At 46.5% G+C, this 71112-nt stretch overlaps 2 protein-coding genes across 2 annotated transcripts; one reads left to right on the top strand and one right to left on the bottom strand.

Annotated features, from left to right (window-relative positions):
- Positions 1 to 37920: 37920 nt before the first annotated feature.
- Positions 37921 to 45567, bottom strand: Gucd1 (guanylyl cyclase domain containing 1). The gene is made up of 5 exons (XM_059282017.1): positions 43157 to 45567; positions 42248 to 42413; positions 41083 to 41174; positions 40637 to 40878; positions 37921 to 40058 (listed from the first exon to the last, which is right to left on the bottom strand). Exons 1-5 carry the CDS (start codon positions 43267 to 43269, stop codon positions 39967 to 39969), a joined length of 705 nt encoding a protein of 234 aa, XP_059138000.1. The 5' UTR covers positions 43270 to 45567; the 3' UTR covers positions 37921 to 39966.
- Positions 45568 to 50367: 4800 nt separating this feature from the next.
- Positions 50368 to 64969, top strand: Snrpd3 (small nuclear ribonucleoprotein D3 polypeptide). The gene is made up of 4 exons (XM_059281672.1): positions 50368 to 50531; positions 51691 to 51837; positions 62330 to 62522; positions 64758 to 64969. The coding sequence occupies exons 2-4, from the start codon at positions 51712 to 51714 to the stop codon at positions 64817 to 64819; spliced, it is 381 nt and encodes a 126-aa protein (XP_059137655.1). The 5' UTR covers positions 50368 to 50531; positions 51691 to 51711; the 3' UTR covers positions 64820 to 64969.
- The last annotated feature ends 6143 nt before the right edge of the window (positions 64970 to 71112 follow it).

The raw sequence follows: 71112 nt of genomic DNA, 5'->3' as shown, positions 1-71112 counted from the left end.
TATCATAATATTAAAAACTAATGTAATATACTAAAAAGCATTGAAGTTTACACTTTCGATGCATCAGTCATGTGGTTCATGAACATATCTTTTGTTGTGTTGTTTTGTATTTCTGTTTGTTTTTTATTTGTTTGGTTTGATTTTTTGACATGACATCTGGTTATACAGCCTAAAACCCCCCTCCCCAAACTCATAATGCTCCTGTCTTTGCTCAAGGTTTATGATAGAAGGTATTGCCACCCCACTCAGCCATGAAACATATTGTAATATCAATATATTCCCACCCCAACTGAGAACTTCTGGCCTCCTCTAAAGACAACTATTTTTTCTTGTCTTCTGAAAATAGTCTGGATAGAGCAAATACCTCTTAAAATCTATCATATATTTTTATTTTAATGCAAATAGAAAGAAGTGCTACGCTGTTCTTTGCTCTTTTTTCTTACTTAATAATATGCCTCTTAGATGGTATGTTAACAGCATGTTTACATTTACATCTTTCTTCTCACCCTATCTAGAATCCACCTAAGAACCTAGGGACTTCTTTGATGAGTCCCCGTATTGATGAACAAGCTGATTGCTTCTAGTCTTTTACCAGAAGTAGTAAACATCCACTCACTTACAATCTTATGCATAAGCATGAACTTTCATGGATGGGATGAATTCATAGTTACATGGTACAAGGTCCAAAGTTAGGTTATGTCAGGTGTTACAATGGTTGAATGGACTTCCATAGAATCTATACCAATTTAGACTCCTACCAGAAGTTTATTCAATCATTGTTTTAATTCAACCAATATTTGAGTCATACATAATTCTAGGCCTTGGTGGACACAATGTTTAAGCAACAAAAAAAAAAAAAAAAAAAAACAAAGACCTTTCCTACTGGAACCTTTGTCTTGTGGACGACAGAGCAGAGAGAAAAGTAATATATGTAGCTTATTAAGAGGCACCAAATTCTAGGACCAAAATAAAGCAGAGAATGCACACAATAAGTGCTTAGCACAAAGCCTGACCATCAGAGATGGATCTCCAAGACCTACATGATAAAAGATGAGAACAAGTCCAGCCAGCTGTCCTGGGACCTCCATCTGAGCACTGTGGAGCAAGCATCCCTCCCTCCTCCAATAAGTAAATAAATGATGAGGAAAAAAACAACCTGAAACACCGTCCTGCTAGGTTCTCCAGGTTGGTGTTGAACTCTGGGCTCATGTGGTCCTCTGCCTAAGCCTCTGAATAGCAGGAATTACAAATGTACCTCACCATGCCAGATAAGGTCAAGGTCTAAGTGGGTAGTTAGGGTATGAAAAATCTAAGTTTCTACCTTCTCATCAGTGAAGTCGGACAATAATAGCACACACACACACCAGAGACTGTTGAAAGAATCCAGAGGGATTATGTAATTTATTATAAACAACTTTATAGTGGACAACACTGTGGCCCAGGGAAGGACAGTTTGGCCACAAGGGAGCAAGAGCCTGGGGAAATCAGCAACTGCGGAGCAACCAGAACCCAGGCCCCTGAGCCTGCACGCCATGCACTCATGAAGACTCCAAGGAACTCAAAAGCACTAAGCTCTCACAAGCACAGGAAGGAGAGAAGAGGGGGAAACTTCTAGAAGCAGGCTGCCTGACTCAGGCCTATGGCCGAGCCTGCTGGGGCTTGCTCACAAGACGTCCACTTCCAGGATGGTGCTCTCAGCCAAAGGCAACAAGCTTGCTGGCTTCCCTGGCCCATCTGCTCCGATGAGACCCTCCCAAAACCTGGACTCCCATTGGGTTCAGTCCAAAGAATCTCTTGGAAGGAGGATAAGCAGCTCTTGAGTCGCAGCTGTAGAAATACACAGACCCAGAGGAGCACGCGCATCTGTTTGCCTGGGCGAGACTCTCAAGTGGGCCGAGGGTATGGCGGACATTGCTCCTCAACTTCCTGTGTGTCCTTGTCTCACCCGGTGGCACCTCCTCTTCTGTCCACAGTGAGGTCCCTATCTCTTGTCTCTTCTTCTGCTCCCCAGAGCCCTGTCCTTGCCTGGGTTCTAACCCTCCTTCAATAAGAGACCCCTTCCTTTTACTCTTTGTACTTAACTCCAATATTCTTATTATCAAGAAGTGGTGAATAAAAACAGAAATATCTTCGCCCTGAGTTGAACATTATGTAATACACACATGCACCAAAATATCACCTGGTGCCCCATATATATGTACTATTCTATTGTGTCAATTAAACTTTAAAATACAATATATACACACATACATAAACATAATAAATGTTCTTATAAAGAAAATTTTCTTATAAATAAAAAATGGGTGTGTTATAGCATCTGATCTAAAAAAGGTGATGGATGATTCAAAACAATTTTTTTGTTTTGTTTTGTTTTGTTTTGAGACAGGGTCTCACTGGCTATGTAGACTAAACCATCCTTGAACTCACAGAGATCTGCCTGCCTCTGCCTTCCAAGTCCTGGGATTAAAGACGTGTGCCACCATGCCCAGCTTGTGATTCAAACTGGAGAACTCGCCCTCAGAAGAGCAAAAGATGTTAGAGCTATGTCTAGTATTTGTATTTTTCCTGTTCCCATTTCTGTTTCAACTCTGGGCAGTTACATTAACAGATGAACCTTTTGCTGGTATCAGCCTCCCCCGAACTTTAAAACCCAAGTTATATATAATCTTTCGAGGAGGCACTCATATCCTTTTCTGTTTTTACTTGAGACAAGATCTCTTGTTATTTAGCCCAGGCTGTCCTGAAATCTGACTCCTCCTGACTCAACCAACCAAGATCTGTGACCACAACACCTCTAGAATCCATGTCCATTAACCTTATCCCTACTGACTGACTGGAGCCTAGGGCACCCACAGGTGAGATCAGGGACTTGAGACTAATCTGTGCAATGACTAACTACATCATTGCCCCTGTTGGAAAAACAGTATGAAGTCTAAATTTTTCTTCAATTGATTGTTAGGCTGACAACAGACTCGAGTCTTAGTGCATCACAGGCATGGCAACATAAAAAGTAAATAGGTAGATGAATAAACAAACAAATAAATAAAGCAAGCAAGCAAACAAGCAGTTGGAGACGCTCAGCATCTTAGTGTGTGTGTGTGTGTGTGTGTGTGTGTGTGTGTGTGTGTGTGTGTGTGTTGTGTTGGGGGGGTAATCTAACAGAACACATTTTGTCACACCTCCCGTCAGCACTGCTTTCGAGAGGACTAACACTGGAGGGATGCCACTGTTATGATGGAGTTCGGTGACTTTCCATTGGGCTGTGGGAAAATTTGACAGCTGACTCTGGCTGAATCACAGCCCAGAGGTCCCGAATACACAACTTTCTCTAAAGAGTCTTTTCCCAGAGTGCAAACCTGGCACACTCCAATTGGTATAGTATTTATTTATTTTTTTTAAATGTATCTAGTGTTGACTGTGTCAGGCAGTTTTTGTAGATTCTTTTTTTGTCTAGTGTCATATCAACTTGATACAAGTTAAAATCATCTAAGAACCTCATTTAAGAAAATGCCTCCATAAGATCAGGCTGTAGGTGAGCCTGGAGGACATTTTCTTAATTAGTAAGTGATGGGGGAGGGCCCAGCTCATGATGGGTAGTGTCATCCCTGGGCTGGTGTTCCTGGGTTCTATAAGAAAGCAGGCTGAGGGGCTGGAAATATGGCTCGGTGGTTAAGAGCACTGGCTGCTCTTCCAGAGGACCTGGGTTCAATTCCCAGCACCCACATGGCAACTCACAACTGTGTACTCCTGCTCCAGGGGATCTGATGCCCTCATATGGACAGATCTGCAGGCAAAACACCAATGTACACAGAATAAAAATAAATTATTTAGAAAGAAAGAAAGAAAGAAAGAAAGAAAGAAAGAAAGAAAGAAAGAAAGAAAGGAAGGAAGAAAGAGACAGACTGAGCAAGCTATGGGGAGCAAGCCAGTAAGCATCATCCCTCCATGGTCTCTGTATCAGCTCCTGCCTCCAGGTTCCTGCCATGCTTGAGTTCCTGTCCTGACTTCCTTCAGTGATGAACACTGATGTGGAAGCATAAGCCAGATAAACCCTTTCCTCCCCAATTTTCTTTTGATCATGCTGTTTCATCACAACAGTAGTGACCCTGACTAAGAGAGTTCTTTTCATTGATTCCTTAGAACCGCCCAGTAGATGAGAAAGTAAATCAACATACTGAATAATTTGCCCCTGGTCATACAGCTTGGGTGTGAGGTGCTGAGATTCAATGTGAGCATTCAAACTGCTATATTCTATGAAAATACAGAGTCAGAATTCCAGACTTACAGCCATGAGTATCACAGATCACCCACACTGCTCATTAATAACTTAAATATTAATGGTCTCGATTCTCCAGTAAAAAGACACAGACTAACAGAATAAAGTAGAGAACAGGACCTAGCTTTCTGCTCCATCCAAGAAGCACACTTCACCATCAAGAATAGGCATCATTTCAGGTAAAAGGGTGGAAAAGGATATTCCAAGCAAACTGACCCAAGAAGCAAGCTGGTGTAGCCATTTTAATATCAGATAAAGTAGACTTCAAACCAAAACTAATTATAAGTGATAGGGAAGGACACCACATATTCATCAAAGGAAAAATCCACCAAGAGGAGATTGCAATTCTTAGCATCTATGTACCAAACACAAAGGGACCCACATTCATAAAAGAAACACTGCTACAGCTAAAATTACATATTGACCCTCAGACAGGGATGCTGGGAGACTTCAGTTCCAAACTCATGAATAGCCAGGTCATCTGGACAAAAATGAGACAGAAATGTTGGTGCTAAATAATATCATAAATCAAGTGGACCTAGAAGACATCTACAGAACATTCCACAAACACTGAAGAATATACTTTCTTCTCAGCAGTTCATAGAACTCTCCAAAATTGACAACACACTAGGACGCAAAACATGTACCACCGGATACAAGAAATTTGAAATAACACCCTACATCCTATCTGATCACCATGGATTAAAGTTGGATATCAACAACAGCAGAAACAGCAGAAAGTATACAAACTGGAATATACCCAACCGTATGGGACATGATGAAGGCATTTCTAAGAGGCAAGTTAAAAAGTGCCTTAAAAAAAAAAAAAAAAAAACCTGAGCCAGGCAGTGGTAGCACACACCTTTAATCCCAGCACTTGGGAGGCAGAGGCAGGCAGATCTCAGTGAGTTCAAGGCCAGCCTGGTCTTTAGAGCGAGTTCCAGAACAGCCAAGACTATTACAGAGAGAAACCCTGTGCTGTGGGATGGTCTGTATGTCAAATCCTCTGATTGGTCAATAAATAAAACACTGATTGGCCAGTGGCCAGGCAGGAAGTATAGGCGGGACTAACAGAGAGGAGAATTGAGGAAACAGGAAGGGAAGGAGACATTGCCAGCCGCCGCCATGACAAGAAGCATGTGAAGATGCCAGTAAGCCGTGAGCCATGTGGCAAGGTATAGATTTATAGAAATGGATTAATTTAAGCTGTAAGAACAGTTAGCAAGAAGCCTGCCACGGCCATACAGTCTGTAAGCAATATAAGTCTCTGTGTTTACTTGGTTGGGTCTGAGCGGCTGTGGGACTGGCGGGTGACAGAGATTTGTCCTGACTGTGGGCCAGGCAGGAAAACTCTAGCTACAGTGCTTGGTGAAAAAGGTGCCTTCTTTGGCACACCACTTAAAAAATGAACCTAAATTACTCTAAATTTTTTCCTTCATTTTTTGTGTGTACGGGTGTTTTGCTTGCATGTGTGTCTCTGTGCATTACTTGTGTGCAGTATCTGCAGAGGCCAGAGAGGACATCAGATCCCCTGGGACTGGAGTCACAGGTGGTGGTGAGCCGACTTATGGATGCTGGGGAAATAGAACTCAGGTCCTCTGGAAGAGCAGCCAGTGCTCTTCACACTGCACTGTCCAGGCCCCCCAACAATTAGTTCAAATGAACAGACCCTTCAAGTAAAATTTAAAAAACCCACCTTCTGCTACTTCTGGAAAGTTCTTCTCCGGGTATTTAGAAACTTGCCTACCATTTTTTGAGACATACTGGCTAACGGTTTTTAAATGTTACGATGAAACAGGAAACTCTACTAGAACATGCAGATCACTTGTGTAGAAAGAAAACCATGATGGAGAGACCAAAAAAGAAAGGGGGGCCTATTAAGGACTTTCCATAGTACCCTGGTCCAGGGAGCACTCCCAATGACACCATGAAAGAAAATACTGATTCCTCTGTGTACAAAGCATGAGGAGAGGGCCACATGACTGAGCATGGACAATTACATTAACCATAAGCTAGTACCACAGAGCTGTAGCCCTGGAAAGCCATCCCTCACCAGAGTCAAACATTGGCCAATCGGGACTGCCTTCATTTGCATGGTGGGAATTACATGAGGGGAGGGGAGATTCACACTGAAAAGATGATTGCTCTTAAATTAAACCCACCACAGCCCACTATCTACACGCGGGTCACTTTTCTGTCATTGCCCTTATTGCTATGTACTCGGTAAACTTACTTTACTCTATTGAACTTGGGCGAATTCTTTTACCACCTGTGACTCTGACCCACCGCAACTTGCTAATTACCAGTTTGACTTAAGAATTTTCCCTGGGAAATACCATCCCGACTTTTAAACCCCTCACTGAATATAGATCTAAAATATTAAATCCCCTAAAGCACGCATTTGTAAGGGACGAGTGACTTACCTGGGGTTTCGATCACAGCAAGGCGAGCCTAGAAGCTCACTGAAAACAGGCAATCCCAGCATCCAAGAGCCTAAGACCCACCGGTAGCTAGTTAGGACTGCTGTGAATACGGGTACATAATACAGACTTGAAACAAAGGCTCTAATTAGGAACAGATCTGGAGTGCCCAATCTGGATCACGGAACATCAAACCGCTTTTAAAGCTCTCAAAGATCAATTAATGTCCACTCTTGCCCTGTAAAACCCATTTAGACGGTGTCTGCATTAACAAGAGGGAACTGCTGGAGTTCCTGGCAGTGACTAGGAGAGCTCTTCACCCAGAGTTTATGATTCAGTATAATTAGATCACACAAACAGTCGATGGCCCTCCCGGATGAATGTCCTGGCATCGGCAGCCAGTTATGAGTTGCTAAAAGGAGCTGAAGGTATTGTATTTGAGCAACGAAACACCATATTTGTACAATAGTACGTCTTGAATCCTGATGGCACAAAAGGGCAGATACTGGCTGACTGCTAGGGGGCTAGGTAGACATCAGACCATACAATTTGGCAACCCCAATGTAACTCTTTAAACGACATTGGATTTAAATCCCCACCGCTCTGACGCCTGCCTGCAAGCGCCAAGTCTCTGTTCCCACACCAGAATTACGTACAAGTACCTGATGCCGATTTTTTCCCCCAGCAAATCAGATCTGACAGACCATCCAGAAATGACTTTCTAGACCTCAGAAGACACAATACTGGCTATGTAATAGTGACTGTGCAGAGGTCATTGAATCCAACCTTCCCTATAGATACTAGATATATTTGCTCAAGAGACTGAACCAATAGTTCTCACCTAAACTCTGGAGCCTTCAAAAGAGAAATGAGCTAACATTTATATTGATTCAAAATATCATTTCTGATGGTCCATACCATGGAGCCATATGAAGGAAGACAGGGCTCCAATCCCTAAATAATAAAGACATGAAAACATTTAGGAGGTATATAAACTCTTGGAGGCTGTCCTCATGCATGAAAAGGTGGCTATTGTGAGCTGATCCAGGCATTGCAAATGAACCCACATTACCACCCAAGCCAGTAAGTCAGCAGCAGGTAAAACACGTTTGGGTCTTCTGAGATTTGGAATTGACTCTTTCCCATCCTGAATATTTGAAAATTGAACCCAAGAGTGGGATTTTTAAGGAGTAAGACCGTTCCATTCAATGGGAGGGAGGTAAATTCTCAGGGAAGTGTCTTGGTACTCCCACACTTTGCGCTTCCTAGAGCTAACTGTATTCATCAAGTCTCTCACTGTGGGCAAGGTGTATTAAACTAAATTTTTAAGCCAGACCATAGAAGGCCAAATAATAAAGAGGTGACTGAGAATTACAAGTAGAAGTTTTAAACACAGCGACTTTTAATAAGACCTGAAGTGGCACCTTTATCCAAATCCATGAGGCCACACAAACTCCAAAGGGAGGAGTCCTGTCAACCACTAGCTGGCCGAGCGTTTTTTTTTTTGTTTTGTTTTGTTTTGGTTCCACCACATTTGACATTATGGACAGGTAAGAAGCTCTTTCCGTGCTGGACTGGTAGATTTCCTTTCCCTGGCATTTCACTGGCAGCAGTGAGCAGAAGGGGTCAGCAGGCTGAAACTGCTGCAAACAGCATCCTCTAGTGTTATGGTCCTTGTGCCTCCGGCCCTTGGCAGGGGCCTGTGTTACAGCTCTTAGTCTGGGTTCTTTGAAACCTTTTGTTTTGTTTTGTTTTTTGTTTTTGTTTTTTCGAGACAGGGTTTCTCTGTGTAGTTTTGGTGTCTGTCCTAGATCTCGCTCTGTAGACCAGGCTGGCCTCGAACTCACAGAGATCCGCCTGGCTCTGCCTCCTGAGTGCTGGGATTAAAGGCGTGCTCCACCACTGCCCAGCTCTTTGAAACCTTTGGCTGTGGAGACGTAACAGCTCACTGGAACTCTTCCAGTGACAAATGCCTACAGTTTCATTTCTCTGGCTCCTTCCAACGTTTTATCTTTCCATAGGCTCGATTCTCTGCCTTCTCTTCCATTTCTCTACTCCCGTTGCCCTTCTTCTTCCTGGCCTGACTGCTCTGGAACTCTCAATCTGTTTCTTCAGCTGTCAAGCATCTGGCCAGATGACCGCTCCGGTAGTCGGGACTCTTCAGGGTGTTTGCCAGGATCAACTGGATACAATGTGTCTGCCATGACCAGGAGCCTGCCTCTCTGCTGCCACAAGTCATCTGTGTCTGTTACAGCTCTCTGGTGTCACCAGTTCAGCTCACACCACCGAAAAGAGACAAGAAATGGCCTCTGGAGAGAAGCCTGTCATTCGGTAACACGAGTATCTCCCAGCTGACTCACTGAGATAGCCCAAGCAGGCTAATTATAGCTCAGGAAAGGATGTCCAGGTCAGTACGACCGTTTTTTTTTTTTTTTTTTATGGACCAGTCACAGCCTCGTCTCTTAGTACCAGTCAGTCACTGAGGCTTGTGTTTTGAATCAATCTGGACCTTGATCTTAGTGCCAACCAGAGTCATCAAGACTTGCCTTTGGACCAATCACAGTCTTAGCACCACTCAGAGCATCCCTCTGTTAGATCAAGGGATGTGCTTTCCCTCTGGTCAAAATGGAGATGGTTGCAGGGTCTTCTGAAGTCCATTTAGTACAAAACTAAAGTATTGTGCTTTTCAGGACCTAGATTAATCAGCTGAGATTTTCTTGTCTTTGTGTGTGTGTGTGTGTGTGTGTGTGTGTGTGTGTGTGTGTGTGTGTACAGCTCCATCACTCTTCATCTTATATCCTTGAAAGAGAATCTTTCTCTTGAAACCTGGAGGTAGGCTGGCTAGGCTGTGTGGGAAATATAAAAGAGATAATATTGTCTTTTCTATCAAAAAATGGTAAAATAAGGTAAAGTAAGCACCATTTTAAAAGAAAATGGCTGTGATTGTTATTCTTGGTTGTCAACTTGATTACATCTGGAATTAGCTAAAACCCAAAAATGCAATGCCACACCTGTGAGGGACTTTTGCTTAATCTGAAGTGGGATGATCCATTTCCAATCCTGATTTTTTTTAATTTTTATTTTATAATTTATAATTTAATTTAATTTTACATATCAGCCACGGATTCCCCTGTCCTCCCTCCTCCTGCCCCCCCCAACCCACCCCCCATTCCCATCTCCTCCAGGGCAAGGACTCCCCTGGGGATTCAGCTCAGCCTGGTAGATTCAGTCGAGGCAGGTCCAGTCCCCTCCTCCCTTCACTCAGGCTGAGCAAAGTGTCCCTGCATATGCCCCAGGCTCCAAACAGGTCCCGGTCCCACTGCCTGGATGCCTCCCTAACAGTTCAAGCTAATTGACTGTCTCACTTATCCAGAGGGCCTGGTCCAATTGGAGGCTCCTCAGCTATTGGTTCATAGTTCATGTGTTTCCACTAGTTTGGCTATTTGTCCCTGTGCTTTTTCTAATCATGGTCTCAACAATTCTCGCTCATACAATCCCTCCTCTTTCTTGCCATCTAATCCTGATCTTTGAGGCAGGAAGACACACCTCTAATCTCAGCCATGCCTTCTGCCAGAAGCCTATGTAAGGACACAGAAGATGGAAGCTTTTGCCCTTTGCCTGCCTGCTCTCATCTCGGCTAGCAAGTCCATTCCTTTACCAGCATTAGAACCTACTTCTTCAGGATTCTAGGGAGTACTGAAGCCCAGTTGAGACATTCAGCCTCATGGACTGAACAACTACTGGATTCTTGGACCTTCTGTTCATAGGAAGCCATCATTGGAGTAACTGGACCACAGCCTGTAAGTCATTCTAATAAATCTCCTTTCTCTATATATATAAAGAGATTCATTCTATAAGCTCTGTTATTATAGAGAACCCTAACTAACACAATGTCATTTGGCAAGAATCTCTGCTGAGTCAGCATTTTCCTGAACTCAGTACATGTGCTTAAGTTTGCATTCTATACTCAAGGTTGCGTTCTGTTATTCAAGGAAGCATTCTATACCCAAGGTTGCATTCTGTTAGTCAAGGTTGCATTCTATACTCAAGGTTGCATTCATCATCATCATCACCATCATCACCATCACCATCACCATCATCACTATTATCATCAGATGGCCTTATGCATTTTGACTGCAGCCCAAAGGAGTAGATGTGCTGCTGTTAAACAGAATGTTGTATTTATATTCCTAATTTGTTTTCCCCCGGAAAATAACTGAAGCTGTGAAGACACGGGCAGACACTGCTGTCATGGATGCCTTGGAGATAAACCCTTCTAGTAATTGGCTTTAAAAGTTCTGCATAAATGGGACTACCTCTCGCTGGAGATATAGCTCAGTGGCAATGCATTTGCCTGGCATTCTTGAGGTCCTGGGCTCAGTGGGAATATCCAATGCTTGGGGTATCATTCCCCTTTTCTCTTTCTCATTAGTGCTGGTTTGCTTGCTGCATCTAGAACATTGAGGTTCTTGCTAGTCATCTGCCTGGAGATGTTTCTACTGTACTGCGCAGAAAGGGCAAAAGAAACAGTTTTCTTAGCCTGTGAGAGTCTTCCGTTTCTAAATTCCATTCCTCACACCGCCCCCATCAGCAAGTAGCAGTTAACGGTGGAGATAAAGGTCTGCCCCATCTCACAGAAATGGAGTGGAAATTTGACAATGGAGAACTGAAAGGGACCCAGTGCTTAACCTGGTTCCATTTTGTATCTCTCTGACCTGTCCTCTAAATTGCTCTCTCCTTCCTCTTATCTGAAATTCCAGGATTATATATCTGAGAGATAAACTGTTGTGAGCCAGGCCCCTCCAAGGCTTTCTCAGAGGCCCTGGTCGAAAAGATAAAGAGAATGCTAGCCCTGTGTCCTTGCCCGTGAGGCAGATGTGGCAGGGTCCAGCTTGGGGCTGGAGCCAGGGCATCAAAGGCATTAAGGTTTCAGCTCCTGGGAACCCGGCTTTCCCCCTGAAGAGACTGGAGTTATCAGTCCTGAGGCAGCTGTGTCTGAGGTATCCTGTGTTTTGTTGGCCAACATTGTTTAGCTTTCTGTTGACTATGGCCCATTCCCCTCTGCAAACAGTCTATACAATGCTGTATTTCTCAATAAACTTGCTCAGCACAAGGCACAGCTTGTGCGAAACCTCCTGACCCCAGCTTTCCTATCTCCGAAACCCCTGGTCCATTCTCTCATTGAAGAACCACTGGCTGGTTCAGGTCAATAAACCCCAGGCAAACCCAATGGAAATTAGCTCTGAAGTAGCAGAAATTTCTTTGGTAACCACACGAAACTTGCCTCCAGAGATGCATTCCTCCATACTGTGAGAGTCTATGAGCTAGGGGAATCCCTCCAGTCTTGCCTTCATCCCTTCCCTCCTATGTCACCAGAAAGCCACTGCCGTCACCTGCTTGTCCTCCCAGGGTGGCTACCATCAAATTAAACTTCTTTTTCTTGTTTTATCGTTGACTTCGCTACCCACTTATCTTTGGGAGCTGAGTGGCTAAGTCTAGGTGGCTGAGACTCCAGCGACATTAGTACCCTTACAAAAGAAGTCATACGGAGGCTGCTTATGCCATAAGAGGACAAAAAGCCTCATCCCTCAACCAGGAAATGGGCACTGATTATTAGATTTTAGATTTTACATCTACGGCCATACCACCCTGAATGTGCCCGATCTCGTCTGATTAAAGATCTTAGATTTTCCAGCTTGTGAAACTCTGGGGAATACATTTCTGTGGTTTAAAAGCCTAATCTATGCTATTCTGTTTCTTTTTTTACCCCTTTGTCCATTGACATAGTTTGGGCTTGTGTAGATACAGAAGTACATTTCATAAAATCTACCATTTTAACCATTTTCAGGTATACAGTTCAGTAGCATTGCGTACACTCATGCATTTTATTGTCGCTGTAATAGAATTGCTCAGGGGAACAACTTGAGAAGGAACGGGAGAGGCAGGGTGGCAGGGCTGGCTCCTGTCTGTGACGATGACAATGCAAAGCAGCTCACTCACCTCCAGGCTGATCAGGAAGCAGAGAGCTAGCAAGTACTAGCCGGCACTGACCAGCCATAGTCTAGGAAGAAGCAGAGAGTCGCAGGGCAGTGACAAGTTCACTTGGAGATCTTGTGCTGTCTACAGCCCTGCCCGGCTGTCAAGTCCTCCACCTTACTGCTCCCAGTGTCCCATCAACAGGTAAGGACCCTAGCCTCCTGCCACCAACCACACTCATCCTTGTGCTCCACCCTTCGGATCCCCTCTCCTGGAAGGGACCCTAGACTTGAACTACCAACTCCACCCACCCTGTGCTTGCTTGAGGATCTCTTGCCTTGTGCTCCCCCAACCCCTACTGAGGAGCACATGTCCTGAACCCCCTCCAATTCCCCTTTGGCCCCTTCTTTCCAGGCAAGGGACACCAGACTCACACTGCTAATGCTACCCTTGCATCCCATGGCCTGCCTAAGAACCACATATCCCTTACCTACTGGCAGGCCCTCCCTCCCCATATTGGGACCCCAGACCCTTCGCACTAATTCCACCCACCCATGTGGCCTGCATGAGGACCTTATGTCCCATACTTACTCATGCCATCATCACAGGTAGGGACCCCGGTCCCACAGCCACTGCACCCACCCACCACTGTGTGAGAACTCCTGACCACCTCTTCCAGACTCCTGGGGATTGGCCGTGAGAATCCCCTAATGGTACAGAAGGTCAGCTTCCAGGCTTAGAAATATCACCCAGCCAAGCTGAGTCCTAGGGATGATTTCTGATGCCCCAAGACTGAACCCTATATTTTGTTAATATTTGTTTGTTTGTTTGTTTGTTTGTTTAGTGTGTGTGCACGCATGCGCTCAAACTCAGGTCCTCAGGCTTGGTGGCAAGTACCTTTAGCCACTGAGCCATGTCACGGGCCTTAGAACTGGATTTCTTGTTTGACTGTAGGTCAACTCTAAAGCAACTCAAAGTTCCAGAAAAGCCAAAATGCATTTTGGGAATCACTCTTGGATAAATTCTTGTATGTTTAAACTTCGGTTTGTTACTTTATAAGCATATCTCTTTTCTGTGGAAAGGCATATGTAAATCAGAATTGCTAACAGAGATTAGGAGGCAGTGAGAAGAAAGTAAAAATATAGAAAATACCATCCAATTGGCACAAGGTGTAATTAAAGTATTTTCAAGTTTTTTCTTTATATACAACTCAACCAGCTGACAGTTTTAAAAGACTCATTTCTGAATCTTCCCATATCGAGGCCTATTATATTCTCCTGGAATAGAGTTCATATTTAACCCGGTGTACTTGAAAATGAATTTGTCTTCCTCCTACGATACACTTCTTGACTTTCCCACATTCAAAAACTACAGTCATTTTCTTTGTTCTTCCTTTCAACCTGGTGCTGTCACTCTGCTTTTGAAGCATCCTACATTCTGTCCCTTCCTAGCTCTCTCTGTGTCTAGCATGGTCGACCTCCTCACTGCATCCTGTCTGCACCGTTGTGTTAACTAGGAGGCTGCATTCGCTAGGAAGCAATTGCTCCTCTTTAACTTCATCTTCCAGTTAATTTTCCTACTAAAACACTGCCATTGTGGTCCTATATTTGTTGTAACGTCAGACACATTGATTTTTAAACAAACTATTTGTAGATAACTGGTGGCGTAGGCAAGTAACCGCAGTTATTTGGGAGGCTAAGGCAGAAGAAGGGCTGTAAGTTCCAAGCCAACCTGGGCTACGTGATGAGTTGAAATTCAGCCTAGGAAACCTAGCAAGACCCATCTCAAAAACAAAAATAAAGGCCAGGGGTATAACTCAGTGGTAGTGCACTTGTCTGACCCAAGGCCCTGGACTCAATCCTCAGTGGCCACCGCGTCCCAGAATCGTGTGCACCTTTCTCTTTGGTTCTCAATCACCAGTGTCGGCATTTCTTAGCGCCCCGGGGGTTTGTGGGTAGCTGTGTGACTTTATTTATTTAATGGTTCTGTGCAAATTTTCCTTATGCGTTAAAAAGGAAAATAGTCCATGTTGGAGATCTCTAATCTACAAATCTGCAATCCAAGACAACAGGGCAACAGGAATCAGGAAATATGTTTCATACTTGGAAACATATCAGATCTTTCTGCCTTACGGATTTTCAACTACTGGAGTCTGGGAAAATACTCCAAGATCGCTTTTCTCTTTGGATTAAAAAAAAATTAGAAATTTCAAACTTGAAATACTTCTAGTTCCAAGCATTTTGGATAAGGGACATTCTAGCTGTTTCTGCATCTAATCATTGTTTTATTGTGGTAGTTTTTATAAGTTAAAGTTCTTGTATTCTTTTTCATATATATTAGTTTGATGTGTTATAATATGTAAAAAAAGTTACTGCTTTCTTATTTGGGGAAAGTTCACTTTTTTCTGACTTTTAGGGAAAGTTGTCTGTTATCTGGCCACCTCTCACTTCCAGGTTGATCTCCCAATATAATCTTCCGTTCCCATTAGGTCAACCCCCTTTCTCCTTAGGTCAGTGCACACCCTTGGCTTTTTGTACTGTGCTGTTTCCATCTGAAGCATCCTGCCTTTTAGAGGCTGATCTCTTGGATTCCACTCACTCTTGTAGACTGGATCACTTCTCCTCTGTGGAGTCTCCACCAGTTCCCCCTCACACTCATCTCGGTCTTCTCTGAGTTCCTCTGGCATTCAGAGTCTACGTCTCTGTGTATGTAACACATTGTCATCCTCATCTTGTCTCTCCAATAAGAGTGTAAGTTCCCAGAGGACAGTGAGTGTCCTGTATTTCCTTCGTATGTCACATTTCATATCCCCTCTTCTGCATAGCTTGGTCCTGGGTGTTTATTTATCCATTTAGTAAACATTCTTTTTTTTTTTAATTTCTTTATTATGTAGAGTGTTCTGTCTGCATGTATGCCTGCAGGCCAGAAGAGGGCATCAGATCTCATTACAGATGGCTGTGAGCCACCATGTGGTTGCTGGGAACTGAACTCAGGACCTCTGGAAGAGCAGTCAGTGCTCTTAACCACTGAGCCATCTCTCCAGCCCTAGTAAACATTCTTTTATGCATATTGTGCTTGTTTTATGTCAACCTGGCACAAGCTACAGTCATCTGAGAGGAGGGAACCTCAACTGAGAAAGTGCCTCCATAAAACAGAGCTCTGGGCAAGCCTGTAGGGCATTTTCTAAATTAGTGATTGATGGGGAGAGATCAGACCACTGTGGGTGGTGCCATCCCTGGGCTGGTGGTCCTGGTGCTCTAAGAAAGCATGCTGAGCAAGCCATGAGGAGCAAGCCAGTAAGCAGCACCCCTCCATGGCCTCTGCTTCAGTTCCTGCCTCTAGATTCCTACCATGTTTGAGTTCCTGCCCTGCATTCTTTAGATGATGAATAGTGATAGGGGAGTCTCAGCCAAATAAAGCTTTTCTTCCCCAAGTTGCTTTTGGTCATGGTGTTTCATCACAGCACTAGTAACCCCAACTAAGACACATATTTAATATATAGTAGTAGGCAACAAACTACAATACTTCATTAAGACAAGCTCGTCTAATTGGGGATTCCTTACATTGCGATGGGGAGTTAGGGGTATGAATAGTTATCTATGTAGTCAGTACTTGGACTGCTTCATAGCAGTTGATTAATATGAGAAGCAGCAGGGTAAGTGACTGGCAGTGAGGACTCCTGGTCTGCAGCAATGGCGGCAGGAAGATGTGAGAAAGCCTGAACAGAAGCACTAGAAATAGAGAGGAGAGTTGCAAGAGGCAATGTAGAACTTGGAAAAGCAAAGGAACTGTAACCGCAGAATAAACTGTAACCACAGAATGTAAAGGAGCCCTTCAAAATAACTTAGTTTTTTTTTTGTCTTGTTTTGTTTTGTTTTTTCCTGAGTACTGATGAGTGTTTGGCTTGGTGGTCAACTTGGAGGTAATTAGAGTCATCTAGGAGACAAACCTCTAGGCAGGTCTGTGAGGGCATTTCCAGAGACGATTGACTGAAGTAAGGAAACCCACTCTGTCCATGAGAACCTCCCAGTGGGTGGCCAGTTAGACGAAGGTGCAAGAAAAAAAAGCCATGTATGCCCCTGGCTTCCTGTCTTCATTTATTCTTTTAGAGCAAGTATGTCCATCACTGCTGCCACCACTGGCCTCTGTGGACGTCCGAATCCAGTTCTTTGTCCTTCCAACGTGGACTGAATACCAGTGACTCACCAGGGATCTTCTGGGCCTGTTGCACCAGACTGGGACTAGAGAGGCAGCTTAAGGAACTAAGCTCTGCTTTTCTGATGTAAAAAAGTCTCATGGAAGGCAGAGGTGGGGGCAGCAGTGGACTCAGATGGAATTCAGGAAGGAAGGGAGGGAGATTAGCAAAGAAAGACGGTGGTGTTCAGAAGACAGGGAGCTCTGGGGTGTGGTAGAGAGAGATGTCCACCATCGAGCCAGGCTCCCTGCACCTGCCACCTTCCTGGACTGAGACCACAGGACGCTCTGGAAGGACAGCCTTTGGGAAACCAACACACAGAGCCTTCCTCCTTTTCCTCCTGTGGTGTGGGTGTCCACATGTCCTCGGTGGGTAGCTCCCGGGAAGCTGTGGGACCATTTTCACCAGGGAAGGTTTCCCAGGGACCGAGACCCACAAGAGGGGCCCCTCCCCCCAAGGGTGGGAGGACTCCCTGAGGCAGTCACAGTGAGGGGAGGCCAGGTGTGGGCACCACAGCTATTTCTAACGTGCCAGAGGAAAGAGCCTTGACTGTTTGAAAAGCAGGCTGATTGTCAGGGGCGGAACCCAACTCAGAGCTGTCAGGGAAAGCTCCTGGCAGCGGGTGGAGACAGGGGGCTCGGGCTGACAGGGCTGTGATTTTGAAAGAAATGTCTTTAAGAGAGTGACTTCAAGTAGGAGAGAAATAGTATTATTAGGTAATGCCTGTCAGGTTATTTTTTGATGTGTTCTTGCTATTTCATAATCATTTTGCCTTTAGATGGCAAGCCCTTCCTGGCCCTGGGCCATGAACTATGCCCCTGGGGTTTTACCCCAGGCCTGGGCATGCAACAGGCATCAGGGGGTGTTTGCTGCCTGACCCGTTGTCTCTGTGGTAGAAGGTAAATAATCCTCTAGCAGCTAGTGATGAACACAAATGTGGGTAAGCATTCACACCTGCACCCTATCAAATGCACCCACCCAGCACCCATACAGCACCCATCCAGTACCCACCCACCACCCACCCACCACCCATCCAGCACCCATCCAGTACCCACCCACCACCCATCCAGTACCCACCCACCACCCACCCAGCACCCTCCTAGCACCCACCCAGCACCCACCGAGAACCCGCCCAGCCCCAGGCATGAAGCTGGCCCCTTGGGTGGGGGAAACAGGAGAGGACAAGGCTCTGGGAATCACCACCAGAAATTCAACCTCCGGAGAGGTGAATGGGTGTAGGGCCCACCTCTGGTGTTAGTTCTTTGTTTCCATCCTCTGGAGCCACATTCTCTCTAGCCCGCCTTTGTCATCAGTCCTCAGATTCTGGTTCAGAAATGATCTCTGGAGCCAGTTGCCTCTTGTCTGTGCCAGCTGCAGGCTCTTCAACCTCTGCCGGGAGATTTCAGTAACTACAAACACCGACTCACTCGCTCATCACACTCCCTCCCTTTGCTGGCCTGTGCAGGCCTCCTCCCTGCTGGAGTCTCCCAGTTGACTATCAGTGTAGCATCCATCCATACCCCAGACTTCTCTGTAGGCCAAAGGCCCTGTGCTGAAGGCTTTCGAGCCAGGATGCCCCCAGTTCTGCTCTGTCTGATAAATAACAGAGGAGCGGAGAGGTTTGTCTTTCTAGTTTCGGGCCCGGCAATGGGGCTTCACACATGCTAAGCCCACACATTCTACTTCTGAGTCATACTCCCAGCCCTGGACAGGGATTTTTGTTTTGTTGTTTTTTGGTTTCTCAAGACAGGGTTTCTCTGTGTAGCTTTGCGCCTTTCTTGGAACTCACTCGGTAGCCCAGGCTGGTCTCGAACTCACAGAGATCCGCCTGCCTCTGCCTCCCGAGTGCTGGGATTAAAGGTGTGTACCACCACCGCCCGGCCAGGGATCCTTAATGTAGCAGGCTTCTTCAAAAATCTTCTCCCCTGCCCATTCAGGAAGTTCAGTCTGACTAGAAAGCTTTTGAGGCTGTCACAGAAGAATTTCAAATGTAGGGATATGCCTTTGAGGCAGCCAAGGAGCAGCAGAAATGGCCACACACACACACACACACACACGCACACACACACACACACACACACACACACACACACACACACACACACACACACCTTCCCCATGCCCAAATCATGCACACACACTAGGTTAGCTCAGAACAGAATCCTACGCTGAAAACCTCTCCCAACCTCCGTTAAACACTTTCCTTTGGAAATTTAGGGTGGAATATTTATTTGAACAGGAAAGAGCCATTAAAACGGAAATCAGAACACATGACAACAAGAAATGAAATCAGCATGGGAGGTTTTATTCCCTGGGGACACTTGAGTCACTCCTGATGTTCTGAAAGTCAAGAATTAATGGTCACCAAGGACACTTTTTTGTTTTCAACAGCTTTTTTATATTTCATCACTGTCTTCCTTATAACAGTTCATCCATTTGCACCGGAGAGTCTTCGGGGAGCCTTGCCTGCCCTGGAGACAGTTGCTGGCAGCGCCTACTGCTTGCTTGGGCTCACCAACAGTGACATGCTCACTCCGGAGCAGGTTCAGGACCACGGTTCCTGAGCCCGGCTGGAAGGAGACTGCAAACCCCAGCTTCTCTTCCTTCTCTGAGAAATGAGTACAGCTTCTGCTTCCCGGGCTTTGGGGATCACCTGCCTGGTACAACACCAGGCACCATATTTGGGAAATGTTAGCTACTTTGTGACTCCTAACTAAACCCAAACCCCACCCAGCCTGACACTGAACCTAATCCTGTCACATCGTGAAGTGTCCTACAAATGCTTTTGCAAGTTGATTAATTCTGAACTGACATAATACTAGTACACCTATGAAGCTGTCCATTAGGCCAATCCTTCTAAAAGTAATAAACCCTCATTTTAAACCTGAAATGTTGAACCAGGGGTGTGAGCAAGAAAGGGGGAAAGAAACAATAAACATAAGGAATGCACTTGAAATTATAGGTGTAGGTGAGAACTTTCTGGAGAATGCCGACAGCACAGGGCAAAGTCCTGAAACTCAGCAAACAGGGGTGCATGAAATTAAAAAACTCTGCATATCAATGGAAACCATCAGCAGTGAACAGACGACCTCCTGAATAAGAAAAAAAAATCTTTGCAATGTATGCTCCAGACAAGGAGTTAATATCTAGGATATATAAAAAATGCAAAAATTAACTAAGACCACAAAACTGCCTATCAATAAGAGGGCTAATGAACTGAACAGTCAGTTCTCAAAAGAAGAAACACAAATGGCCAAAATTGTTTTTTTTTTTTTTTTTTTTTTATTTTTTTTTTTTTTTAAAATCACTTTTTTTTTTTTAAGATTTATTTATTTATTATGTATACGGTGCTCTGTCTGCACATATCCCCGGCAAGCCAGAAGAGGGCACCAGATCTCATCACAGATGGCCGTGAGCCACCATGTGGCTGCTGGGAACCGAACTCAGGACCTTTGGAAGAACAAGCAGTGCTCTTAACCTCTGAGCCATCTCTCCAGCCCCCCAAAATTGTTTTAAATAATCAATATCCCTAGCCATCAGGGAAATTCAAATGAAGACCCTTTAGAGATGCCATCTCACCCCTGTCAGAGTGGACAGGATCAGGGAAACAAATGTCAACACATGTGGGGAGACCGGGCAAAGAGGAATCCTCATTGACTGCTGGTGGGAGTGTGAACCAGTGTAGGTGAAAATCAGCGTGATGATTCCCCTGGAAACTAAAAGTAGAACTGTCAAATAGCCCAGCTATGCCATTCCTGGTGCCCAAAGGAATCTGTATCCCACCTCAGAGACACTTGTGCATCGTGTTTCTTGCTGTTTTGTTTACAACAGCGGGGAACCAGCCTAGATGTCCATCAGTAGAAGAACGAATAACGAAACCCTGCCATCCGTATGCAGTGGAATTTGTTCAGCTGTAAAGAGAAACGAAATTTGCAGGAAAATGGATCAAACTGAAAAGCATCACACACGTGAGGTAAGTCGGTCTCAGATAAAACTCACATCTTCTCCCTCACGTGTGGATCCTGACCTTTGGTGTTTGTGTGTCTTAGTTTCCTTTCCTGTTGCTGAGATAAAATACCCCGACGAAAGTAGCGTGAAAAGGAACGTTTTATTTCTGCTCACAGATGGAGGAGGCATGGTCCATCATTGTGAGGGAAGTCACAGGCGCTCAGGTTTGGGGCGACTTGCACATCACAGCTACAATCAGAGGAAAGAGAGACGAATACATGCTCGCACTCAGCTCCCTTTCTCCCATTTTCACACAGTCCAGGACACCCTACCCAGAGAAGGTCCTGCTCATAATTAAAATGTGTCTTTCCGCCTTAATTAGTGTAATCAAAATAATCCCTCACAGACTTTCCCAGAGGCTGACTTGAGTCTCCATAATCCCTCCTGGGCATGTCCACAGACTTGTCTCCTAGATGATTTGGGGTTCTGTCACATTTAACCTGTACATAAATAAAGGCCTGGGGGGGTGAGCAGAGTCTGAAACTAGATCAGAGGCTCCGAGTGGAATGAGGTGTTGAGAAATAGGGAGCGGGCAAAAAAGTCATATGTAAAATGAGAGAGGAACGGAGGTTACTGGAGGTGGAAAGGGCAGAAAGGGGGGTAAGGAGGGGAGGGAGAGAAAAGACAAATATAAACTTTGTTTGAAAAATGCCATAGTGAAACCTAATTTTTTGAATTTAAATTTTCTTAGAAATTAAAGAAAGAAAGAAAGAAAGAAAGAAAGAAAGAAAGAAAGAAAGAAAGAAAGAAAGAAAGAAAGAAAAGGCTATAGACCTAGAACCAGATGTAGGGGTGCTTGCCTGTAAATCCAACAATCAGGAGATAGAGACGGGTGATCCTGAGTTGAGGGCAGCTTGGGCAGCATAAGGAGACCCTGTCCTATAAAATTAGGCTGTGGGGGTGTAGCCCAGTATAGGAGGGGTTCCTGCCATGTCCAAGTCCTTGGTTTGAACCACCCAATACAAACAGAGGGGCTAAGGCAGACAGACACTGAGACTGTATGTGACTGAGGAAAGGCAAGGATTTGCTGAGTTAGCACAGAAATGGACCCCAGTCTTCCGAATCAAAGAGAAAAAGCCAAATGACCCCGCAGCAAATCGATGAAGAATGTAACTGTGCTGCATAGTTTTGTGTTACTTGACACAAGCTAAAGCCATCTGAGAGGAGGGAGCCTCGATTGGGAAAATACCTTCCAGTCTTTCCTGGAACTCACTCTGTAGACCAGACTGGCCTCGAACTCACAGAGATCCGCCTGGCTCTGCCTCTTGAGTGCTGGGATTAAAGGAGTGCACCACCACCGCCTGGCCAAAACTATGCTTTGAGTGTTCCATTTGACTGCTCTCTTAGTTTCCTACAATATCCACAAAATGTAGTTCCTGAGCTGGAGAGATGGCTCAGTGATTAAGGGCACTGGCTTCTCTTCATAGGACCTGGGTTTGATTCCCAGCACCCACATGGCTACTTAGAACCATCTGTAACTCCTGATGCATGGTGATGTCATCCTCCATCTTGATGTCATCCTCCATGACTTAGAGTTCTCTTTCTCGTAAATAGACACCAGCTCCTGCACAAGAGCAATTTTGACTGCATCTGTCTTTACAAAAACAATGGCGCCATCTCTTTTCAAAACTGCTCACCAATGTTGCTTTCTTTTTTTCTTGTTTTCTTTCTTTCTTTTTTTTTTTTTTTTGAGAGGACTGCCAGTCAATGCCGGACAGTTCCGAGTTTATTTCACAGCCAGATTATATACAATACATTCTTTTTTTTTTTTATTGAAGGAGGGAGGAGGTCTTGAATACAGGCTTACAGCACAATGGGAAAACCCTGGAGGGCAGAAATTCGCTACAGATGTTTTACAATCTTTCATCTAAGCTGTTAACGCCCATTATGCAGGATACATAGACAAGGAACTTCCCTTAAGCATTCAGGAGGGTGAAACCCGCAAGGGAATTAGCATAGGGAGGATATCAAGGTCAAAGTCAGCATGCAAGCAAAACTACACAGAGAAACCCTTTCTCGAAAAAAAAAATTAATTATCAGCCTAAGTGTAGCCATTATAAGACCATTAGTTCTGCTCCTTGTGAGCTGCCTGTTCTTTCTTTATGGTTCTTAGTTGTTCATTTGCAGAGCTGCCTGATTAAGTCATGCTGGGATCAAGAAAAATGGACCTTGGCAGTTCGTGTTCCTGGAGTTGTATCCATGTCAGTGGATGCCCACACACTCCAGAAGAGAATTTGACATCGCTGCTGCCGTTGTTGCTGTTATAGCAGAGGTGGCCACCACTGCTACTGTTTCTGGGATTACCATTTCATAATTGCTTACTACAGCTAGCACAGTGGAGACCCTGGCAGCAAAAGCAGCTACCACAGTTAATTAATCTTTCATTCCATTGGGCATGATAAATTTAATTCAATAGTTATATACATTTCGATTGGCTTTGAAAGTTATAAATTTATTAACTCAAGTTCCATTTGCCTTTGGGATACCTTCTTTCTTATTTTTACAGCAGTGACTTGAGTAGATTTATGTGGCGGATTGCCACAGTGTGTAAAACTGTTTCAGTAGTCTACGGAAGGAAGAGTGTGCACAAAGTCCCTGTCACTGGGGCCAGAAAGCAGAGAGCGGGGATGCAAACGCTCTGCCCACGTTCGTTCCTTCATTAGGCCATCTTCACAGCCCCGAGTTGTTCAGCCTCGTATGTTCACATCAGAGAGGCATGGTCACACCCTGCGCTATGTTCTCTGCATGCTGTCTTCCCACTGTGAGTATTTCCAGGAGTCTGTATATACCATACTGTAGTCAGACTTTCTTTTGTGGGACTGCCAGCCCGCAAAACGATGACATGGAGACTTATTATTAATTATGAAAGCATGGTCTTTAGCTTAGGCTTGTTCCCAACTAGCTCTTACAGCCCAAATTAACCTGCTTTTATGAGTCTACGTTGTGCCACTTGGCTTTTTACCTCTCTTCCATTTTGTTATCTGATTTGCTCCATGTCTCACTGGCATCTCCACCTCTCTTCTTCCCAGAGTCCTCTCTCTCCCCAAAAGTCACGCCTATTCTCTCCTAGCTAGCTATTGGCCATTCGGTTTTTTATTAAGCCAATGAGAAGACACCTTAGGCAGAGACACATCTTTACAATGTACAAAATGATTATCCCACAACACCACACTGGAAATATGGAAAAATTGCTCTCTCTCTCTCTCTCTCTCTCTCTCTCTCTCTCTCTCTCTCTCACACGCACACACACACACACACATACACACATACACATACACATACACACACACACACACACACACACACACACAATCTGACATGAATCCCACATATTCTGGACTCTGGTGAACCTCCAGCTTCCTTTTCTGTAGTGGTTTGGAGAAAATACATTACAGTTCCAGCTGTGAGTTTGACTCTGTGCACAATACCTTCCCGGAGAACTACAAGAAAGATTTTTTTTTGGCAGTGGCCTCACAAGCACATTCCTGAAAGTGCCATCCATGGTGCGTCTCTGTCAAACTCCTTTCTTAAATGTTTCTTGGCTGGGTTTAGCAGCTGAGAAGGAAAGCAAAATCCAGTCCCCTGCCCAAGCCTGGGATTCATTTCCGTTTCCCCTTTCCTACACCTGTGAATCCTCCTGAAAATTGGGCTTGTGACAAGCATCCACCACTTCCACCTCATCCCTAGTTCAAGCCAGGTACACACTGATCGAAGATTCCAGGGCATTGTTTCAGCTGTCTCAAATCCTAATGCTGTTTTTCCTCAGACTAGAGATCCTCAGTGGTGAGAAGCCCACCAATCCCATGGTGCATCTGAGTTGGCGGGATGAGGGGCAGGATCTCTGGTTGAGGTAATCTCCCTCTGCTCTCTCTTTGGTGGGTTGGGTTGAGGAAGGCCCACTCAGGACTTCACTCACTCAGGGCTTCTTCCATTCCCCACAGAGACTGATCTGCATAGTCATTTCCTCCGTTTAGTACCCTTTAGAGGACACTTTGGTTTTTTGTTTTGTTTTGGTTTTTCAAGACAGGGTTTCTCTGTGTAACATTCCTTGCTGTCCTGGAACTCGCTTTGTAGACCAGGCTGGAGGAAGTTTTTAAAGAAGAAAATCATGGCTTAAGAGGAAGATCGATCCAAGGCTGTTTGACTCTCAATGGAGACCACAGTTGTATGGCCTCTGCCTATAGATGACCTACCCCAAAAGACGCTATTACATAAGCAAGGACAAATAGATGTGCTTGCAAGATTTGTTTTAAGACAGAGTTGCACTGTCTAGCCTAGAATAGACTCAAACTTGATATACAGCCCGGGCTGGCCTCACACTTGGAATCCTGCTGTCTCAGTCTCCCAAGTACTGGGGTTACAAACGTGTATCACAATGCTCAACTCCGCTTGCAGATTTGAGGTATGGCCACCAGTCTCTGAAGGCAATAGCTGGGCTGAGCTTCCACTGGGCCTAGCTGGGAAGTCTACATTGTTTCCTAATGATCCTCTCTTAACAATGTGCCACTGTGGCCAGTCCAGGACAGGAACCCAGCCATTGCCAATCACTTCTTCACTGCCATTAACGACGTGGACCACTCGTCTCTGGATCTGCCTGAGGGAAGGAACCACTGACTGTTGGCCATGGTGGAGGTGTCTCACCCATCTCCTTACTATCCCCCCCTCGCCCCCCCCCCCCCCCGCACATGCTACATATCCTGGGTTCCGGGAGAGAAAATGGTTTGGTCTGATTTTCCTGTTTTTGTTTAAGCTGAATATTTTACTGAAATCCTTCTGAAAGACCATCATTTCACAGTTCTTGCTCTCAAGTGTCTGGTTCCTTCCTTCCTTTCTTTCTTTTATTTGTTTTTCAAGACAATGTTTCTCTGTGTAGCCCTGGCTGTCCTGGAACTCACTCTGTAGAGCAGGCTAGCCTCGAACTCATAGAGATCCACCTGCCTCTGCCTACCAAGGGCTGGGATTAAAGGCGTGCGCCGCCGCCGCCGCCGCCGCCGCCGCCGCCGCCACCACCACCACCGCCCGGCTCATCACTCGTTCTTAACAGCTGAGCTGTCTCTCATGTGTACCCCATGTCTCATTTCCACTTCCTCTCCGTTATAGACAGGCTTAATGAACTAAATCGCTTTGACTACGTACAATGCGCGTATTTCGTAACTCTCTTCTCCTTGACTTTCTTTCCTTTGGCTTTCGTATGGTATTTGTTTTGTCTTGTTTGTTTGCCTTGTTTTTTGAGACAGAATTTTCCCTACATAGCACAGGTTGGCCTAGAACTCACTATGCAACCCAAGCTGAATTTGAACTCATGAAACTCCCAAGTACTGATCTCCCTGATTTGCATTAATCATCTGTTAAACTCTCATCAGAGCATCTGATGAGTCATTAGTTTCTCTACGAAGCCTATCTGATCTTGGGCAACACAAGGAACCCCAGTAGTTTACTTACTCAGGGTGGGGTGTTACTTCCGAAGGCGGGCTGACCTCACATACATTGCCCAGCCCTGAGAATTGCAGGTGCCTGGTGTCTCCCTGCTCCAGGATTATAAACCCAAATACAAAATCCAGGTCTTGCCTTGCCTGTCACATTCTTTGCTGGCTTCCTAAGGCACAGTGGTGGCCTGCTGAACATTTACCAAACGCTTGCTGATCACCCAGTGAATGTAGACCCTTGCACCTCCCTTTCAGCAGTTCTCAACCTGTGGGTCAGGACTCCTTTGGGGGTCATAGGACCGTTTCACAGGGGTCGCCTAAGATCATCAGAAAACACAGATACTTACATTATAATTTTTAGCAGTAGTCATATTACAGTTCTGAGATAGCAATGAAAATAATTTTATGGTTGCAGTCACTACAGTATGAGGAACTATATTAAAGGGTCGCAGCGTTAGGAAGGTTGAGAACCAATGCTTTGTTTCCTGCTTGGGCCCCTTGCTGCTCTTGGTCCCACTGGGTGATCTGGAATGACTGTCCTGGTGCTGCCACCTAGAGGTTCATCTTAGCCTTGCACTTAATTCACAGGAACACTACCCCAATGAGTTCACTTCTGGAGTTGGAAAAAAAGGTATGTTCATGAACATTCTCCTTGCTCGGCCTCGTCTCCCCTGCTCCACCTGCTTCCTCTGGGAGGGATCCGCTCCACAGTCTGTGCCTGCTCATTGGGCACCTAGGAAGGGACCACTGACAAGTCTCCTCTGCTTCCTTGTGTGTAGTTTGGGAGACTATGGCTGGGGTGTGGATCCTCATGGGTGGCCACCTTGTTCCTCAAATGGGGATCAAATGGGAATGGACTGATCTCACTATCTCCCCAGGCCTTGTGTGAAACTGGACCATGAAATTATGGGGAACCCCTTTGTGAGCTCTCTAGAAAGTGGGGGACTCTCACAGGGGTCCCCATCTTTCTTCTTTCTTCTCCACCCACCCAACTGTACTGATGATGTCCCCTGAGTCAGCGTAGATTGTCATAGGTTCTGGGGTCCGCAGGGAGTTGTGATCTGAAGGCAACTACCAACACACCTCTGCTAGAAATCCTTCACCCCAAGAGCTGTCTCCCTTACCAAAGAGATATCTTACCTGGCTTGGTGATTCATCACTGCTCCAGAAAGCTATAAGAGGTTGAACATAACTGTGTTCTAGATTCCTTCATGTGAAGCCCCGGATGGCACTCCAAATTTGAGAATGTTTTGTATTAGTCAAGGTTCTCTAGAGGACTAGAGTTGATAGAATGAATCTCTATATACTAAAAGGGGATTTATTAGAATGGCTTACACCTTTTGAGGATGAGGAAGGTTCTCAGCAAGGCAGGGAATGGGGTGGAGACTCTGCTGGCTGTGGGAGGAATCTCTGGATGAAAAGATACACAAGCCTGAGATCTCAGTACATTCTCCTTCCATTTGATTTAGATTCTAGGTGTCTTCACACAAATTAATCTCAATTTCATTTGTCTAGAGAATACAGTGGGCTGGCTTCTGTAATCCATTTTTTCTTTCCAGGCATTTGCACTTGTCACAAGATAAATGTGCATGTCTGGTTCTGCCTGCGACCAGGCTCCAGAGTCTAGGCATTGAGACAATAGTGGGAATCGGGTCACGTGGATCTTTGCCTGGCTCTGACTCCACCTTGCTCAGTTCCTTTGGGCAAACATCTTCTGTCCCTAAGCCTTGGGAGCAGTCTGAGTGAGCAGATGAGACAGTGGTGGCCAAGGCCGGGACCCCTAGAAGGACTCCTGACTGCAAGGCTTGTTACACTCGCCTCCAGCAGTTACAAACAGAGAAGATGAATGTCCCACTCTGTGTGACTGAATGGCTTTGTGGAGTGTGACTGGAGGAGCCCAAATGCGGACTCTGAACTCTGTTCCCCGACTTTATGTGAGTGTGAGTCCTTGGTCATATCCAGAGACTCAGATTCTCATTGGACAGACAAGATACTGCCCGTGAGAAGGTCTCCTGACCTCCCTGTCCTCTTCTTGGGCAGCTGAGGTTAATGCAGGATCCCATTTCAGTCAGAAGTTGGAGCCAAGAATGTGGCCAGCTCTTTTGCTAAGTATCTCCAGGAGCAATGAGTGGTTTCTCTTTAGACCCTTTCTCAAAACAAAAGCCTTCCCAGTGGTGATGGATGTGAGTTCACGCTTCTCTTGTCCATCCTGCCTCAGGCCTGACCACATCTCCTGAACCAAGAGGTCATAGTCAACTGGGCCAGGCTGTGTGAGTCATCTCACATCCTTGAACTTCACTGGCATCCAGGCTGAGGTCATAATTCAATTATTTGTCTTTATTATTATCTGAAATAGCCCTAAAAGAACCCCAATCAGCATTGTATTGATGTATTTTCTGCCCCGTGGCTGCCCCCTTAGTGGCCAGATGCGTGCCAAGTAAGGTAGTCTGTATTTGTAGTTTGTGTTTTGAGACAGGATCTCAAACTGGGTATCCCTGGCTGCTTTGGAACTTGCTCTATATACTAGACTGGCCTCGAACTCAAAGAGAGCTGCCTGCCTTTGCCTCCCAAATTCTGGGATTAAAGGTGTACACCACCACGTCTAGAGTGTGTGTGTGTGTGTGTGTGTGTGTGTGTGTGTGTGTGTGTGTGTCTGTTTCAGATGACAGGCAGATCTGAGATGTGTATTTGGGAGCTTGCTGAAGCTCTCAAACCCAACTACAGCCTCACCATCATGAAGGAGGACCTGGCTCCAGGTATAGGACATCTTAGGCCCCAGTGGGTGACTTTTGAGGTGCATTGATGGGGTTTTAAGTGTCCAAGCAGCAGACAGATGGACTGGGAAAGAGGAAAGTTAGCCACTAAAAATTAGTACTTTGTTTTCTTCCGGGGTGTTAGAAATATTCTAGGGACGGTTCAACAGCTTGGAAATGTATTAAGTATAACCGTGTTATACACTTGAAATGTTTCATTTGTTATATAAATTCTACCTCAATTTAAGAAATCGCTAGATGTTGCTTATGCTGGTGGATTTGTGATTAGACACACAGGATGCTCCGGTGGTGAGGTGCCAGCTCCTTGAGGGTCATTTTTGGAGACTGTGCGCTAGTGGAGGGAGAGGACAGATGAGAGACTCACAGAGACCACAGTGTTCCGGTTTGGTTTGGCTGATGCAGTGAGAAAACACTGATGGAAAGAAATGAGGAGGAGGAAAGGCTTATCTGGCATGTAGGTTACAGCCCATCATGGAGGGAAGCCAGGACAGGTGCTGGAGGCACGAACCTGGAGGCAGGAGCAGAAGCAGAGACCTTGGAGGAGTATTGCTTACTGGCTAGCTCCCCTAGGTGAGTGTAAAAAAAGATTTAGGACACAGAAGGTTGAGACAACCTAGCCTTCACTAGGTTGTCCAGGCTGGTCTTGAACTTCTTGTCTTAGTCATCCTTGCTTAGCTGGGACTATAGGTGTGTGCCACCATGCTCTGTGTGGTTGCTGCTTTTATTGTTGCTGCCACAAAAATTCCTGATAGACTTGAGGAAGGAGGTGGGGAGTTTCTCATGGTTCTAGGGCAAGGTCCACCATAGCAGAGATATCATGAAGGCGGAAGCTTAGGCAGCTGGCTCCCGTCCGCCTACAGAAGGAATGAGACAGTCCATGACCCCAGCCCATGGAATGATACTGCCCACCCCAATTGCCCGACCTAGAAATCTTCTCATAGGTTTGCAGGGAGGTTTATCTTCATGTCATTCTAAATCTCCTAAGTTGATAATCGAGCATAATCATCACAGATAGCTTTGTGCAAAAGTATCTTACAAATGTCATTAAAGTTTATAGCCAGCTGACTGAGTGAGATCATGCCATCAAACCTGGATGGGAATCCCTGTGGCTTCTGTGAGGAGGAAGGCATTGTGTATTGACAGCAATTCTAATTCTCGGTGAGGGTTCAACCCGCCTCCCTGAGAGCCCTCCCTGGGGCTATTAGACTTTGCCCAGCTGTAGTTGGACTTTCCTTGGACTGCCAGCCTACAAATAATGACATGGAGACTTCTTATTAATTATGAAAGCCTGGCTTTAGCTTAGGCTTGTTGCCAACTAGTTCTGTCATGTAGCTTTAAAAAAAAAAGATTTATTTATTTATTATGTTTACAGTGTTCTGCCTGTACACATGCCTGCAGGCCAGAAGAGGGCGCCAGATCTCATTACAGATGATTGAGAGCCATTCTGTGGTTGCTGGGAATTCAACTCAGGACCTCTGGAAAAACAGCCAGTGCTCTTAACCACTGAGACATCTCTCCAGCCCTGGCTTTTTTCTTTTTTTCTTTTTCTCTCTCTTCCATTCTGTATGTCTGACTTGTTCATGTCTCCTGTCATGGCTAATTCTTCTTCCCAGCTTTCCTCTCTCTCCCTGGGAATCCCACCTATCCTCTCCTGCCTAGCTATTGACCACTCAGCTTTTCATTAAACCAATCAGAAGGCGCCTTAGGCAGAGCCCCATCTTTACAGTGTACAAAAAGATTATCCCACAACACCCAGCCAGCCCCACCATCACCCCCTTCACGTCCTCATAACAGCTCCTCATATATGCCCTGAATTCTGCCTCTGGCTGGGTCTAACTGATACAGACTTGGATGCCAAGAACAATCCCAAAGAACAGAATCTTAAGGATGAGTTTTCCTCTTTGGTTCTGGGTTTCTGGAATTCTGTTCATTTGACTTGGTTTAAAGACATTAATGACTCTCTTTCCTATTGGGGGGGGGGACCAGAAGTGGTTGCCCATGGCATGACGGATGCCACCATAAACATCTATATGTGGGGCAGGTCACCAGCCAGTGCCCGAGAGTTCCAGCCTGCCCTTCCTGAAGGCCTTCCCTGTGGGTCTCAGGCTTCTCTAACCAGCCCCATCATCACATCAGGAAACCCTTCTACTGAGTCTGTGTATTTTATTTCTGTCCATTTTCTCATGGTTCCCACATCAGTGGGTGACCCTGACTTACGATCAGGTCACTCAGTTCTCTGCCTGTGTGTTTGTATAACGCAGCCCCGTGGCTGTCCTGCTTTAGGTTTCAGCGTGGTGGTGAGAGAGACTAGATGTCTCATGAAGCCCCTCGGCAGCTGTCAGTGCTGTGCCTGTGTAGGTGTGCCCCTGACACCAACCACAGGTGCAGAAGGTGTAGCTCAGGGGTACAGTGCTGAGCCTCAACCTGTAGTTGACCAGAGTGACGGGGGTGGGAGACAGTACTTTGTAGCCCCACCCTTCCTGTTCCTTATCAGAGAAGGCAGCTGTTGTGGGATATTATTTTAACTGGGCAAAGATGTGTTACTTTTGTTTCACCTTGCCTGCCTAAGGCACCTGATTGATCTAACAAAGAGCTGAATGGCCAATAGCTAGGCAGGAGAAATGATAGGCAGGGCTGGTAGACAGAGAGAATAAATAGGAGAAATCTAGGGGAGAGAGAGAGAGAGAGCGAGAGAGCGAGAGAGCGAGAGAGCGAGAGAGAGAGAGAGAGAGAGAGAGAGAGAGAGAGAGAGAGAGAGAGAGAGAGAGGAAGGAGGAGGAGGAGGAGGAGGAGGAGGAGGAGGAGGAGGAGGGAGAACAAGGGACTTGCCTGGGGCCAGAAGCCATGCAGCCTCCAGCCAGACACAGAAGTGGTGAAAGTAAGTTATACAGAAAGAAAAGGTTAAAAAGCCTGAGGCAAAAGGTAGATAAAGAGAAACAGGTTAAGTTAAAAGAGCTAGCCAGAAACATGCCTAAGCTAGGCCAAGCATTCAAAACTAATAAGTCTCTGTGTCACAATTTGGGGGCTGGTTGGTGACCCCAAAGAAAAGGTCTGGTACAGGCAACCTCATTTCCCAGTAGGCAAATGACATGAACAGCCCCATGTTGGGGATAAGGGTCCCTAGGTAGCACCTTGGATGACAAAGCCCAATGGAACTGCCTGACGATGTTTGTACTGTCGTCCTTAACCCTTTTGTGCCGCAGGAACAGCGGCCATCGGACCTCAGTGCCTGTTAAGTCTGTCCCTGCCTATGTGGAGGTAGAGACAAGGAGACCTGGGTCTTTCTAGCCTAGCCTAACTTATCCAGTGACTCCCAGGCCAGAGAAAGACTGTCTCAAAAAAAAAAAAAAAAAAAAAGCGTGGAAGGCACCCTGGAGAACCACATGGTTGACCTCTGGCCTCCACATGTACATCACCCTCAGCAGAGGAAATCAATGAACCACGTTTGTCTTTCAAAAAGATCCCTGAGGATGTGAGTAAGATCTCCCAGCACTCATGGAAAAGAAGTCTCTGTACCAGAGAAGCAGACTGAATGATTCCTAGGGCTTGCTGGCCAGACAGTCTAGCTGAACTGATGAACTCAAAGTTCAGCGAGAGATGTTGTCTCAAAACTAAGATGGGCATGAGCTGGAGAGATGGTGCAGCAGTTGAGAGCACTGGCTGCTCTTGAAGAGGACTAGGCTTGAGTTCCCGGCTCCCACACCGTGGCTTACACCCATTGGTAACTCCAGTTCCAGGGAATCCAATGCCCTTGTTGCTTTTACAAGCCCTGCATGCACATGGTTCACAGACGTACGTGCAGGCAAGACACTCCTACACATAAAATAAAAATAAAGCTTATTAAAAAAAAATAAGATAAGATGGCCAGGCATGGCAGCACCTACCTTTAATTCCAGCAGGCAGGAGGCTAAGGCAGGTGGATCTCTTGAGTTCAAGGCCAGCCTGATCTACATACCAAATGTGAGCTAGCCCTGAAGTCCCCTACATCATGTGTGTGTGTCCATGTGTGTGTGTGTCCAGACGGGGTGTGGGGTGGGGTAAAGACCCATTCCTAATAACCTGACTGGCTGCAGTCAGCGTTTGTCATAGGTGGACAAAGTATGATTCAGAATTTGCCTTTTATGGGCATGGTCTGGTTAGTTGTAACTCATGATTGGCTGAAGCTTGACTACTTCAATAGTTGCTTGTTTACCAGGGTTATTTACTCTTAGATTACAATTTGTTGAAACATCAAGCTAGGGTACAGTTCACTATGACTGGAGCCTGCTTTGGGCCAGACTTGATCAATTTTGTAGGTAGAATTAGGCCAAATTTATCTGAGTTTGACAATATTTTACCAAAGCTTTTTTTCCCTCTTCTTTTTAATTTAAAGACAGAGTCTCAGTATGTAGCCCTGGTGGTTTTGGAATTTGCTGTATAGACAGGCTGGCCTCGAACTCACTGATTCACCTGACTCTGCCTCCTAGCAGCTGGGCTCCAAGGCCACTTTCTAGTTCTTTTCCCTTTGCAGAGCCCCCTCCCCCCAGTCCTGGAGTCACCTGAGACAGAGGAGACAGGTTTTTGAAGGAAGAACTAATTCTTCTTCCCCACATAAACAGGGCAACATAAGGTATTTTCTTTTCTTCTTCCCTCCAGACTGGAGCCAGAGCTGCGGCCTTATCCCCAGTGTAGAGGGAAGCTGGTCCAGGCCTGTCACCCCGCTTCATACGCATGCTCATCCCACAGAGCGTCTATGGTCAAGTTGCTCGCTCTCCAGCCAAGTGCTAGCACCTGCCCACGGGGACAGTTACCTGCTGAGGAAGGCCTTCCTGGTCGGCCACTGGTCCAGGATGAGCTAAGGGTCCTGTGCTATGGTGTCTGTCAGCTGAGAGCGGGGCCTCTCTACTCTGACCCCATGGATTCTTCCTCTTCTAGTGCCTGGTGTGCAGTCAGCCCCAGGAAACATGCAGTGAACAAATGGAGTCACAGCTGGGGACTGGGTGACAGAGTACTGGGGACCGTGTACTGGGGACTGTGGGTGAGAGAGTGCTGGGGACCGTGTACTGGGGACTGCAGGTGACAGAGTGCTGGGGACCGTGTACTGGGGACTGTGGGTGACAGAGTACTGGGGACCGTGGGTGACAGAGTACTGGGGACTGTGGGTGACAGAGTACTGGGGACCGTGTACTGGGGACTGTGGGTGAGAGAGTGCTGGGGACTGTGTACTGGGGACTGTAGGTGACAAAGTACTGGGGACCGTGGGTGACAGAGTGCTGGGGACTGGGTGACAGAGTACTGGGGACTGTGTACTGGGGACTGGGTGACAGAGTACTGGGGACTGTGGCAGTCCAAGAGAAATCAGCCTCTCTTGTCAGAAGTGAGCATTTAATAGAGGATTTGGAAAGTGAGGGAAAAAATGAGAAGAAAAAAATTCATCTCTACTCCCTTGGAGATAACTCAAAACTAATGTTTTGGCATAAATCTCTCCAGTCTCTTTAATACCTGTTTTAATGTAATTGATCCATGTCTATAATGTTGCCATTCCAATAGTCACAATATAATGTATTTTCCTACATAATAAAAAGTTGGTTTCAAAACTATTTCTACAATCTGTCTACTTTACATGCGAATAGTCCCTTATTTAACCCTTCTCCTACATCAGAATTAAGCTATTCATTCATCCACTCTTCTGTATTGCTAAGACCAAAGAAGCAGGTACGAACACTTCAAAGGCTAAACCTGGCCATGTTTCTGATCTTCCCTTCAGAGTCTATCTTCGGGATAGATTTCAGGAAATGGATTGCACTATATTAAGAGTGCAAACATTCAGGAAACCTGAAGAGCTAGGTGGCTTTGTCTTACTTGCAAGTTAGTATGTGCAAAAACGAGGTTAAGCTCCATGTGAATGGCCAAGTATGTGTCTGTGAAACCAGGATCCTGAAGCATGGATGGAAGACCAGGTCTGAGGTCTCTCTCCCAGACGAGACTCTCAGCATCATAAGGTCTCCTGAGTCTATAAAGTCATTCTTGGTTGGGAAAGTCAAACATACTTTTGAGTTGATTTTTGAGGAAGCCATTCTAGTACTCAACAGTGCCAGATGCCTACAGATGGCAGGAAGTGTGGCTACCCTGACTGTCAGCCACTGTGGAGTGACTTTTGTGATAGAAGTGTACCGCCTGTAGACTACACATGGCTTGGAAAGGCAAAATTAGATCATGAATCCATTCAGTAGCCTCCATTTGTACCTCAGAGTTGGCTGATTGAATTGGAGTACAATAATATGGAAAAGTGTCACCAGTGATAGGCAATACCAATCACACTAAGAGCTATAACTGTACCCTAGACTGTTTCCTTTTTAATCTTCCACCATCACCAAAAAAGGCAGGCCAGTCCCTTCATGGACTCTGCATACTGGAGATATCACATGCCTCAGGTAGACACTCTACTTGGTGCTTTCTACCCTCTGTTCCACAAAACAGCACCCTTTGAGTGGGAGCCAAGAATCACTGGCTGTATTGGAGCAGTTTAGGGCCATGTCCTGTGCAAGGGGAACTCTTTCCTTGCAAGAGAATTGGCCAAATCCAAGCCTGGCCTGCCATGGTAGTCTCTGCATTGGTAGCAATCTTTCTAGCTCACAACCGTGGATGTGTTACCATGTCCAACACAATGATGGATAGAATCCAGGTCATGCAGACTAAGTCAACGGCCTTACTCCAGCTGGTTCAAAGAAAACATGCTCTTAGGATGGGCAACTATGTATTTATGTGTCTCAGACAAGCAGATCCCAGCCACATTTTACCCAGTTCACAGACCCAAATAGAGGAGTCTTTAAATACCATTTGAGGGGCTGGAGAGACGGCTCAGTGGTTAAGAGTCCTGGCTGCTCTTCCAGAGGACCCAAGTTTGATTTCCAGCACCCACATGGCAGCTCACATCTGTCTCTTAACTCCAGTTCCAGGAGATCTGACACTCTCTTCCGGCCTCCAGTCAGCAAGCACACAGGTGGTGCACAGACATACATGCAGGCAAAACATCCATACATAGACAATTAAAAAGAAAAAAATAAGCCAGGCCGTGGTGGCGCACGCTTTTAATCCCAGCACTAGAGAGGCAGAGGCAGCCTGTGAGTTTGAGGCCAGCCTGGTCTATAAAGCAAATTCCAGGACAGCCAAGTTGCACATAGAAACCCTGTCTCCAAAAAAAAAAAAAAAAAAGCAAAAATTTAAAATATAAAATAAAAATACCAGTTGAGGTTTTGGAAGGGGCAAACTAAAGTAGGCGTTGGCAACAGGCCAAGACTTAGGAGACGCTAAGGAAAACCAAGTGGCATGCTATGGCCAGGGCTACTCAACAGGTTCTGCCTACAGGGCAGTGACTAATCCACTTTCTGTTTGGTGTGGCTGCTTCTGAATAAGCTACAGCTGCTGGACACCAGCACGCTTCAGCTCAGTTGAGCGATCAGTAAATCCGCAGAAACTGTGTTAAGGTCCCCCATGGAGCCTGCGGCTTTAAGTATGGCCATGTTCTCCCCTAAAAGGCTAGCTGCCGATTTTCTCCATGTGAAGTTGAGATACCACCTGGACCCAGGTAGCTAGACTCCTGAATAGAGCACTTCCATTTTACTAACATGGCTTTCAAGAATTATCTTCAGGCTGGCCTTTGACCTCACAATCCTCTCGCCTCAAACGGTGCTGAGATTACTGGCATGTGCCACCATATGCAGCTGAAGTACTCTATTTTAAGGGCATGAGTTGCTCCTCCAGAGAACCCAGGTTCAGCTCCCAGCACCCACATGTGATGGCTTACAAGCATCTGTAACTCCAGTTCCAGAGGGTCCGGTGCCCCCTTCCGGCCTTCTTGGACATAGCACATACATGGTGTACAGACAGACATGCTGGCAGAATCCTCATATACATAAAATAAAAATAAATCTATTTTTTTGAGACGGGATTTCTCTGTGTAGCCCTGGCTGGCCTTGATCAAACTCACAGTTCCACCTGCCATTGCCTCCCAAGTGCTGGGCTTAAAGGCGTGCACTACTACCCCTCAGCAATCAATCTTGTTAATCAGCTTTGAAGGAGAATAGCTGATTACTGCGTCAGGGACACAGTAAGCCCCAAATGCTCAGAGGCACCTCTAGCTTCCCTCTATTGGAAGCTCCAATCAGCAAAACTATCAACTATAGACACTTAAAGCATTTTAAAGGGAGTGTTAGGGTTGTTGGACCCTCAGGGAGTAACCTACACCTTGATCGACAGCTCTTGGTCTGAACGTTGATCTGTAGAGAATCTCATGAGAAGGACCCAATAGAACAGGCAGTAAGGCACCGAGTTCAGGAAAGTACTGGGCCTACATTTTCACTGCTGGCAGTAAAGTAAGAAGAGAGAGGAGACAGCAGCTTCTCCTTGACTGCTCTGAGGAATTGCAGTGGTGACTCTCGCTGCCTGAAGAAAGTGAATTTTGTCAGAGATTATCAGTCATCTCCGCTGGTGCCTGGAGGTGTCCCAACATTATGTCAAATAAAAGTCTAGAGGTGTTGGCTGCAGGCTGGAGCCAAGGAAACAAAGGGTTGGGGTCCTCCCATTGACACCCCCCCACCCCCACCCCCATGTTCCCTTCCTATAGATGACCAGCTCCTTCACCTCAGTCAAATGTCCTGTCTACAAGAGCCAGTCTGAGTTCTGAAACGTATAGGTACTGTCTATCCTTGTCCAGCATCAAGGCAGAAAAGGAAATTCCAGTGCCAACCAAGACCAGAGACAGCATTTCCAAGGACCCGGTTCCAAGCAGCCACACCAGCGATTTGGGGAGGCAGGGACTCTGCAGGTTAACACCGCTTCACAATGCTGGACAAAAGGCGCTACCACCATACAGTGAGAATATTTATTTGAGAATGGCTCATTACAAACAAAATATATTTATGTAGAAAATCCTCTGCTATGCAAAAGATCCCTTTCATCCTCCTGTGGCTAGAGTGAACAAGACAGTCTACAGTCCCCATGTGGCCTCAGAGCCTACCCTGGGCTGCATGAGAAGCTGAGACGCTGTGGGCGTCACATGCTGTGGGCAAGTCTCTGATGCCAAGGCTTTCTCTAGCCCGTTTTCATGACTAGTGCAATGTAACAGAGTGCCTTATGACACTTCCTCTGTGACTGTCCTTGAAGACAGCAGCTTTCTTGTTAATCTTACAGACAGGTGGAGCCTAACGTGTGATTTGCCCTGAGAAGCCATTATCAGGGTCCCGGGGCTGAGTATTTTTAAATGTCCTAGATGGTTAAGATGACCACCTTTTACGGAAGCCACCTCCCACGAGCACCCATGAGCCTGTGGGCCATGCCTCATCCCATCCAGCTGTTGAGAAGGCTTTACCTATCAGCCCGTCCTATCAGCCAGTCTCAACAATTATACCTGAACCTCTTCTGAGGACACCCATACCCATAGCTGCTTATGTGGTACTCCTGAGCTTGGAGCTAGAGTTCCTTGGGGCCTTGGGCTACCCAGCATTAAGGCAATGGAAATGAGACCAGACTGAAAGCAGTACTAGTCTCTGAAACCCAGAGTGGCTGCTTAGCCAACAGCACCTCCCTTCAGCCCAAGGCTTCGTCTCCTATTGAGGAGTGATATGGGTGACTGGTCTGACTGCCCTTGTAAACAGACCACCTCTGTCCCTCAGACTACCATGAGGGCCAGCTAGTGGTAGGGAAGCAGCCACCGCCACGTCATGCCTTGAGCACTGAAGACCAGACCCCCGGAGCACGGGGTGGCAAGAGGCTGCTGGGGTACCATGAGGAGTGGGCTCCCCGGTCTCCTTAGGAAGGACCCACTCCCTCGTGTCTTTGGTGCAGCTTCCCGACTCAGCCTGCTGGCCAGGCCACGCCAGTCATCTTGTTAAGAACTGGCCTATCTGCCCTTGTAAAGACGTTAGCGGTTTCACAGTACCTGTGTCTATTATTGTTTTACTCCCCACACAGTGGAAACCAAGTCTCAGTGAAACAGCACTCTTGCTACCAAGAGCACAAAAAGGACAAAGCAATCAGCTCTAGTTGATGGGACCTGACACTGGCATTGCCTTCTTCAAGACGGAAGAGACCCAGGATTCTGTTCCAGTGCTCCTGGTGTGAACACCAGGGTGGAGGGGAGGCGGCCTGCTGTTTTAGGCGCACAGACCCTCTAGTACCCATCCTCAGAAGGCTCCCAGACTTAGAGGGCAGATACTGCTGTGGGAAGTCAACCTGGTGTCAGGAAGCCTCCTGGATGTAGGGGCTCTCTGGAGAGTCTCTTGTCAGCTCCCTCTTCCTGAAACATTCTCTCTACTGTCATCCATTTGGCCCTGCCCACTCCTAAAGGCTTTCCATTCTACAGGAGGGTACCTAGAAGCTAAGAAGGTGTCAGCATCCCAGGGGTCAGAAAGCCTCTGAGTGGCCATGAGGTATGCTTATGCTGCATGGAAACAAGGCCTCGTGATCAGTCCCAAAGACCTGAGACCCTTGGAGGCAGGAGAGGGCAGTGACGCCATCCATGGAGCTTGGAGCCGAAGGCCTGGCTTTGGATGTGCTCTCCCCAAACACACTGCTCTCTCAGGTTTCCTGCCTCTCCCCTTGCCTCTGTATAGCTGCGGTCAGACTTGAGGGCTTCCTCTGGGCACAGCTGGAGTCAGACTCAGGGTCTTGAGAGATCCTCTCCTTAGATGCTCTTGGGTTGTCTCCAGCAACAAGAAGGTGTTTGGGGTAAATGGCAGGATGACACTGGTGGACAGAGCAGTCACGGAGTTCCCAAGGGCTTTGTTAAACAGGCTGAGACTACAATTCTGAACCTCAGCCCCAGCAGCCCTGGGTGGGGGCATCCTGAGTGGGTCTGGCTCGGGTAGGACATAGGGAGGGTCTGAGGACCTAACACACCAGTCTCCTGCTGTCAGCTGTCCAAGTAGACAAAGAGGATGTCCTCATCGGTGCCATAGCTGGTTCTGGCCTCCTCGAAGTTACTGATGCTGGTGCTGCACATTCCTGCCAGGTGTGAGAAAGACAGAGTTGGGTCAGTGGGTGCTGGTACCCAGGGGGACTGGATGGGGTCTGTGTTCTACCTGCCTCGCCACCTCTCGGCTCAAGCCTTCCATCCCTAGGAAAACTTTCTTGCTTATTCAGTCCTTCCTGAGTTAGTTCTTTCTTCTGACACCTTCCCAGTTTAGCAGAGAAAGTGAAGCCCAAAGAGAAGAAAAAGTATGCTTAATATGTCTTAAGACACACTGGTGGTCCTTCTCCACACCATGGCCTGAGGACAGTGGACAGTCTACAAGGGCGAGGTCTGGCCAGACTTTCTAGCTTGTGTGCTGGCGACCCCAGGAAGCCTAGGAGCAGGGGCAGTAGCCTGTGGCACCTAAGTTATCACGGTGGGGACCCGAGCAGTCGAGTGGAGCTGGAAGCCAGGATAGCAGCAGGTTTATGGCAGGTTTGCCTGTGTGACCAGAAGGGCCAGGCCTGATGACGTAACCCCAGGAGAGGCCCAGGCTTCGGGCCGCACCAGTGTCAAAGGGAGAAAGCTGTGCAAACACAAGCCACCCTGGCCCACCCGGCCCAGCACTCACGGTCAGCATAGGCTGGGTTGTTATAGAAGATGCAGCCGGTCGCCCTGCTGTAGCCACGCAGAACGATGAAGTGGCCCTGGTAGTCAGGGGCCCGGCAGAAGCAGCGGTGACCAATGGGAGTAAAGCAGCAGTACTTGACAGGGCTGGAGCACAGGTCACAGTGCAGCACCCCGGAGTTCACCAACACGATGGCCACGTGGCCCTGCGCCAGGTGTGCTTGGATATCCTGCACACTCACTGTGCTGTGGGCCAGGAGGGAGGTCAGCCAGTGCCAGTGGGCCGTTGTCCCCAGCTTCCACACTGATGTCCCCCAGTCTGTACGCATCCCCAGTGTTCTGATACGTAAGGACTTGGCTTGTCTGCCCTCTGCCCTGAGCTCCCTGCAAGTGGCAATGTCCCGGCCTGCCACTGTGACCCAGGAAAGCTGGGTGAGGAAGGAGGCTTACCATTTCTCCACTCGCACTCTGCAGGCCTTGGCTTGTGCAAACAGCTGGTTCACCCGGGTCTCCTCTGTGTCAAAGTGCTTCCTATAGAAGGACTGAAGCGGGAAGGGCAGGCTGGAGTCGTCCCCATCCCGGGTGCACACACTCCATTTAGATGAAGCAAAGAGTATGTCAGAGAAGCAGTAGCGGGAGGGTACGGGAGCCCTACTGACAGGCAGGCGACTCTACCCAGCATGCCCAGGAAGAAGGCTGTGTCTGTCCCTGGCAGGACAGTGGACAGGACCACGCAGAGGATGAAAAGGATGCTCAAGAGTTGAGAAAGCAGAAGATTTGGACTAGCTCCCTGAGGAGGACTGGTCAGGCCATTCTCCGGTAGACGTGAGCAGTGGCCTAAAGCAAAGGAGCAAGGAAGGCCAGGCTGCCTTTCCGACCACGCCAGGATGGCTCAGTCACAGCCCAGTGTAGCCAAGCATGACTACGGAACATACTCTGCTTGGTGCTGGGACCTCACGTGACCAGAGCCCCAGGAGGCAGGCCAAAGACATTCTGTTCTCAGGTCCCCCTTTTCTGACTTAAGATTTAGTAGCCTTCTCTACCTGGCATGGGAGGTTCAAAGAAGAATTAGGCTGACTGCCACTGGCTACCATGTAACAGTCCCTTTGCCAACGAGGCCAGAAGAGACTACTCTGCCAAGCCTTGGCTCCTGGGCCAAGATCGCCTCAAGGGCAGGTAAGACTGGGTCTGTCTTTGTAAGGGGACAGAATACACTGGTGTGCTGGCGTAGCCATTTACGATGGCATTATTTTTCAAGAAAGAAAAAAAAGAGGACAGACAGACAATACGCGTTTTTCTTCCAGAATACCAATTACCCTGGTGAGAATAAAGAAAACAAGCCAATGACAGTCATGTAAGATCTGAGTATGACTCCACAGCCTTCAACCTGTCCTGTGCCACAGTGGAGAAGAAGTCCAGAACTCAAGGTGCAGATGTTCCAACAGCCTGGACCTCAAGGTCACCTGTCTGTAGTCTATGTCCACTGCCACTGGTCTCTGTACGCCTGAGCATTTACTCGAGTGTCTGGGCAGTGACCCTCCTCTCTTCTGTGATAACTGGGTGGCCTACACCTCTGGTTTTCCACGTGCAGAAGGCCCAGTGGGTAGCTGCTCACCTGGTTCTTGTAACCCTTGTCAACACCCAGAGTCTGGGTACAGAAACGGTGTCTCACACCAAAGTGGCGCATCAGGTAGGCCAGGTCGATGGTCCAGATGCTCCTGGTCAGCTGCAGCTCCTGCAGGGCATTTTCAAATTCCCCATCGTCTAGCTGGCCCAGGTACCTGAGGGCAAGAGGGCAGAGATCAGCTTGTCCTTGAGGCAAAGCTACATCAAGCCACCCTCCAGTATGAGTGCCACAGCCGCCGCTGACACTTCTGATCCTCAGAAGTCTCTGTCCTTTATCACGAAAGCACCGTGGTGGCTTTCAGGGCTCAGGCAGCCTGGGACACCGGCTAGCCCCAGAGTGAAGGGCCTGGATTTTGGTTCTTGCATCTCTTATGGACTATGTGAACTTGAAGAAGTAACTGCTCTCTCTGGCTTCATGATTACATAGCTAAGATGAGGCCCTTGGGTCACAGAAGTGGTTTTCAAAACTTCAGGCACTAAACATTTGATTAAGTTCTATCTTTTCCAGAATTCTAGTACGTAAGATAGATAAAGGAGAACTGATCTGGGTCTCCAGACAACCAATTAAAAACGCTTGTCCAAGGTGATGGTAATGGTCCTTTCTGGCTCAGACTGTCCAAGTTCTTATATTTATGTAGCATCCTGGTAACCTGCTATCAGAGGGGTAGACGATGCAGCAGGCACCCAACCTGAACATCTGTGAATTCCTTGATCATCCTGAGCTCCCAGGCATTATCTGAGTGAACAGCCTGATCCACCTTCTGTTCATGTTTAAACTATGACAGGGCCTAAATGGAAAGCAGGTCTCTTAAGTTTCATACAAAGCCATATAGAAGCTAGATCCCATCCAGGTAACTTCCTGTTTCATCCTTGAGCCACAGCAGGTGTGGACACTCACCGAAGCACCATCCTGGAGCAGGCCAAGCCACAGTCCCAATGGTACAGCTGCTGGATGATGGGCACAGGCAGCTGTACAAAGTCCCCTGCAAAGAAACAAGAGGGAGGTCTCATTCTCTCTGCACAGTGCCCACCAATGCCACCAACACTGGAAACACCACTGTAGCCTCTGCTGAAACTCTAGAGGATCTCAGGGTCTTCCCACAGCCTGTTATTCTCAGCCCACCAGTACTCTCCCCTAGACATCAGCTACTCCCACTCTAAATCCTCCAGTGTGTTGGTCTCCATCTCACTTTAACAGAGAACAGTGTTAGCTGCTGCCTCAGCGTGTTCGGTTTCTTGCACATCACCACGGCCCACTCTAGATAGCATCTGCACCTGCCATGATCCCTCACACTGGGGGGAGAGGGTCTTTGCACACAATTCCCTAGATGGCTTCCCATGAGCTAACACCCACCCCTGGACTTCAACACTTCTAAAGTGCTGCCCCGCTCAGCTGTGTCCCAGCGGGTCCGCCTGGCTCTAGTTTCCAGGACAAGCAACATGGGAAGACCGTGGCTAGGAAAGGGAAATGTCACACGAGCTAGATAAGTAGAATACTCCTCCAAACTCTAGCTAGTACTGTCCCTAGGCAAACCTCTCAGCCTGTCTGTTCCAGGCTGTGAAGTGGAATAGAAAGGGCCACACCCCAAGGTCATAGGTGGAACGAATACCCATTACACCTAGGCATTCTGGTACCATTGGCTGAGTGGAGGAACTATCTACTCCCTCTCACTGGATTGAGTTTTGCTATTCTTATTCCTAAAGTGGGGGACTTTGGTCTGATTTGGTCAACAGATTGAAAAATATTTTCCAAGAGCCTGGCACATGTACTGTGGTATAGTGACGAGTGGCATAGCAAGGTCCTGTCCCAGTGCGCAGCAAGAACAAACAGATATAACAGATAAGCAACAGCTTAGGTTAGGAAAACAATGGGTGTGCCTCGGAGAGCACAACATGGAAGAAGAACAGTATGCGCTGAGGCCCTAAGGGGAGGACAAGCTGGCATGTGGCCGGGAGCAGCTTAGCTGTGAGTATGCACAAAGTTCAGTCGAGCTGGGCATGCGGGCAAACTTATAACAGGAGGGGCATAAGGCCAGTCTGGGCTATAGAGTGAGACCTACATGCGTGTACGTACACACACACACACTCACACACTCACACACACACACACACACACTATACTGGTCACCACTTCACTTATTTGACACATGAAAATCCAGTCTACTCAAATTCCCCTTTGAGGATTTGTGGGATCTCCCCTGGGCCAGGTGACTAGCTCTGTGCAAAGTCACCCCGGGGGCCCACCTACCAAGCCAGCCCTCTCCCATCACTCCCTGTGCGCGTGTTAAACAGGAGGGCCATGCACTAGCCAGATTGGTCCTGGCTCTTCTGACATGATGTCTGAGTTTAACCTCCTGCTCTCCCGTGTCTTCAGGGACTGGTTGAACGGCCACTATCTCTAGGGCTTTCCCTAACCCCAGGCAGAACAGTCCCCATCTCTCGTGTGTAATCTTTTAAGCCTGAGTTCACACTTAAGGGCATAGAACGCAGCCCGTAAGCAGCTCTTATCTGTAGCCTGCTGGACAGGGACTCACGATGGTTCCTAGCCATTCACCTCCAGGTGTGCCTGTGGGAGGCATGTAACGGCAAACAGGCCACCTGACATTTCTGCGTCTGCTTCCTCCTCTGGGAAATGAACCACAGCTCACAGAACGCAGTGAGTAAATGGAGCAACAATATGCATAATGCTTTCTGTAGGAAATGATGTGAACTACCAGTTAGCTGGGTCTAGGCAAAGCGGAGGCTTCATGCCCTTCATTCTCTTTACCCCAGGCACCTCTAAACCTAAGTCTTTCTAAGGCCCTTGGCCTTTTGCCATTTTGTAAATTCAATCTTGCCTGTCCCCTTCCCAAATCCTATTCCATCACCTGTCCCTGCACACAACAGCCAGAGGCAGTTTCTAATCTTTAAACTCCTTGAGATGGATCTGGGGTTAGGCACACACCTTTAATCCTAGCACTCAGGAGGCAGAGGCAGGCAGGTCTCTCTGGTTCAAGGCCAGCCTGGTCTCCAGAGTGAGTTCCAGGACAGCCAGGGCTACACAGAAGAATCCTGTCTCAACAAACAAAAACCCAAACAAACAAAAGTCCTTGAAATAGCAGATGCCTCTGTGGATAAAGAAGAGCTCAAGCATGAGGACCCGAGCTCAGATCCCCAGAACCCACTCCCACCTGCAATCCCAGCAAGCAGACAGACAGGAAATCTCCAGAGCAAGCTGGCTAGCCAGACTAGCAGAAATGGCAAACTCAAGGCCGAGTAAGAGATCCTACCTCAACATATAAGGCAGAGATGGTCAAGAAGACCATCTCTGATGACACCTGATGTCAGCCTTGGCCTTGCACACGCACGTACATATACATACAATGCACATACACAAAACACATAAAAAGGAGATAATAAATGAAGCTCTCACCCACTACATATACTTTTTTTTTTTTTTTTTCTAACAGGGTCTTAGGAGGCACGGGATGTCCTCGAACTTGATAGGTAGCCAAAGGTGACATTGAACTTCTGATCCTTCTATCTCCACCTCCTCAGGGATTACGCACGTGCCACCATGCCTACTTTTATGTGGTGATGGGGGAGGAACCCAGGGCTTCCTCTGGGCAATCACTACCCCAGTAGAGCCACATCTCATCCCCAGCCTTCTACAGGTCCTAGCCTACAGGTGCCAGCTCAGCGTAGGTCCACCAGACTCACCTCAACCTTCACCTGTTCCAGCTGTCCCGTGAACCCACCAGTCCTAGCTGTGCTGAGGCCATCTTTGCACACGTGGCACCCTCAGTCTGGAACTCTCTTCTCTCTACTGTTCTTAGCATTTCGGCCTCAGTTCAAAAATCTCTTGAGGGTTTTGTTTTTTTTTTTTTTTTTTTCTGACTGTGCATTTGATGGGTGAGGAGGGCGTTCCTTTCTGACATCCTGTTTGTTTCGTTTGGTGCTTAGCAAAAGTGATACAAAAAGCTGCTGTCACCTCACGGAGTCCCGAGCTTCCTGAAGAACAGTGATGGCTTGAGCCTGCATCCCTCACAACCAAAACTCACGTTGAAACAAACCCCACAGTGTGGTGGTAAGAAATTGCTGGATCTCCAGGGGCTGGAGAGATGGCTTAGCAATTCTGAGTGCTGGCTGCTCTTCCAGAGGACCCAGGTTCAGTTCCTAGCACCATGTTGGCTCACAACCAGATATAACTCCAGGCCCAGGGGGTCTCCAACATCCTCTTACACACATACACACACACACACACACACAGGGTACACAGACAAACACACAAGCAAACCACTCATACACACAAAATAAAAATAAATAACTCTTTAAATAAGAAGGTCTTTAGGGAAGTAACTCAGTCATGCAGTCTCTGAATTTGTGCCTTATAAAGGGTCAGAAAAAAGAACTTAGGCCATGTCTTCGTTTCCTTTCCAGCTGCTGTGATGGAACACCCTGACAGAAGTAACTTATGGGGAAAGGGTTTATTCTAGCTCACAACTCCAGGTCACGTCATCATTTCTGGAAAGTCACAGTAATAGGGGACAGCCAGTCACACCACAGCCAATCAGGGACAGGTGGCAAGAATACATAATCCCCTACCCCCTTTTTACCAGTCTCTGGGGCCCAGCCCAAGAAACAGAGCTGCCCACATTTAGTGTGAGTCTAATTCAATGAACCCATTAAGAAAATCTCTCACAGGCAGACTAACAGGCCAATCTGACCCAGACAATTCCTCATTAAGTCGCCTTTCCCACATGATTACAGATTATATCAGGATGACGATTAAAACTAAAAAGCTGGAGATGGCCGAGCAGTTAAAAAGTACTTGATGCTTTTGCAAAGGACCCAGTTCAGTTCCAAGCACATGGACAGTGGCTTACAGCTGTTTGTAACTCCAGTTCAAGGCGCTCTGACACCTTCTTCCAGCCTCTGAGGGCACCTGCATGGACATACATGCAGACAGAACGCTCAAGACACATAAAATTGTATAAAGAAAATCATAGAAAGAAGAGAAAGAGAGAGGGAGAGAGAGAGAGGAGAAAAAAGCAAGCTAACAGCCATAGGCCTTTGTCTTTTTACCCTTCTGATATTCTGCTGTGCAAGGACACAGTACTTCTCCCCCTTCCTCTCTTCCTGTCATGTGGGCATATCTAGAGAGAGTTCTCTATAAGGAACAGATGGATCTTGTACTGAACTTACCAGCAGCCTGATCTTAGAATTCTCAGCCTCCAGAACTGAGCAAATAAATTCCTATTGTTTATAAGTTGTGCAAGTGGACTAAGACACCAGGGAACCTGCTGGTCTTGTTTGCTGCTTCCTTGCCTAGTACCTGAGGTTTAGCAAGTAACCCATTATTATACTTGAGGCTGGTGGTGGAGCATTGTCAGGGACGGAGGTTCAATCCCCAGTGCTACAAATTTAAAAAAAAAAAAAAAAAAAAAGGACGGGGGGAAAAAAGTCAGACTTACTGAAGAAATGATGGGCTGTGGGACAGGCTCTGGGCAAACCAAGGTGACGTAAACCTCAGTCTCCAGAGATGATACTCTAAAACAGCTCTCCCATGGTATGCTAGTGGAAAACTCTGCAGGGTGTGGTGCTATCAAGATGGGTGTCTTGCCTTTCCAGAAGCTTCATTGAGGTTGTAAATAGCCTTTTTGCTCTGATCTACTTAGGCTGAAAACCACCCAGGTTTTGTTTTTATCTAACCATTGATCTGGAATGTTGCTTTTTCATCTCTGACATCTAAATGCTCTGCTCCCCACTCTTCATTCTCTCCTCCCCCACAACATGCTCACAGAGAGGGCACCTGCTTTCTCCCTGGCCAGCCTGAGAATTCTGTAATAGGCAGGTAGGGCCAAGGTTGCATTTGATTCTACCCAGCCTTTACCCACACCTGGCATTCATATATGCTGTTGAATAGTTGGTTTTTTTTTTTTTTTAAAGCTCTACCCCTTGGAATATTTACTTGTCACTACAATGCCCCTTAGTTCTAGGCTTCCTGATCACAACTCTCTGTTGGAGACTCCCTCTTTAGTCTGTGGCCTGCACTCTGGTTCTAATTAGTTGGGTCATGCCTTTTCTTATTCTGTTATAAAATGTGGGATAGGACAGTTGCTTTTCAGGGTCCTAAGAGACTCAGCTGTCTGTCCTCTTTCACTCAGCCTTAGAACCCCTAGATCATGAGGCCTCACAGGGTAAACATCCCTGCTTGGCTATCCTGATCTTGGCACAGACAAGATGTTTGCTGGGAGTAGGTGATAAGTGCAGGAGAGGCCTTGGTATTTGTCCAGATAACAGCGTTAGCATTCAGAGCCCTAAACTGCTGTTGATATTAATGCCTGAAGCTGAGACATGACCCTACCTGACAGCTAGGGTCTGCTCTGGTTGTGGCCTGGCCTCAGTTGTCCGGTTGTCACTAGAGAAAGAAGGCACTCAGCTCTCCCTGGACACTTTCTCCCACTCAGCCTCAGTCTGCTCACCTCAAAAAGTACAAATAACAGCAGTAGCCTACTTCACTGGGATTTATGAAAATTAATTCTACACCGTCTATAAACATTTTATCACTGTATCTACCTCTTAGCGCCCTACACAAGTGAGCCATTATCTGCTGACGCTAAGAAAGGGCAATGATCTTGTCAAAGTTCACAGAGTTAGATAATTGGGGCAGTAAAAATGTAAATCCCAGTATAGGTCCCAGCCCTGCTCCAGGCTACCACCAGAAGGAACCACTCTCTGAACGTGATGTTACTCTCCAACTGACACTAAAGGGTTTGGGTACCAAACCCCTTGACCCCTCCTATGAGACGGCACCTCGCCATAACAGTTTATTAGTACCAACTCTTGGGCCTTAAGCAGAGCTCCACCACGACGTCCAGCTTTCCCCACTTCTTGAGCAAGCAAAGGGGCTCAGCGCTGCGTTTGGGAAGCCAGAGAAAAAGTCCCTCCCGTTCTTTCCCCCTTCACAGCCCCAAGCTTTCCACAGTTGCCCCTGGGAACAGGATCTCGCACCGTGGTTCAAAAGCAAAGCAGGACTATTCGTTTCTGGAGAAGGTAGTGCCGCTGCCCCCTTGGACTTTTCCACTTGACTGCTTGCTCTCAGAACTCCCCGAGCTTCCAGCCCCGGGAGACTCGGTAACAACCAACAGAAGTGGAGGACGGGAGATGAGAAGGAATATCCACCTAGCTAAGGTCCACTGGAAGCTCCAGTCTGGGGTGAGGCCGCAGACGGCCCAAGGTCGCCCGGCCAGACCCTGCCCAGCTCTAGGGCGGAGTCCCCCCTCGGTTTCCCCCGCGAGGGCAAGGCCCTTTGGAGAGGCACTGACCGGGCTCGAGCGGCTGCCCCGTTGCCTCTGCCTCCGTCCTCATGACCCGGGTGGCGCAGGGCGCCCATGGCCCCGGCCTGGAGCTGATTGCAGCTGCGACTTCTGCTGGGCAGCGAGCGCGGCCAGTGTGGGTAGCGTTCCTCCTCCGCCGCCGCCTCCGCGGTTCAGAGACGGGTAGGCGGGGGCTAGGCCAGCTCAAGCCACGCCTCCTCCCTTCCAGGTCTGGGACCTGGAAACCCCGCCCTTTCCCTAGGCCACGCCTCTTCCCTGCCGCCCACTTCTCTCCCATAAAGAGCTCCCCGCAGGTCCCGCCCTTCTCCGGAAGCCCCGCCCCCTCCCGAGCCCCGCCCCCAAGGTCCTTCCATAGCCACGTTGGAGCCTCACAAACTCCCTCCGCTTGGCTTGCTCCTTTGTAGCCTCAGGTGTTACCTCTGGCCCCTCGCAATGCCCCATCGAAACGCCAGGGAATCCTTTTCTGACTCCCTTTAGGTCTTAACTGCACAATGAATAATGACAGTTCCCCAAGCTCAGTGCACCCCTTACCTGCTGGCGACCAGATCCAAAGCTTAAATTCCTAGTCCGAGCCTCACTTCCGGTGGCTCCAGAGCGTTAGTCTCCAGCCTAGATCCCGCCCAATCCGTCCCTGGAGTACTTTGTAAGTGTGGGTCCCCATGTTCCTTTTTAGGATTGATGTTTCCGGCGATCCCCGGGTCCTCTCCAGTGCCGGAACAATAGTGCTAGAGCTGTCGTTTCCCAGCCGGCGGATTAAGGAGTAGGCATAAGTAAGCGTACTCTCACCGCTGGGGAAAGGAAAAGGAGGAGCCCTGCGCACGGCATTCTGGGAGCGCGTGGTATTCTGGGTACCCGGGGCCCGCCATTCCCTCGCTTCACGCCTTCGCCTTCTAACGTTTGTGCCAGAACCGAAAAGGGGCCTGCAGTCACTTGGTGAGGAGAGGCGGCGAACCGGTAAGAGGAGGCCGAGGCTCCCCTAGAGGGTTAGGGGCAGGAAGGGACCCTGCAGAGGAGCTCAGCGGGGCATAGCGGAGGGCAAGAAGCCCGGGCCGATCCAAACACCGTTTCACTAGCGCTTGAAACAGTTCTTTACGCCTGGTCTGCATGTTCTGTGCCTTTCCGGGTCACCGGTTTTCGAAGCTTGCAAGCACTCATTACTTACGAATTACCACCTTTCCCTCTGGATCATCATTTTCACCCTCCTTTGCATCCCTGCCTCCACACTGATTCCGGCACTGTTCCTCTCATGCTTTCCACGCTGCTGCAGACGTTTTAACCAGTGGCCCTGCTGCAGAAGCTCCATGTTCGATCGACTGTGTAGATGCTGCTATTTTTTTTTTCTTATTGAGCCTTTGGCTATAATCCTGCTGTGTTTCTCCACCGTTTTCGTCATAAAAGCCACACTCCTAAAGTTGAAAGCGGTGGTTCCTCACCAAGAGAGACGGCGTTTAACATCCTTATAGTTTTCTCATGAACATAGGTTATGTGCTTATCAGGATTATAAAAGCCCTGTGCATAGTCTCTGTCTTTTACTGAGAATAAGTCGAGCGTTTACCCTGATTGTTCTCATGATGAGCATTTCCTGTTTGTAGCATGTATCACTTTGTGAGCCCCTTGATACTTTATCCCCATTTTTTAGTGAAGAGTCAAAGCTGAATTGAAACCTCCTCTCCTAGATTTCTCTGGGTTTGGGTCTATATGTAGTGTAAAGAACTGTGGCCTTTAGCCAAATGTGGTTGCTAAGCACTTGGAATATTACTAGTGTGACTAGGGGAATTTTTTTAAAAAAAAATATATCTTTTGTTTGAATAACTACATGTAAGCAGTGGTTACTTTACACATCAGGTCCATATCAGAGTTGTTTTGGTGAATATAAAGGGACCCATGTTTGGGAATAGAAAGGAGGCACTCTGGATTCCCACTAGCTCTCTCTGTCCAGCTTACCGTCCTTCCTCACCTCACATGTTTGTGTGTGCTTGCCATGGTGGTTCCTTGAAACCAAGAGTCAAGACTCCTTCCACAGAAGATGCAGCTCTGACATATCCGCAAAGCTTGTGGAATGCCAGTCTGTCTTAAGCTCTGAAAGGTAACTGTTGTCCCTCTCTCACTATAGCACAGGAAGAGTCCTGCCAAGATGTCTATCGGTGTGCCGATTAAAGTCTTGCACGAGGCTGAGGGCCACATCGTAACATGTGAGACCAACACTGGTGAGGTGTATCGAGGGAAGCTCATTGAAGCAGAGGACAACATGAACTGCCAGGTATCTTGCTTTGCACCTGGGGCTGTAAAGGAACTGTGGCTTCTATCCTGGGGGATAAAAAGATACTTGGGAGTCTTCTTTTTTTTGTTTGTTTTTTGTTTTGTTTTGTTTTTCGAGACAGGGTTTCTCTGTGTAGCTTTGCGCCTTTCCTGGAACTCACTCTGCAGTTCAGGCTGGCCTTGAACTCACAGAGATCCGCCTGCCTCTGCCTCCCAGTGCCGGGATTAAAGGCGTGTGCCACCACCGCCCGGCTTACTTGGAAGTCTTAATGGAGTTATTTTCATCCAACAGTTTACTGAATGCTTAATGTGTACCAGACACTCTTAGAGTCTCTGAGATTGTTTGTATGTCTATGTAGACTTAGTCTTGAGGCAGAAAAGTCATTTGACGGCCTGATAACCATATTATCAGGTATGTTCCAGCACTTGGGAGGCTGAGGTAGATGATCGAGAGTTCAGGGCCCTGCAAGTTGTATTTGACTTGGTTTTCTCCCATTTGGAAGAAGTGGAGAGTCTTTCAGAAGAGTCAGGATCAAGAGCCAGTGTCCATTTTCCATCACAATTTATAATTGTGGATCTCAAGCTTATATATTATGTGTTTTTTTTTTTTTTCTTGTAGAAAGTCTCATCTGATATAACCACCAAATTTTGACGTGTGGTCCCATTGTCGTCGTTCCCCCCCCCCCCCCCCATTAGTTAAGAACTTGAGCTTTGGAATTAGAAATTTGAGTCAGGTCATAATTAATGGCCTTAGGTATCTTAATCACTTGTTCTCTCCTCTGTGAAGTGAAGATGGAGTTATTTTGGATCCTCTGTGCTGTAAATGCCAAGACAGTGAAACACACAAGAGATTCATTGGGGAAGTGGTAGTGCCGGGTAACAGTGAGAGAGTGGGAGTGAGTAGTTAGTTCCTATTCTTTTTTTTTTTTTCTTTTAGTTTTTCGAGACAGGGTTTCTCTCTGTCAAAGTTTTTCTACCTGGCAAAGGCAACTTCTAGCAGGAGGAGTGCGTTTTGACTCACAGTTTGAGGATACAGTCTATCGCCGAGGAAGTTGTGGTGGCGGGAATTTGAGAAGGCAGCTGGTCACATTGAGTCTGCAGTGAGGAAGCAGACGAGTGCCCTGCTTAGCCCGGTCTCTACTTCTTCTTATTCACTTAAAGTCCTCACCTCAACCTGATCTAGATAATCCCTCACAGGCATCTTGTCCCTTCAGTAATTCTGAATCCACCAAGTTGATGGTACTAACCATCGTAGCAGGGGAGTTTTAAATCTCAGGGAGCAAAAAGAGCCTTGGACTTCAGCTTAATGCTGAGGAAGTTTCACCGAAGTAAGAGTAGCAGGAGGCAGAAGTGGATTGGCTGTTGCTGTCACTGGCAGCCTGTGGGGAGGGCTACCTCAGAGAGTGCCACGGTGGATCTGCAGAGTGGCAGCTGGAGGCTGTCGGCTCCACACACTCCTCCAGCCTGCTGTCTTCTGAAGTGGGTGAAAGGTGATATCCCTGACTGCTCCAGGTGATCCATACCTTGGAGTCGTTACAGAGATCAGATGGCCTGTGTGTTTGCAGGAGCTGGTTCAGTGCTTTGCATGTTATAACTGTTAGACTATACGGTGCCTGTTACTGCATTGCACGTGAGAAAACTAAAGCTTGTAGAGGTAGAGTGCCTTATGTAGGGTCCTACCTGTGGGCCAGATGGCCCGACTATTGCCTATAGTTATTTTCTGTGGCTGTGATAACACCATCAGAAGGAGTTTGGTTTGGCTCACAGTTCCAGAGGGAGTGTCCACAATGGCAGCAGAAATGGTAACAGCAGGAAGCTAAGTGCTTACGTTTTCAATAGAAAGTAGAAGCAGTGAGCAGCCTGGAAGTGTTGGAGAGTATTAATCTCAAAGCTTGCCCCCAGTGACATTCTTCCTTCAGCAAGGCTGCATCCCCTAAGCCCACCCCTCAAAAAAAACAACCCACCACCAACTGGGGGCCAAGTGTGCAAACGCATACAACTATGGAGGATACTTTTCATTGAAACTATTATAATTGTGCTGGTTAGTTTTCTGTCAATTTGACACAAGCTATAGTTGTCTTGGAAAAGGGAACCTGAGTTGTGAAAACGCCTCAATCAGATTCTCCTATAGGCAGGTCTATGGGGCATTTTCTTGATTAATGATTGATGTGAAGGGCCCAGTGGGCTATGCCACTCGTAGGCAGTTGTTTCTGGGAGGTATAAGAAAGGTAGCTGAAGGCTGAGCATGGTGGTGCATGCCTTTAATCCCAGCACTTGGGAGGCAGAGGCAGGAGGACAACCAGGGCTACATAGAAAGACTGCCTCAAAACAATACCAACAAAAAGTGTGTGTGTGTGTGTGTGTGTGTGTGTGTGTGTGTGTGCGCGTGCGCACATATATAGAGAAAGGTAGCTTGCTGAGCAAGAGCCTGGAGGGCAAGTCAGTAAGCAGCATTCCTCCTTGCTCTCTGCTTCAGTTCCTGCCAACTCGAGTCCCTTCCTTGGCCTTCTCAGTGATTGAGTGTGATCGGAATATGTATGCCAGACTCTTTCCTCCCCATGTTGCTTTTGGCTGGGATGTTTATTCCAGCAATAGAAGCAAACTGAAACAAGATTTAGTTTCCAGTTGGATGGTGTGTTGTGTGCTGCCCTCTTTCCCCTCTGCTGGGATGGAACCCAGTGCCTGCGGCCTGAGGTTACGTACTCTCCTGCTAAACCCCTTTGCCAGTTTGGGGTTGCTTTTGAGACAAGCTCTCCCTCTGTAGATCCCAAGTTGGCCTTAAACACTTGATCCTCCTGCTTTATCATCAATTACAGGCAGGTGCTACCCCACTCAGCTGTCAAGGCTCTCTGAAGTCCTGTACTACTTGGTTTCCTTCCACAGGAAGGTCCTGGGAGGTATAGCTGACCTGCTTAGTGCTGTCAAGATCCTGACCTGTAGTAGTCTGCCTACAGGTCAGGAAGTGCCACTTTCGTGGGTCCACTCCTGTCAATTAAGATATCTTTGTTTTAGGGCGTTTAGCTTTGTGAGTAGAATGAAAGATTTTGGATAGTGACTATTAATGTATTTATTATGCTGCTTAAACAACTTACTGAGGCTTAAGGGCCTCAGACAGCCCAACTGTAATACGAAGTTGTCTGAGTAGATGACTGTGGTATTCTCAGAAGTGCAGCCCACGTGATGCAAAGTGCACGGATCTTGGTATTGTCAGGTTGCAACTTGGAAAGTAGTGTGTCTTGTGTGTGAGCTTTGTGCCTCCCTTGCCCACTGTTCCCTCCAAAGTCAGTGATAACACAGATCATTTTGATTTACTTGTAGAGTCTGTAAACATGGTCGCACTCTGAGGTACAGGGAATTAGGTCTTCATCATGTCCTAATTTTTTCAGGGACACACTTTAGCCCATAATACTGCGCATATCAAGATGATGAGTGTTCATTAGGTTGACCAGAGCCTGAGCACATTGCATAAAGATCAATAGGCTGTGTAGAGCAAACCCCAGCAGCGGGTGAGCACTGAACACTTCACTCATGTATCGTCTGGGATTGTGATGGCTCCTGCAGGTACCCCTACTGTTTCCTTCCTGGTCCTCAGCCCTTTAAAAATGAGGGCATCCTCCAAACACCTTCTGCATAATATTTCTGTTTATAAGCTTGGGACAGAGACCGGCGGGGTAGTACACAGCTGTAATCTCAGCACACAGGAAAATGAGGCAGAGGAGTCACACAAACTCAAGGCAAGCCTGGACTTTGTGACACCGTGTCTCAAAAAAACTACAACAAACCTGACAGATGGGAACCTGAGAGGATCCCATCAAAACCGCTTCTTTCCCTGTGTGTACTGACATAGACTTCTTTAATCTGTGTGTATTTAAATAGATAGAGCTTATAAAAATTATGTAGTGGGATATTCTTCTTGCAGTGCTAGTGATAGAATCCCTCAAGTGTTCTCGCTTCTCAGCTATGTCCCTATCCCTTTATATGGTAGCTTCAAAGTAAGGTAGTAGGCTATGGTGCAGCTGAGCTTGATTAGAAAGCCAGGCTGTGCTTTTAATAAAGGCACATTCAGGTGTGAGGCCAGGCAGAAGGAAATCATTTTGAGATACAATGAGATACAGATTTCTCTGGCATTCAGATATAGGAGATCCTATTAAATAATGTTCTTAGGTACTAGAGGGATGGATCAGAGGTTGGGAGCACTGGTTGCTTTTTTAGAAGACCTGGCTTCAATTCTCAGGACCCACATGGCAGCAGGAACCATCTGTAACTCCAGTTTCAGGAGCTCTGATGTCCTCTTCTGGCCTCTGAAGGCACCTGCACACTTGTGTTGCACATGCATACGTACACATTAAATACATTAGTAAATAAATCCTTTTTTTTTTTTTAAATGATGTTCTTACCAGCATCACTATGTAAAAATCTGCCTCTTAGGATCTTGAGAGCCTTGGCACTTGTTGGGGAAGCACTATACCACTGAGCCACATACCCAGAACTTGATTGTTTTAACATAGTTTGTTGTACTGTGTTTGTGTCATTTGAAGGCATAGCGTATATATACATGAAATCTGTGGTAAGTTCCTGGAAATGGAACTTAGTGGATCAGACACACATTTGGGCATCTTAGGTTTGGACGTTTGCACAGGAAGATGGAGATCTTTGATCTCCTATTGCTTATACCCTACCACCTCAAGGTGAGTGTACCGGCCAGGGCTACAGGCAATGGCATTAGCTGGGAGATGGTGCCGTGTAGATGGAAGTGGTCAGAAGTCCCTGTGGTTTCCTTATTCAAGCTAATTTTGTAGCGGAGGTGGAATGCCCCAGTCCCTTTCCCATCTTGGGAATAGATGACTTAGATAGAATTAAAGGCTCCTCAAATGGAGACGTCTTCGGGTTTTTGGCTCTGTGTGGTAATCATGGCCTGAAACATCATCTGTCTTAGTAGATGCCAAGGGGAAAACTAATGTTTTCTTCACAATCAGAAGAAAAGGTTTCTTACGAAAAATGCTTGTAATCAGATAGTTAATAAGTATTAAAAGCTATAACGAGCTGGGAATATAGCTTAATGATACTGCTTGCCAAGCACACCAAAGGCCCTGGATTCAGTTCTTAGCACCTTACACACACACACACACACACACACACACACACACACACACACGAGAAGTTTTTAAAGATATTTTAAAGCTAGGTTGGCGAGTTCAAAATGATAGACAAAGTTATGTTGTCATGTGTCCCTTTCAGTGTTGTTTTTAACAAGGAAAACTCTGCAAACCAGTGTTTCTGTTAATAGAGCTAAAGGAATTACAATTAAATTTACAATGTAGCAGACTTGGAACTACACATACACACACACACACACACACACACACACACACACCATCTCCACGTCCTAAGTGCAGGGGTTACAGGTGAGTGCTAACATGCCTGTTTTGTTTTTCATTATTTATAGAATATTAGTTTCTATAATCAAATCTATATAGATAAGACCTTACATAGTTAATACAGTATGTTACCCTTATACAAATGGAGAAAAATAACATTTAACATTTCTAGACCTGTGTGGCTGTTAACACATTAAATTGGGATATTTTTCCAAAGTTGACAGAGCAGCTAAAGTTTCTAAAAGTCAAATTTTGTTTATATTTATTAAAAAAAATATATCAGTATGTTATGGAGCAACAGCTTTCCTGGGTCCTGTAGTTATCTGAACAAATTATGGAGACATTCATTGTGGCTGGCTTTATGTGATGCTAGGGGCTCACACCTAGGGTTTCACTCATGTTAGGCAAGTTCTCCACCAGCTTATGTGGTTAATTTTTTAATATTATTTTTCTCGGAGGCTGAGGCAGGAAGATCATTTGAGGCTACCCTAGGCGTCGTGATGACTCTAGTTTTAAAAAACAGTAACTTTAAAAAAAGAAAATGATGAGCATGTGTTCTGGTTATTATCATAATGCCAGTAAATATAATTTAAGAAGCAAATAATAGTCAAATCTATTTCATCATCCATCAAGAGAAAAATTCTTAGAAATTTTTAAGTGGGAGAAAGCAGTAGAGTAAGTGGGTTTTACAGAAGCTAAAATGGTGCTTTGGGGACTGTGAGGGAGGGCACTGTTTGATCTGTCTGCTTGGCTGTGACAAACCCCTCTGTAAACAGATGATCTGTATGGAGTTGTTATCTTACAAAAATTATAGCCTACAAGAAACTTACATAGAATTGGGTCATTTTGAAAAAGCAAAACACTACATGTAACTAACACCAGGAAAGTTTGAGATTTCTCAATGCAGTGTGATTTTTGTTGTTGTTGTTGTCTTTGGTTTTTTGAAACAGGGTCCTGGAAATCACGCTGTAGACCAGGCTGGCCTCGAACTCACAGAGATCCACTTGCCTGAGTGCTGGGATTAGTGGCATGTGTCACAGCAGTCCCATTGGCGATGGGTTTTTTAGGCAGAGTTACACTGTGTGACCCAGGCCAGCCTGAAACTTGGAATCATCTTGCCTCAGCTTCCCAGTCACTGGGATCAGACAAAGGCACCATTCCTGGCTGTGTGATTAAAGTTCTATAGATTACATAAGCTCTTTAGCTTGAGGAAGGAAACAAACAAACAAACAAAAAAAAACCCAGTGTTTAGGCTATGTGGACTTTTTTTCAGGTGAGTTGTGTTCTTTGTACTCTCATGCCCTGTAACATTTTTGTGTGTGTTTCCTAAGAATAAAGATAGCTCAATCATTTGATAGTGCAGCAACATGGATGGCAATTGAATGAATATCCAGCATGCATGTGTAAAATTATCCTCAAGTGTGTGTGTACTTTTAGCATGTTGGCAGTCGAGGTCACGGAGAAAAGGAAGACCCACCTCTGAGACTCGGTGTCCCTGTGCTCACTACAGGGACCACTTCTGACACTGGATGGGAGAGTCCCCCCACACGTTAGGAAAGAAGTCAGTGTGCAGCGTTGACCAGTTGGGTAGTCCCTCATTTAGCTCGGTTCTGATGCTACAAGGAGAACGCCCTGGCTCTCACTGATTGAGGTTTCAGTCCTCAACACTGTCCTCTCTTTAGACACCAGGGAAAGCCCCAGTTTTAAACTGTGCTTCTGACTGACTGGCTATACGTCGGTGTTCTACTGTCCCCTCCTTAGGTTTGACCACCCTCTGTTTAAGCAGCTCACGGAATTCAGGGAAGTGCATTTACTGTAGAGTGTAGGACAAAGGATGCAGATGTGTCAAGCAAGGCCTGGGGGCAGAGACTCCATACTTCTTCGTGATGCACCACCCTCCAGGAACTTCCACTTGTTCGGCTATCTAGAAGTTCTCTGAAGCACGTCCCTTCTGGTTTTGTGGAAACTTAGTTAGTTGAATAAGCAGGACTGAAATATGGATACCCACATAAAAATTGATTTGGACGATGACAACAACAAGAGTATGAACAACACATGCTAACAGGCTAAGTCGGTAGACAGGGCTTCTGTTTCCCTTAGTGCTAGGAGTGGAACCCAGGGCCTTGCATATGGTAGGCGAGTGATCTACCACTGAACTCCAGCCCACACATTCTCTTTCTAAAATGAAGGTCATGGGGATTCACTTACAGACAGCTCAGAATTAGAGTTTCTCTACCATCCTAAGGGAAGAGAAATTCTAGCTTTTGTGGACTGTCTTAAAAAAGAATTAATGAGGTCAGAACCATGGACAAAATACCATATTATACACTCCAGCATTACCTCACAATCCTATATCATTATTTCTCCATCTTGGCCCACAGATGCCATTTCAGTTGAATATCTAGTTTATGTTACTTATTGTGACTGTTAGGAAAACCATAAACTCTTATGTTCCTGCCTGACTTTGAGTAAAACCTAAGTGCTTGTGCCTGCAGAAATGGCTCAGCAGTTAAGAGCAATTGCTGCTTTTCCAGAGGACCAGTGTTGGCTTCCTAGCACTCAGGCGATCTTAACCCCTCTGCCCCGGCCATACACTTGAATAAAATAAACCTTTAAGTATTTCTAAAGGTAATTAAGATGAACCTATTGCTGAAAAGATGATGCCTTTAGCTTTGTGATGCAAACACAGGGCCCTCCTTGGGAGGGTGCCACCATTTGTTTAGTAGCAGGACAGGACTGCATCAGAGCAGTAGCAGTGGGAATATTTGTCAGGTGACGCGGAGAACCCATCATAGGACATTAGTAGAAGCACCTAGTTTAAGTCTTGTTGGATCTGTGTGACAGCCTCACGGAGATTCTCAAGGCACAGCGGGGAGATGCTGAGTAGGGAGGGAGATTAGGCTCAGCAGTCGTACATCCCCAAAATAGACATCGTAACTCAGATTAGATAGGCTTTACTGGCTTTGTTATGGCCTAGGTAATTGAGAGAACATTTAGACATACTTTGCCTTACTTAATTTGGTTTTTAACAGTTTCAGGAAGGTAGTCTGTTACACTTTCAGGTAGGGAGTGACACATGAGGGCAGTGTGACTTCGGGCAGGACAGGGTGAGTAAAAGTGTAGACCTTCAGGGACAGATCTGCTTCTGACAGGTTGTGTTGTCTCCCATAGGGTTTCATGGTACAAAATCAGTCATCTGGGGTCATTGTCATCTGCTTGCTGTCTATATATTCATGCTCAGGAAATGTTTGTTGGCTTTTGTTGTGTTGTATTTCCTCGAATAGGGGAGGGAGGGAACTGGGGCTCAGAAAATTCTGAAGTTGTGCTCAGGGTTACACCTCTGCAAGATGGCAAAGCTAGATCTCACTGGAGATCTCAGGCCACTTTGGTGTCTTCTGCAGAGTCACAAGTATGTCCAGAATTGAGGAGGTTGTGTGGAATACAGTTCTTCAATTGGGTAAACAAATCATAACAACTTATTCTGGTACTTGTCCAGGGAACTGTGGCGAGGACTTAGGAACTGTAAGATTTTGAGGAAATGGTGATAAGAAATAGGAATCCTGCAACTGGTTGGTGGGAAACTGGGGCCCTCTTGCCCTTGAACGCAGAACAGGAACAGTGGTTTGAAGTCCTAGAAACCATTCCCGTTGCTCAGATCATGCAGGGACAGCCTCAGAGCATTGATGTGTTTTCCATTGTTTGTATTCAAGCAGGGACCACCTGGCCATTTAGAAAGAGCAAGGGAGTGTAAGACAGGAACATTTATAGAAGACAGAGTCCTGGGAGGTGATCACTAAGTAAATAAACCCAGTCCTGGAAAGACGGGTTTTCTCTTATTTGCGGCTCCTAAATTTTGTGGTCACATAAAACCGTGTGTGTGTGTGTGTGTGTGTGTGTGTGTAAAATGAAAGTAGAAGTGGAATTTTTGGGGGATGAGAAGAGGCAAGAGAAGAAAGGGGGGGACATAGGCGGGGAGATGTGTTCAGTATGCAGTGTACACAGAGAAAATATAGCGTATCTTTGCAGTGTGGGCTTCACCCATTCTAGTAGAGTGTAGTCCTCCTCTGCCCAGAGGACAGCAATTAAGCAATTGTGGTAAAAGTGGCATCTGTTGAATTTGGTGTTGGCAGGTTGGTGTCACTTTCCTATTCCCCCCAACCCCACTCCATGGGTGCCCTGACTGGGTTCATAGAGACTCCTCCTTCCCTTCATCCTACACCTACTCATGTTGGCTCATTGGTCCTCCCAAAGTACTGCCTTAGCCCTGTTAGCCGTTTCTCCATCCACAAACCTGAGAGATCTCCCCAGTCTGCAGTGTGTCCTCAGTACTGTGTGGATGTGCTGCTTTGGTCCTTGTGTGCTCAAGTTTTCCTCTCCTTGTGCAGGCGCTGCCCTAGTCCCTTCTCAGTCCCTAGTCATCTGCCTCCCTAAAGTATACTCAGAGAACTGTATCTAGTGCATACTTACGACCTTAAAGGTGCCTTTCCAGCCCGAGTGCCAGGGGTCCGTGAGAGGCTGCAGTTGGGACATGAAGTTAGAAAGACTGTCACCATCACTCACAGGCTCCCAGGAGGCAGTGCAAACTGGGCTCTGCATCTGAGCTCAGTGGTTCCAGCCTGCCATCTCTGCATATCAGCTGTTTGACTGGGTTTTTGTTGGATTGTAATCTGTAAAAGCGGGAGAGCTCACACTTATCTCTGACATTCCTGTGAAATGCACACAGGAAATGCCAACCATTGCTGTGATATTTTCCCAGCTTTTGCTGGCTTTTTTTTTTTTTTTTAAAGATTTATTTATTCTATTTTATGTGTATGGGTATTTTGCCTTCGTGTGTGTATGTGTGTACACACCACATGTGTGCCTGGTGCCATGAGCCCCCTGCAAGTGGAATAACAGACAGTTGTGCACTGCCATGTGGATACTGGGAATTGAACCCAGGTCTCTAGAGGAGCACCCAGTGCTCTTAACTGCTGAGCCATTTCTCCAGCCCCTTGCCTGGGTCTTTTATGCTGGTGTCAGGCTTTTGTATTTCTAAACTTACTCTAATTAAAGGCTCCCTGGCTTTGTGTGCTTCAGTGATATGACCCTTACAAATAAGCGGTGATTCTCTTCCAGATGTCCAACATCACAGTCACCTACAGAGATGGCCGAGTGGCGCAGCTGGAACAGGTATACATACGCGGCAGCAAGATCCGATTTCTGATATTGCCTGACATGCTGAAAAATGCACCCATGTTAAAGAGCATGAAAAACAAGAACCAAGGCTCGGGGGCTGGCCGAGGGAAAGCTGCTATCCTGAAGGCCCAAGGTAGGTGCTTCCAGGCTGGCTTCAGAATCCTTCTTACCCTGTTTCTTGTAGGAAAAGCCCTACTGTTGCATGGGCACAGGGGTGAATCTGGCCACACTGCTCTCCACACATGCTGCTGTACCTTGTCCTGACCTACCCCCAGGCTTGAGAAATCCTTGGTGATGGGGGCCTTTCCCGTTATCTTTCTTGCCTTACTTGATCTTATCACTGAGTTTAGTAAAATCCCAAATCTCTCCTTAGGGAAAAAAAAATGCAGATTCCTTAAGCAAGGATGGCTCACACTTAGACTCCAGTACTCCAGAGGCTAAGGCAGAAGAGGCCAGCCTGAGCTACATAGCAAGACCTGGAGAGACAGGCAGAGAGAACCCTGTCTTAAGTGAAATACTCTCCTATAGTGAAGGTCCTTCCTTTTCAAAAATTTTAGCCAAGAGAGCTAGGCAGCTTGCTCTGGTCTAGTGAGGATGTGGGTTGATACCTGAAACAGTACCGTAGCCTTCCTAGAACTGTGTGCAGTTTCCTCCCCACCCCCCACCCCCCACCCCCATTCACCCAAGATAGAAAGGGAAATAACAAACCAAAGAAAAGAGTTCCACTCAAGTGTGTCTTGATGGACCAGTGAGCTTATTAGGGTTACTCGGGAGCGTGGCTGGCTTTTGCCGCTTCGCTGAGAACCTGAACTCACCATGGGTGATAGTTGATGGAAGCTGCTTCGCTGGAGTTGCCTCTTCAGTTCACCGTCCACTGTCTATATTTCTCACCTCCAAAGACAATGTGCAGCTGGGGCAGGATCCCTCAAGATGTTCAGCCTCATAGTCGCAACAGATTGATTTTCTGTTTGCCTTTCTGAGACAGGGTTTCCCTATGTAGCCTTGGCTGTCCTGTAGACCAGGCTGGCCTCAAACTCAGAGATCCACCTACCTACCTCTGCCTCCTGAGTGCTGGGATTAAAGGTTTGTGCCACCACCATCTGGCTCTTGTAAAGGTGGTTGTCACATAAGCCTGATAGAAGTTGTCCTCTGACCTCTACATGCACACAATACACACATAGATGAATAAATAAACACCAAAAAGTCTGAGAGAGAAGTTTTTTCCCTTTGCCTCCAGGAGGGCTGCTCTTGCTGCCATAGTGACACTAGCTGTCTGTCTTTGCCGGTCAGATCGTTGTGCACCTCAGACATTGAGTCTTCCGGTCAGATTGTTGTGCACCTCAGACATCGAGTCTTCCGGTCAGATTGTTGTGCACCTCAGACATCGAGTCTTCCGGTCAGATTGTTGTGCACCTCAGACATCGAGTCTTCCGGTCAGATCGTTGTGCACCTCAGACATTGAGTCTTCCGGTCAGATTGTTGTGCACCTCAGACATTGAGTCTTCCGGTCAGATTGTTGTGCACCTCAGACATCGAGTCTTCCGGTCAGATTGTTGTGCACCTCAGACATCAAGTCTTCCAGCCCCACCGACTGCTGCCTGGCCACCTGTGCCTTTCCCACCCCTGGCTCTGGTCCCTATCAGCAGGTGCACAGGTTCCCATCAAACTCCTCCCTCGGGACTACTCCAGGTTCCTAGGCACATTGGGTCACAGAGTGGTAGTCTTTGCCTTTTTATGAGTAGTGTTATTTTGTTTTTGTTATTAAGCATTTCTTTCATGCAGAAAGACTCAAAAGAATAATAAAACCCCTTACCCAGAATTAATAGATGCTAGCATTTAGTATATGTGTTTGAGAGTTTCAGAGGGAATTGAGGGCCAGGGCAGTATAGCTCAGTAGGTAAAGAGCTTGCCACACAGTATGAGTACCTGAGTTCAGTCATGCGTGGTGGCACCTCCTTGTAATCCCAGCCAGCCAGTCTAGTCTACTTGGCAAGCCCCAGGCCAGTGACAGACCTTGTCTCAAGAAACAAAGGGGTGGATGGTACGTGAGGAACAACACTAGAGGTTTTTCCGTGTTCTATGTGTTCACACACACACAGGCACATGCCCTCCCTCCCCTTACGCCATACAGAGTGAGTTGAATGCATCTGTAGTGGCCTACTAGTGTGCCGTGGACCAGCCCTGAGAATTTGTCTTTTCTGTTGCACTCAGACTACTGTCAGCACCCCTACCACCCTGATACCAGGGATCAGTGCCAATGCCACTCCTCCCCCTCCCACCGTGGGACAGGTGGTGATTCAGAGCTGGTGCCCAGGCTCTAGCTTGTCATGAGATTCCCAAGCACTCTGACCTCTCTTCTTCCTTCCAGTGGCTGCGAGAGGAAGAGGACGTGGCATGGGGCGTGGAAACATCTTCCAAAAGCGAAGATAACTTTCTCTATGAAGAGAATTTTGTCCCTTTCTCTTAGGTTATTGGAGATTGGGGGGTGGGGGGGCTACATGTGCATATGTCGTAGGTTTTCTTTTGGTATTTCTCTTTGTATCAGAAACTGTTAAGTTTAATAAAACTGGTTGTTTTGTGAGGGTTTGTTTTGTTTTTAAGGAAATAAGAACTGTGTGTTCATTCTGTAGTTTGCTTTGGCAGCAGGTTAAAATCTGACACCCATGGACTGGGAGAATGCCAGTACTTTTCAAATAGCAGTTATTGATAAGCGGTTAGGTGCTGTTGAGGCCAGGGAGAGCCTCGGAGAAGGCTAACTTGGAGAGGCTCCAGGAACTGTGTTATCTTTGACACATGCACTCAGTGTGGCACTTTGCTCACTTAACCTTTGTGGAACACCATCAGCCTGACCTGGGAAGATATCTCAGACTCTGATCGGTACTCTAGTTATCCTAGCCCCTCAGCATTGGAGGACAGGCTTCTGATACTAAAAAGTAATCCAGAGGCTCCTGGAGGACCCCATCTGTGGCTCCTCTGCTGGCTCCACACAGCACATTAATTATTAACATGAGGAAGATAACAAGGGAGGATAAAGTATGCAGAATGCGTATTTGACATAAACACAGATGGGGAAAACAGCCTGAATCACTCAGCTATTGGAAAGAAAGTGTTGCCAAAGGTTCATTCTGGGATGAACTGTAGCAGAAACCCTCAAGAGGAAAGGGGTCAGTCACTCTTGGTTTATTTGGTCACTTCTTAGATTTGTAGTACTCTTGAGATCCTCAGCCTAAGTTTGTTTGTCTGTTTATCTATTTGGCCGTGTTCCTTTGCCACACAGCTGCAATGGATCACCTTACAGGTTTCCTTTTCCATAGTTTGGTGTCAGCTTTAATAATTAATTGATCTGTTACCTCCCCCAACCTCACGTGCATTGGCCCTCTCCTCGGGAGTGGAATCAGCATGAGCTAGCAGCGTTAGTAGGCCAGCTCCACCAGTAAGCCATCGTGGATGAGCGTGGTCACTAGCTGCTTGTGTGGTGAAGGGCTAACGTCCTTACACACCAGCCGCAATGCCTTCTACCCTCAGCCGTGGTTGTGGGTTGCAAAAAGCAGGGGTGAGGTGGAAAGGGCAGTTGAAACGGTTTCTCTCTAGTCCTTCCTGGCTAAGTAATCCTACTTGCTCTGTACACCGAGAGGCCTCAAATTCAGAGATGCACTCGCATCTGCTTCCCGAGTGCTGTGAGTAAAGGTGTGTGCCACCATGCCCAGCTCAAAGCAAAACCTTGATTTCACCCTAGCCTTGGCCTCTGTAGAACTCCATTCAGAAGGGACAGACTGAGTCTTCATTTCTAACAGGATCTACTTTGTGTTGGAAACCACTTCTTTCAGGTTGTGTGTGTGGTACACAACCCCAGCACTCAAGAGGCAGAGGCTGATGGATGTCTGTGAGTGAGTTCAGGGCTCGCTACTTAGTTCCAGGCCAGCCTGGGTTAGACACCTTTCCTAAAATATTTTTTTTAAGTATATTTAAAGTTACAGATACTGTGAGTTTGGGTTTTTGTGTCTTTTTTTTAATACACTTTTGTTGAGGATGCATGCCAGCACACATGTGGAAGTCAAAGGACACCTTTTGGGAGTTGGTTCTTATATACCTCTTGGGAATCAAACTTAGGTTGTCAGGGTTTCCCTTGCAAACAGCAAGCAATTCTGCCCGTCTCCCTCATTTTTTTCTTTCTGCTTTCAACTCAACTGATTTCTCTCAAGTGTGTCCATGTGCTTACTCCTGCTGTCCCATTTTTCTACATTATCTTGGATTCCTTCTCCTGGTTATTGTGTGTATTCCTCATTACTTGTCTTCCTGATTGTAATTCTGCTACTGCCGTATTGGTTGTTAGATTGTGACTGGTTAAAGTCTTACTAGTGAGCCACGGAGTAGATTGCTGAAGAACTTTCCCAAGGAGTAATCATATCCTTGCCAATACTCCTCTCAGCTTTAGTTTCTGTATATTCCTAACTCAAATAAAGGCCTTGAGTCATTATCTGTATCAGTTATTCTTTATCTGTCCAGTCTGAGCTGCTCTGCCTCATTGGTGTCATCCCAAGTTCCTGCCATGCCCTTCCTCAGCCTAGCTCCTGTTTTCTGTGTAGCTTCTTCCTCTTGATTTATTGTTTTGTATTTTGAAGACTACCTATCTGAAGATATTCAAAGTTGGAACCAGTTTTCCATCATATTGAATGACTCTATTCCTGGGGACACATGAGCAAGCATCACAGATAGGGAGCCAACAACAGACCAAAGTACAGATATTAGAGTCCAACTTGGTGAGCCAGTGGATTTTATTAGGGCTGTTTATAGAAGTATGGATGAAGGGTTACTTATAGGAGCAGAAAATGACAGATGCATCACCAAGACTCACCCCAGTATGGGTGACAGCTTAGGAAACCCAGAGTGTACTGCATGGCCCACAGGCAGCTCACCTGGGCTGGTTTGAGCCTCTTCTAGGCAACTCAGCTTGTCTAAGTGTGGCAGCGGTCCTTACTGCTTACATGTGCTTAGGAAGGTAGGAGCATGGTGAGTCAGTTTCAGGGACACCCTGAATCCTTTTGAGTTGTTCAGTTCCTGAGCTTAAGGAGCTTCCTGCAGGATGGAGGGTTCAGTTTCCCCTTCGAATATCCCATGAGCTTCCATCAACAGGATGTTTTATCCCCGAGGACATTACTATACAACACTTCAGAATTTTGAAGGCATTGATACTTTGTAATTTTGCAGGTGTTATGAAATGTCAGTGTGTACGTACCTTGAGACAGACGTGCATGTGTTGTGCAAGCCATGATGAACTCGGAATGGATCCTGCCCTTGCCTGGGAAACCTTTCTTGCCGTATTTGTTAGTAATTTCCTTCCTTGATACGCCTGTGATAGTCTAGGGGCAACTTTTGGATTCTGGGGGGTCAAACTCAGGTCGTCAGGTTTGGCAGCAAGCACTTTTACCCACTGAGTCATCTAGCCAGCCGTTAGGAAAGATGATAACCCCGAGTTGGTTTTCTGAACATCCTGAAGTGGTGTTTTGAGGGTAATGGTTCCCTGTTCCTTGATGGTAGTGTCTTCTCTTTGGAAACATTAATGTGTCTGACATTTTTGTCTCCTTATATAAGTTCTTCTACCTTTTTGGTTTTGGGGATTCCTTGTTACAGATTTTAGCTTGCCTGACAATCATTAGTAATCCCACAGATTACTGATGATTGCTAATATGTGTATATAGTACTAAAATGTATTACATGTGTGTTGTAGTAGTAGTAGTAAAAGGAATATCTGTAGGGAGGTCTGGTGGAGTGCTAGGAACTGAGTACAGAGCCTTACACATGCTAAGGAAGTGCTCTGCCATTGAGCTAGTGCTCAGCCCATTGTCTTAGGGCTTTCTTGAGTTAGACATTCTTTGGGGAACATGGCCAGTTTTAGACCAGCTGTGGTGGTACATGCCTTTGATCACACTTGAGAGACAAAGGCAGGCAGATTTATGAGCTTGAGATCAGCCAGCCAGAGATAGTGAGATCCTGTCTCAAAATAAAAAGTAATTTTTTTAAAAAAAGAATAAAATGTGACACCATAACAGTAATTTGTCCCCCCAAAAGTCCAACATGTAACGTTGGTTCTGACTATTATCTTCCTATATACAGGAAAGTTTAGATTCCTCACGAATCTGTGGTACCAACTATCCCAGCAAGTTTCTTACTGAGATTCTATATTTAAATTAAGTGTATAGGATTTTTTTTTCTGCTATTGGCAAAAGCAAAAGGTAATTAGATTTACAACTGTCCCTGAAAAAAAGAAAGCAGACAAAATACATGAAATTCGTTTTCAAAATCCCAGGCCTCAGATATTGAAAGAAACTGATTCCTAATAAATAGGGGAGTTACCCATTGTCCAGTTTACGCTTTACAAGGAGATTCCACCGTGTGGACCAGAAAGCAGGGACTGAGCCTTACTGGAGCCTGCCATCATGAAGAATCAAAGTTAAGAAATAGAAGCCTGAAGAACCCAGGATATCTGCAGGTTGGTCTTGAGTAGTTCACAGAACATGGATCAGGGCATGACTGAGAAAAGACCACAGTAAGCCGGGCGGTGGTGGCATACACCTTTAATCCCAGCCCTCGGGAGGCAGAGGCAGGCGGATCTTTGTGAGTTCGAGGCCAGCCTGGTCTACAGAGCAAGATCCAGGAAAGGCACAAAGCTACACAGAAACCCTGTCTCGAAAAACCAAAAAAAAAAAAAAAAAAGGCCACAGTAAGCAGGAAAGTCTCTTACTGTAGATCTCAAGTGCTGTTTGATGACACTGTTAGCTTTTGAGTTGCTGAAGGCTCGTAGTCTAGCAATACATTCCAGAAGGTTTAATCACAGGATATTAGGCCAGACACAGAGGTGGACAATAGGTGGCTATTAAGTGGACCAAAGATAAATGGAGATAATTTGGCTCTGGATCTCACAAATAACAGATCTCCACAGCCAGTCTTGAATCTTTAACAGGCATGGGATTTTTCTGGAAAAGTCAGTTCGCCTGGAGACACACTAAGGTCGAGTTAGGAAACGGAGGGAACAAGGGGAGAATATGGCTCAGAACCTTGATTTCTATGTGAGACCAGTTTAATTTCAATGGGCTCTGGGTAACAGGAGTGCTCTTCAGCTCTCAAGTTATTGGCCCTGGGCTTTGTGTACATGTCAGATAAAGGAGGGGACGGGTCCAGGATTGATTAGTCCATATATGATAAACACACTGGCAGGCACAGTGTTTACAGTCATTAGGAAGTAGCTGATCCTGAGAGCAGCACTCTGGGATTAGCAAGAACCCAGAATATCAAAGCATACATTCATAAAGTTAAAAAAATGATTAGTCACGGAGAACACTAAAACACAAGGCTCTTTGTGTTATTTAGGAGGAAAACATGTCTATAAGCAAAGAAATGTTTTTTTTTTAATCCAGTCTTTTTTGTTTGTTTGTTTTTTTGTTTTTAGAGACAGGGTTTATGTGTAGCTTTGTGCCTTTCCTGGATCTTGCTCTGTAGACCAGGCTGGCCTCGAACTCACAGAGATCCACCTGGCTCTGTCTCCCGAGTGCTGGGATTAAAGGTGTGCGCCACCACCGCCCGGCCAGTCTTATTAATTTTAATTTTTTAGTATTGAGTGTGGAGGTGTGGGTGCCATAGGGGTACATATGAAGGTCGGAGGACAGCTTTCAGGAGTTGGTTCTCCTTCCACATGGATGGGATCCAGGGATCAAACTAAGATCCTTTTACCCATTGAGTTATCTCTCAAACCCATCAAAACTGACAGTTAACATTCAGTATTGTCAGGGAAAGTAAAAAAAAAAAATCTTTACTGCTTCTCTCTCTCACTTGGTTTTTCGAGACAGGGTTTCTCTGTGTAGTTTTTGGTGCCTGTCCTGGATCTCGCTCTGTAGACCAGGCTGGCCTCGAACTCACAGATACTGCCTGGCTCTGCCTCACGAATGCTGGGATTAAAGGTGTGCACCACTACCACCCAACTTAAAAGTTACTCTTATGAAATCTCAATTTGCTATATTTAATTGGCTAAATGGGGGGGGGGGTTGTTCAATATGGAAAAGTTTATTTGCTCAGATTTTCTTTTAGATTTATATATTTTATTTTATGTGTATGTGTTTTTCATCAATGTATGTAGGTGCACTGTGTGCATGCTCAGTGCTCATGGAAGTCAAACAAAGGCATCTGATCTAGAACTGGAGCTAGGGATGGTTGTGAATCACCATGTGGGTTCTGGGAACCAAACCTGTATCCTCTATAAGAGCAACAAGTGCTAAAAACTGCTGAGCCATCTCTCTAGCCCCAAATTTGGGGTTTAATGCTTTAGGATAAAGTTGAGACTTAAATTTGAGTTGAATTATAAGGATAATATTGTCTGGTGATGTGATGTGACCTTTAGTGGTACTAGTATGCTTCTTTCCAAATGTACTTTCATAAAAACAACAAAGTATTTAGAAAGCTTTGCAGAGTTGGGAAGACGACTGTGAGTAAAAATGCTTACTTCACACAAATGACTTGAGTTCAAATACCCAGTACATGTAAAAAGCTATGCATGGCCGTGTAAGTCTGACATATTGTAGGGAGTAGACAGGGATTTGCTGGCACCAGCCTAGCACCAGGTTCAGTGAGAGACCTTGTCTCAAGGAAATATGGCAGAGAGCCATAAGCACACCTACACACATGTACATACCACCCCCACATACAAAGCCTGTCAGTGTTATGGACAATAT

The sequence above is a fragment of the Peromyscus eremicus genome, chromosome 16_21 (genome assembly GCF_949786415.1).
Source record: "Peromyscus eremicus chromosome 16_21, PerEre_H2_v1, whole genome shotgun sequence".
Classification (NCBI taxonomy): domain Eukaryota; kingdom Metazoa; phylum Chordata; class Mammalia; order Rodentia; family Cricetidae; genus Peromyscus; species Peromyscus eremicus.
This window is presented reverse-complemented; position numbering and strand designations above follow the sequence as displayed.

Bases quoted from the DNA above. Each gene is read 5' to 3' on its own strand.
- Gucd1 (XM_059282017.1), bottom strand. From the start codon at position 43,269: ATGAGACCTCCCTCTTGTTTCTTTGCAGGGGACTTTGTACAGCTGCCT. The intron at 42,414-43,156 runs GTGAGTGTCCAC...TCTTGCCCTCAG, and splicing joins TGCTCCAGGATGGTGCTTCG to GTACCTGGGCCAGCTAGACG. The intron at 41,175-42,247 runs GTGAGCAGCTAC...TTCCCGCTTCAG, and splicing joins ACAAGGGTTACAAGAACCAG to TCCTTCTATAGGAAGCACTT.
- Snrpd3 (XM_059281672.1), top strand. From the start codon at position 51,712: ATGTCTATCGGTGTGCCGATTAAAGTCTTGCACGAGGCTGAGGGCCAC. The intron at 51,838-62,329 runs GTATCTTGCTTT...ATTCTCTTCCAG, and splicing joins AGGACAACATGAACTGCCAG to ATGTCCAACATCACAGTCAC. The intron at 62,523-64,757 runs GTAGGTGCTTCC...TCTTCCTTCCAG, and splicing joins TGCTATCCTGAAGGCCCAAG to TGGCTGCGAGAGGAAGAGGA.